Raw genomic sequence first — 70,961 nt, 5'->3', positions numbered from 1 at the left:
CCGCAACTCGAGAAAATCCAGGAGGTTTTGCCCTCCAGGCGAGATGAGGCCCATGTCCGCTGAGGCTTCTCGAGGCTAATCACATCTAACCACTGAAACTTCCAAAGGGTCCTTCACACCCTTGCTGCAACTCAAGAAGTTCCCCGACATACCCGTCTCCACTCGAGAGGAAGCACGAGGGTCCCGCACACATCCAGGGGAGCCCCGTTTCCGCCTCCTAGCTCGAGATGAGGGATCCTTTCCCTGTTTCGTAGGGAAAGAATTCCCGGCGTTCCCGTCGCATCTCAAGAGGAGGCGCTCTCCACAGGAAAGGCGAGAGGAACTCCAGTGTCGTGCCACCATTCCAAGAGTCCCCCAGATGTGTCAGTCCATTCCAGAGGAACCTGATTTCCCTGCACTGCCTTGACGTTCAAGCCGAGGATCGACTCCCACCACGTGTGCACGTGGGACAGCCCTGTGGGAAAGCCTCGTGGGAAAGCCTCGTGGGAAAGACTCGAGGGAAAACCATAGATCCTTTGATCTACGTGGCGGACTGCGTGACACTGCTGCTACCGCTCTGGAGGAAAGCGCAAGTGCATGCCCGCATTCGAGACGAGCACTGACTCCCCTGGGGAGACTCCAGAAGTACCCCAAGATCCATGTCAGCACTGGAGAGGAATCCTCAGGTTCCGGCCCCGACTCCACACAAGGTCTTAGGCCCCGGCATCGACGGGAGAGGAATCCCGAGAGGCCCCCGAGGAACTCGCATGGGGACTGGCCTTTCCTGAGGCCACCAGAGCGGGTCCCTGAGGTCCCAGTCGTAAGTCGACAGCACCTGCCGCAACTCGAGAAAATCCAGGAGGTTTTGCCCTCCAGGCGAGATGAGGCCCATTTCCGCTGAGGCTTCTCGAGGCTTATCACATCTAACCACTGGAACTTCCAAAGGGTCCTTCACACCCTTGCTGCAACTCAAGAAGTTCCCCGACATTCCCGTCTCCACTCGAGAGGAAGAACGAGGGTCCCGCACACATCCAGGGGAGCCCCGTTTCCGCCTCCAAGCTCGAGATGAGGGATCCTTTCCCTGTTTCGTAGGGAAAGAATTCCCGGCGTTCCCGTCGCATCTCAAGAGGAGGCGCTCTCCACAGGAAAGGCGAGAGGAACTCCAGGGTCGTGCCACCATTCCAAGAGTCCCCCAGATGTGTCAGTCCATTCCAGAGGAACCTGTTTTCCCTGCACTGCCTTGACGTTCAAGCCGAGGATCGACTCCCACCACGTGTGCACGTTGGACAGCCCTGTGGGAAAGCCTCGTGGGAAAGCCTCGTGGGAAAGACTCGAGGGAAAACCATAGATCCTTTGATACACGCGGCGGACTGCGTGACACTGCTGCTACCGCTCTGGAGGAAAGCGCAAGTGCATGCCCGCATTCGAGACGAGCACTGACTCCCCTGGGGAGACTCCAGAAGTACCCCAAGATCCATGTCAGCACTGGAGAGGAATCCTCAGGTTCCGGCCCCGACTCCACACAAGGTCTTAGGCCCCGGCATCGACGGGAGAGGAATCCCGAGAGGCCCCCGAGGAACTCGCATGGGGACTGGCCTTTCCTGAGGCCACCAGAGCGGGTCCCTGAGGTCCCCGTCATAATTCGACAGCACCTGCCGCAACTCGAGAAAATCCAGGAGGTTTTGCCCTCCAGGCGAGATGAGGTCCATTTCCGCTGAGGCTTCTCGAGGCTAATCACTTCTAACCACTGGAACTTCCAAAGGGTCCTTCACACCCTTGTTGCAACTCAAGAATTCCCCGACATACCCGTCTCCACTCGAGAGGAAGCACGAGGGTCCCGCACACATCTAGGGGAGCCCCGTTTCCGCCTCCTAGCTCGAGATGAGGGATCCTTTCCCTGTTTCGTAGGGAAAGAATTCCCGGCGTTCACGTCGCATCTCAAGAGGAGGAGCTCTCCACAGGAAAGGCGAGAGGAACTCCAGGGTCGTGCCACCATTCCAAGAGTCCCCCAGATGTGTCAGTCCATTCCAGAGGAACCTGTTTTCCCTGCACTGCCTTGACGTTCAAGCCGAGGATCGACTCCCACCACGTGTGCACGTGGGACAGCCCTGTGGGAAAGCCTCGTGGGAAAGCCTCGTGATAAAGACTCGAGGGAAAACCATAGATCCTTTGATCCACGGGGCGGACTGCGTGACACTGCTACTACCGCTCTGGAGGAAAGCGCAAGTGCATGCCCACACTCGAGACGAGGACTGACTCCACTGGGGAGACTCCAGAAATACCCCCAAGATCCATGTCAGCACTGGAGAGGAATCCTCAGGTTCCGGCCCCGACTCCACACAAGGTCTTAGGCCCCGGCATCGACGGTAGAGGAATCCCTTGAGGCCCCCGAGGAACTCGCATGGGGACTGGCCTTTCCTGAGGCCACCAGAGCGGGTCCCTGAGGTCCCAGTCGTAAGTCGAGAGCACCTGCCGCAACTCGAGAAAATCCAGGAGGTTTTGCCCTCCAGGCGAGATGAGGTCCATTTCCGCTGAGGCTTCTCGAGGCTAATCACATCTAACCACTGGAACTTCCAAAGGGTCCTTCACACCCTTGTTGCAACTCAAGAATTCCCCGACATACCCGTCTCCACTCGAGAGGAAGCACGAGGGTCCCGCACACATCCAGGGGAGAGCCGTTTCCGCCTCCTAGCTCGAGATGAGGGATCCTTTCCCTGTTTCGTAGGGAAAGAATTCCCGGCGTTCCCGTCGCATCTCAAGAGGAGGCGCTCTCCACAGGAAAGGCGAGAGGAACTCCAGGGTCGTGCCACCATTCCAAGAGTCCCCCAGATGTGTCAGTCCATTCCAGAGGAACCTGTTTTCCCTGCACTGCCTTGACGTTCAAGCCGAGGATCGACTCCCACCACGTGTGCACGTGGGACAGCCCTGTGGGAAAGCCTCGTGGGAAAGCCTCGTGATAAAGACTCGAGGGAAAACCATAGATCCTTTGATCCACGCGGCGGACTGCGTGACACTGCTGCTACCGCTCTGGAGGAAAGCGCAAGTGCATGCCCGCATTCGAGACGAGCACTGACTCCCCTGGGGAGACTCCAGAAGTACCCCAAGATCCATGTCAGCACTGGAGAGGAATCCTCAGGTTCCGGCCCCGACTCCACACAAGGTCTTAGGCCCCGGCATCGACGGGAGAGGAATCCCGAGAGGCCCCCAGGAACTCGCATGGGGACTGGCCTTTCCTGAAACCACCAGAGCGGGTCCCTGAGGTCCCCGTCGTAAGTCGACAGTACCTGCCGCAACTCGAGAAAATCCAGGAGGTTTTGCCCTCCAGGCGAGATGAGGTCCATTTCCGCTGAGGCTTCTCGAGGCTAATCACATCTAACCACTGGAACTTCCAAAGGGTCCTTCACACCCTTGCTGCAACTCAAGAAGTTCCCCGACATACCCGTCTCCACTCGAGAGGAAGCACGAGGGTCCCGCACACATCCAGGGGAGCCCCGTTTCCGCCTCCTAGCTCGAGATGAGGGATCCTTTCCCTGTTTCGTAGGGAAAGAATTCCCGGCGTTCCCATCGCATCTCAAGAGGAGGCGCTCTCCACAGGAAAGGCGAGAGAAACTCCAGGGTCGTGCCACCATTCCAAGAGTCCCCCAGATGTGTCAGTCCATTCCAGAGGAACCTGTTTTCCCTGCACTGCCTTGACGTTCAAGCCGAGGATCGACTCCCACCACGTGTGCACGTGGGACAGCCCTGTGGGAAAGCCTCGTGGGAAAGCCTCGTGGGAAAGACTCGAGGGAAAACCATAGATCCCCTCATCCACGCGGCGGAATGTGTGACACTGCTGCTACCGCTCTGGAGGAAAGCGCAAGTGCATGCCCGCATTCGAGACGAGCACTGACTCCCCTGGGGAGACTCCAGAAGTACCCCAAGATCCATGTCAGCACTGGAGAGGAATCCTCAGGTTCCGGCCCCGACTCCACACAAGGTCTTAGGCCCCGGCATCAACGGGAGAGGAATCCCGAGAGGCCCCCGAGGAACTCGCATGGGGACTGGCCTTTCCTGAGGCCACCAGAGCGGGTCCCTGAGGTCCCAGTCGTAAGTCGAGAGCACCTGCCGCAACTCGAGAAAATCCAGGAGGTTTTGCCCTCCAGGCGAGATGAGGCCCATTTCCGCTGAGGCTTCTCGAGGCTAATCACATCTAACCACTGGAACTTCCAAAGGGTCCTTCACACCCTTGCTGCAACTCAAGAAGTTCCCCGACATACCGTCTCCACTCGAGAGGAAGCATGAGGGTCCCGCACACATCCAGGGGAGCCCCGTTTCCGCCTCCTAGCTCGAGATGAGGGATCCTTTCCCTGTTTCGTAGGGAAAGAATTCCCGGCGTTCCCGTCGCATCTCAAGAGGAGGCGCTCTCCACAGGAAAGGCGAGAGGAACTCCAGGGTCGTGCCACCATTCCAAGAGTCCCCCAGATGTGTCAGTCCATTCCAGAGGAACCTGTTTTCCCTGCACTGCCTTGACGTTCAAGCCGAGGATCGACTCCCACCACGTGTGCACATGGGACAGCCCTGTGGGAAAGCCTCGTGGGAAAGCCTCTTGGGAAAGCCTCGTGATAAAGACTCGAGGGAAAACCATAGATCCTTTGATCCACGCGGCGGAATGCGTGACACTGCTGCTACCGCTCTGGAGGAAAGCGCAAGTGCATGCCCGCATTCGAGACGAGCACTGACTCCCCTGGGGAGACTCCAGAAGTACCCCCAAGATCCATGTCAGCACTGGAGAGGAATCCTCAGGTTCCGGCCCCGACTCCACACAAGGTCTTAGGCCCCGGCATCGACGGGAGAGGAATCCCGAGAAGCCCCCGAGGAACTCGCATGGGGACTGGCCTTTCCTCAGGCCAGCAGAGCGTGTCCCTGAGTTCCCCGTCGTAAGTCGAGAGCACCTGCCGCAACTCGAGAAAATCCAGGAGGTTTTGCCCTCCAGGCGAGATGAGGCCCATTTCCGCTGAGGCTTCTCGAGGCTAATCACATCTAACCACTGGAACTTCCAAAGGGTCCTTCACACCCTTGCTGCAACTCAAGAAGTTCCCCGACATACCCGTCTCCACTCGAGAGGAAGCACGAGGGTCCGGCACACATCCAGGGGAGCCCCGTTTCGGCCTCCTAGCTCGAGATGAGGGATCCTTTCCCTGTTTCGTAGGGAAAGAATTCCCGGCGTTCCCGTCGCATCTCAAGAGGAGGCGCTCTCCACAGGAAAGGCGAGAGGAACTCCAGTGTCGTGCCACCATTCCAAGAGTCCCCCAGATGTGTCAGTCCATTCCAGAGGAACCTGTTTTCCCTGCACTGCCTTGACGTTCAAGCCGAGGATCGACTCCCACCACGTGTGCACGTGGGACAGCCCTGTGGGAAAGCCTCGTGGGAAAGCCTCGTGGGAAAGACTCGAGGGAAAACCATAGATCATTTGATCTACGCGGCGGACTGCGTGACACTGCTGCTACCGCTCTGGAGGAAAGCGCAAGTGCATGCCCGCATTCGAGACGAGCACTGACTCCCCTGGGGAGACTCCAGAAGTACTCCAAGATCCATGTCAGCACTGGAGAGGAATCCTCAGGTTCCGGCCCCGACTCCACACAAGGTCTTAGGCCCCGGCATCGACGGGAGAGGAATCCCGAGAGGCCCCCGAGGAACTCGCATGGGGACTGGCCTTTCCTGAGGCCACCAGAGCGGGTCCCTGAGGTCCCAGTCGTAAGTCGACAGCACCTGCCGCAACTCGAGAAAATCCAGGAGGTTTTGCCCTCCAGGCGAGATGAGGCCCATTTCCTCTGAGGCTTCTCGAGGCTAATCACATCTAACCACTGGAACTTCCAAAGGGTCCTTCACACCCTTGCTGCAACTCAAGAAGTTCCCCGACATTCCCGTCTCCACTCGAGAGGAAGAACGAGGGTCCCGCACACATCCAGGGGAGCCCCGTTTCCGCCTCCAAGCTCGAGATGAGGGATCCTTTCCCTGTTTCGTAGGGAAAGAATTCCCGGCGTTCCCGTCGCATCTCAAGAGGAGGCGCTCTCCACAGGAAAGGCGAGAGGAACTCCAGGGTCGTGCCACCATTCCAAGAGTCCCCCAGATGTGTCAGTCCATTCCAGAGGAACCTGTTTTCCCTGCACTTCCTTGACGTTCAAGCCGAGGATCGACTCCCACCACGTGTGCACGTGGGACAGCCTTGTGGGAAAGCCTCGTGGGAAAGCCTCGTGGGAAAGACTCGAGGGAAAACCATAGATCCTTTGATACACGCGGCGGACTGCGTGACACTGCTGCTACCGCTCTGGAGGAAAGCGCAAGTGCATGCCCGCATTCGAGACGAGCACTGACTCCCCTGGGGAGACTCCAGAAGTACCCCAAGATCCATGTCAGCACTGGAGAGGAATCCTCAGGTTCCGGAGCCGACTCCACACAAGGTCTTAGGCCCCGGCATCGACGGGAGAGGAATCCCGAGAGGCCCCCGAGGAACTCGCATGGGGACTGGCCTTTCCTGAGGCCACCAGAGCGGGTCCCTGAGGTCCCCGTCGTAATTCGACAGCACCTGCCGCAACTCGAGAAAATCCAGGAGGTTTTGCCCTCCAGGCGAGATGAGGTCCATTTCCGCTGAGGCCGCTCGAGGCTAATCACATCTAACCACTGGAACTTCCAAAGGGTCCTTCACACCCTTGTTGCAACTCAAGAATTCCCCGACATACCCGTCTCCACTCGAGAGGAAGCACGAGGGTCCCGCACACATCCAGGGGAGCCCCGTTTCCGCCTCCTAGCTCGAGATGAGGGATCCTTTCCCTGTTTCGTAGGGAAAGAATTCCCGGCGTTCCCGTCGCATCTCAAGAGGAGGAGCTCTCCACAGGAAAGGCGAGAGGAACTCCAGGGTCGTGCCACCATTCCAAGAGTCCCCCAGATGTGTCAGTCCATTCCAGAGGAACCTGTTTTCCCTGCACTGCCTTGACGTTCAAGCCGAGGATCGACTCCCACCACGTGTGCACGTGGGACAGCCCTGTGGGAAAGCCTCGTGGGAAAGCCTCGTGAGAAAGACTCGAGGGAAAACCATAGATCCTTTGATCCACGGGGCGGACTGCGTGACACTGCTGCTACCGCTCTGGAGGAAAGCGCAAGTGCATGCCCACACTCGAGACGAGGACTGACTCCACTGGGGAGACTCCAGAAATACCCCCAAGATCCATGTCAGCACTGGAGAGGAATCCTCAGGTTCCGGCCCCGACTCCACACAAGGTCTTAGGCCCCGGCATCGACGGGAGAGGAATCCCTTGAGGCCCCCGAGGAACTCGCATGGGGACTGGCCTTTCCTGAGGCCACCAGAGCGGGTCCCTGAGGTCCCAGTCGTAAGTCGAGAGCACCTGCCGCAACTCGAGAAAATCCAGGAGGTTTTGCCCTCCAGGCGAGATGAGGTCCATTTCCGCTGAGGCTTCTCGAGGCTAATCACATCTAACCACTGGAACTTCCAAAGGGTCCTTCACACCCTTGTTGCAACTCAAGAATTCCCCGACATACCCGTCTCCACTCGAGAGGAAGCACGAGGGTCCCGCACACATCCAGGGGAGCCCCGTTTCCGCCTCCTAGCTCGAGATGAGGGATCCTTTCCCTGTTTCGTAGGGAAAGAATTCCCGGCGTTCCCGTCGCATCTCAAGAGGAGGAGCTCTCCACAGGAAAGGCGAGAGGAACTCCAGGGTCGTGCCACCATTCCAAGAGTCCCCCAGATGTGTCAGTCCATTCCAGAGGAACCTGTTTTCCCTGCACTGCCTTGACGTGCAAGCCGAGGATCGACTCCCACCACGTGTGCACATGGGACAGCCCTGTGGGAAAGCCTCGTGGGAAAGCCTCGTGAGAAAGACTCGAGGGAAAACCAAAGATCCTTTGATCCACGGGGCGGACTGCGTGACACTGCTGCTACCGCTCTGGAGGAAAGCGCAAATGCATGCCCACACTCGAGACGAGGACTGACTCCACTGGGGAGACTCCAGAAATACCCCCAAGATCCATGTCAGCACTGGAGAGGAATCCTCAGGTTCCGGCCCCGACTCCACACAAGGTCTTAGGCCCCGGCATCGACGTGAGAGGAATCCCGAGAGGCCCCCGAGGAACACGCATGGGGACTGGCCTTTCCTGAGGCCACCAGAGCGGGTCCCTGAGGTCCCAGTCGTAAGTCGAGAGCACCTGCCGCAACTCGAGAAAATCCAGGAGGTTTTGCCCTCCAGGCGAGATGAGGCCCATTTCCGCTGAGGCTTCTCGAGGCTAATCATATCTAACCACTGGAACTTCCAAAGGGTCCTTCACACCCTTGCTGCAACTCAAGAAGTTCCCCGACATACCCGTCTCCACTCGAGAGGAAGCACGAGGGTCCCGCACACATCCAGGGGAGCCCCGTTTCCGCCTCCTACCTCGAGATGAGGGCTCCTTTCCCTGTTTCGTAGGGAAAGAATTCCCGGCGTTCCCGTCGCATCTCAAGTGGAGGCACTCTCCACAGGAAAGGCGAGAGGAACTCCAGGGACGTGCCACCATTCCAACAGTCCCCCAGATGTGTCAGTCCATTCCAGAGGAACCTGTTTTCCCTGCACTGCCTTGACGTTCAAGCCGAGGATCGACTCCCACCACGTGTGCACGTGGGACAGCCCTGTGGGAAAGCCTCGTGGGAAAGCCTCGTGATAAAGACTCGAGGGAAAACCATAGATCCTTTGATCCACGCGGCGGACTGCGTGACACTGCTGCTACCGCTCTGGAGGAAAGCGCAAGTGCATGCCCGCATTCGAGACGAGCACTGACTCCCCTGGGGAGACTCCAGAAGTACCCCAAGATCCATGTCAGCACTGGAGAGGAATCCTCAGGTTCCGGCCCCGACTCCACACAAGGTCTTAGGCCCCGGCATCGACGGGAGAGGAATCCCGAGAGGCCCCCGAGGAACTCGCATGGGGACTGGCCTTTCCTGAAACCACCAGAGCGGGTCCCTGAGGTCCCCGTCGTAAGTCGACAGTACCTGCCGCAACTCGAGAAAATCCAGGAGGTTTTGCCCTCCAGGCGAGATGAGGTCCATGTCCGCTGAGGCTTCTCGAGGCTAATCACATCTAACCACTGGAACTTCCAAAGGGTCCTTCACACCCTTGTTGCAACTCAAGAATTCCCCGACATACCCATCTCCACTCGAGAGGAAGCACGAGGGTCCCGCACACATCCAGGGGAGCCCCGTTTCCGCCTCCTAGCTCGAGATGAGGGATCCTTTCCCTGTTTCGTAGGGAAAGAATTACCGGCGTTCCCATCGCATCTCAAGAGGAGGCGCTCTCCACAGGAAAGGCGAGAGGAACTCCAGGGTCGTGCCACCATTCCAAGAGTCCCCCAGATGTGTCAGTCCATTCCAGAGGAACCTGTTTTCCCTGCACTGCCTTGACGTTCAAGCCGAGGATCGACTCCCACCACGTGTGCACGTGGGACAGCCCTGTGGGAAAGCCTCGTGGGAAAGCCTCGTGAGAAAGACTCGAGGGAAAACCATAGATCGTTTGATCCACGGGGCGGACTGCGTGACACTGCTGCTACCGCTCTGGAGGAAAGCGCAAGTGCATGCCCGCACTCGAGACGAGCACTGACTCCCCTGGGGAGACTCCAGAAATACCCCCAAGATCCATGTCAGCACTGGAGAGGAATCCTCAGGTTCCGGCCCCGACTCCACACAAGGTCTTAGGCCACGGCATCGACGGGAGAGGAATCCCGAGAGGCCCCCGAGGAACTCGCATGGGGACTGGCCTTTCCTGAGGCCACCAGAGCGGGTCCCTGAGGTCCCCGTCGTAAGTCGAGAGCACCTGCCGCAACTCGAGAAAATCCAGGAGGTTTTGCCCTCCAGGCGAGATGAGGCCCATTTCCGCTGAGGCTTCTCGAGGCTAATCACATCTAACCACTGGAACTTCCAAAGGGTCCTTCACACCCTTGCTGCAACTCAAGAAGTTCCCCGACATACCCGTCTCCACTCGAGAGGAAGCACGAGGGTCCCGCACACATCCAGGGGAGCCCCGTTTCCGCCTCCTAGCTCGAGATGAGGGATCCTTTCCCTGTTTCGTAGGGAAAGAATTCCCGGCGTTCCCATCGCATCTCAAGAGGAGGCGCTCTCCACAGGAAAGGCGAGAGAAACTCCAGGGTCGTGCCACCATTCCAAGAGTCCCCCAGATGTGTCAGTCCATTCCAGAGGAACCTGTTTTCCCTGCACTGCCTTGACGTTCAAGCCGAGTATCGACTCCCACCACGTGTGCACGTGGGACAGCCCTGTGGGAAAGCCTCGTGGGAAAGCCTCGTGGGAAACACTCGAGGGAAAACCATAGATCCCATCATCCACGCGGCGGAATGTGTGACACTGCTGCTACCGCTCTGGAGGAAAGCGCAAGTGCATGCCCGCATTCGATACGAGCACTGACTCCCCTGGGGAGACTCCAGAAGTACCCCAAGATACATGTCAGCACTGGAGAGGAATCCTCAGGTTCCGGCCCCGACTCCACACAAGGTCTTAGGCCCCGGCATCGACGGGAGAGGAATCCCGAGAGGCCCCCGAGGAACTCGCATGGGGACTGGCCTTTCCTGAGGCCACCAGAGCGGGTCCCTGAGGTCCCCGTCGTAAGTCGAGAGCACCTGCCGCAACTCGAGAAAATCCAGGAGGTTTTGCCCTCCAGGCGAGATGAGGCCCATTTCCGCTGAGGCTTCTCGAGGCTAATCACATCTAACCACCGGAACTTCCAAAGGGTCCTTCACACCCTTGCTGCAACTCAAGAAGTTCCCCGACATACCCGTCTCCACTCGAGAGGAAGCACGAGGGTCCCGCATACATCCAGGGGAGCCCCGTTTCAGCCTCCTAGCTCGAGATGAGAGATCCTTTCCCTGTTTCGTAGGGAAAGAAATCCCGGCGTTCCCGTCGCATCTTAAAAGGAGGCGCTCTCCACAGGAAAGGCGAGAGGAACTCCAGGGTCATGCCACCATTCCAAGAGTCCCCCAGATGTGTCAGTCCATTCCAGAGGATCCTGTTTTCCCTGCACTGCCTTGACGTTCAAGCCGAGGATCGACTCCCACCACGTGTGCACGTGGGACAGCCCTGTGGTAAAGCCTCGTGGGAAAGCCTCGTGGGAAAGACTCGAGGGAAAACCATAGATCCTTTGATCCACACGGCGGACTGCGTGACACTGCTGCTACCGCTCTGGAGGAAAGCGCAAGTGCATGCCCGCATTCGAGACGAGCACTGACTCCCCTGGGGAGACTCCAGAAGTACCCCAAGATCCATGTCAGGACTGGAGAGGAAACCGCAGGTTCCGGCCCCGACTCCACACAAGGTCTTAGGCCCTGGCATCGACGGGAGAGGAATCCCGAGAAGCCCCCGAGGAACTCGCATGGGGACTGGCCTTTCCTGAGGCCACCAGAGCGGGTCCCTGAGGTCCCCATCGTAAGTCGAGAGCACCTGCCGCAACTCGAGAAAATCCAGGAGGTTTTGCCCTCCAGGCGAGATGAGGCCCATTTCCGCTGAGGCTTCTCGAGGCTAATCACATCTAACCACTGGAACTTCCAAAGGGTCCTTCACAACCTTGCTGCAACTCAAGAAGTTCCCCGACATACCCGTCTCCACTCGAGAGGAAGCACGAGGGTCCCGCACACATCCAGGGGAACCCCGTTTCCGCCTCCTAGCTCGAGATGAGGGATCCTTTCCCTGTTTCGTAGGGAAAGAATTCCCGGCGTTCCCGTCGCATCTCAAGAGGAAGCGCTCTCCACAGGAAAGGCGAGAGGAACTCCAGGGTCGTGCCACCATTCCAAGAGTCCCCCAGATGTGTCAGTCCACTCCAGAGGAACCTGTTTTCCCTGCACTGCCTTGACGTTCAAGCCGAGGATCGACTCCCACCACGTGTGCACGTGGGACAGCCCTGTGGGAAAGCCTCGTGGGAAAGCCTCGTGGGAAAGACTCGAGGGAAAACCATAGATCCTTTGATCCACTGGGCGGACTGCGTGACACTGCTGCTACCGCTCTGGAGGAAAGCGCAAGTGCATGCCCGCATTCGAGACGAGGACTGACTCCCCTGGGGAGACTCCAGAAGTACCCCAAGATCCATGTCAGCACTGGAGAGGAATCCTCAGGTTCCGGCCCCGACTCCACACAAGGTCTTAGGCCCCAGCATCGACGGGAGAGGAATCCCGAGAGGCCCCCGAGGAACTCGCATGGGGACTGGCCTTTCCTGAGGCCACCAGAGCGGGTCCCTGAGGTCCCCGTCGTAAGTCGAGAGCACCTGCCGCAACTCGAGAAAATCCAGGAGGTTTTGCCCTCCAGGCGAGATGAGGCCCATTTCCGCTGAGGCTTCTCGAGGCTAATCACATCTAACCACTGGAACTTCCAAAGGGTCCTTCTCACCCTTGCTGCAACTCAAGAAGTTCCCCGACATACTCGTCTCCACTCGAGAGGAAGCACGAGGGTCCCGCACACATCCAGGGGAGCCCCGTTTCCGCCTCCTAGCTCGAGATGAGGGATCCTTTCCCTGTTTCGTAGGGAAAGAATTCCCGGCGTTCCCGTCGCATCTCAAGAGGAGGCGCTCTCCACAGGAAAGGCGAGAGGAACTCCAGGGTCGTGCCACCATTCCAAGAGTCCCCCAGATGTGTCAGTTCATTCCAGAGGAACCTGTTTTCCCTGCACTGCCTTGACGTTCAAGCCGAGGATCGACTCACACCACGTGTGCACGTGGGACAGCCCTGTGGGAAAGCCTCGTGGGAAAGCCTTCTGAGAAAGACTCGAGGGAAAACCATAGATCCTTTGATCCACGGGGCGGACTGCGTGACACTGCTGCTACCGCTCTGGAAGAAAATGCAAGTGCATGCCCGCATTCGAGACGAGCACTGACTCCCCTGGGGAGACTCCAGAAGTACCCCAAGATCCATGTCAGCACTGGAGAGGAATCCTCAGGTTCCGGCCCCGACTCCACACACGGTCTTAGGCCCCGGCATCGACGGGAGAGGAATCCCGAGAGGCCCCCGAGGAACTCGCATGGGGACTGGCCTTTCCTGAGGCCACCAGAGCGGGTCCCTGAGGTCCCCGTTGTAAGTCGAGAGCACCTGCCGCAACTCGAGAAAATCCAGGAGGTTTTGCCCTCCAGGCGAGATGAGGCCCAATTCCGCTGAGGCTTCTCGAGGCTAATCACATCTAACCACTGGAACTTCCAAAGGGTCCTTCACACCCTTGCTGCAACTCAAGAAGTTCCCCGACATACCCGTCTCCACTCGAGAGGAAGCACGAGGGTCCCGCACACATCCAGGGGAGCCCCGTTTCCACCTCCTAGCTCGAGATGAGGGATCCTTTCCCTGTTTCGTAGGGAAAGAATTCCCGGCGTTCCCGTCGCATCTCCAGAGGAGGCGCTCTCCACAGGAAAGGCGAGAGGAACTCCAGGGTCGTGCCACGATTCCAAGAGTCCCCCAGATGTGTCAGTCCATTCCAGAGGAACCTGTTTTCCCTGCACTGCCTTGACGTTCAAGCCGAGGATCGACTCCCACCACGTGTGCACGTGGGACAGCCCTGTGGGAAAGCCTCGTGGGAAAGCCTTGTGAGAAAGACTCGAGGGAAAACCATAGATCCTTTGATCCACGGGGCGGACTGCGTGACACTGCTGCTACCGCTCTGGAAGAAAATGCAAGTGCATGCACGCATATGAGACGAGCACTGACTCCCCTGGGGAGACTCCAGAAGTACCCCAAGATCCATGTCAGCACTGGAGAGGAATCCTCAGGTTCCGGCCCCGACTCCACACAAGGTCTTAGGCCCCGGCATCGACGGGAGAGGAATCCCGAGAGGCCCCCGAGGAACTCGCATGGGGACTGGCCTTTCCTGAGGCCAACAGAGCGGGTCCCTGAGGTCCCCGTCGTAAGTCGAGAGCACCTGCCGCAACTCGAGAAAATCCAGAAGGTTTTGCCCTCCAGGCGAGATGAGGCCCATTTCCGCTGAGGCTTCTCAAGGCTAATCACATCTAACCACTGGAACTTCCAAAGGGTCCTTCACACCCTTGCTGCAACTCAAGAAGTTCCCCGACATACCTGTCTCCACTCGAGAGGAAGCACGAGGGTCCCGCACACATCCAGGGGAGCCCCGTTTCCACCTCCAAGCTCGAGATGAGGGATCCTTTCCCTGTTTCGTAGGGAAAGAATTCCCGGCGTTCCCGTCGCATCTCAAGAGGAGGCGCTCTCTACAGGAAAGGCGAGAGAAACTCCAGGGTCGTGCCACCATTCGAAGAGTCCCCCAGATGTGTCAGTCCATTCCAGAGGAACCTGTTTTCCCTGCAAGGCCTTGACGTTCAAGCCGAGGATCGACTCCCACCACGTGTGCACGTGGGACAGCCCTGTGGGAAAGCCTCGTGGGAAAGCCTCGTGGGAAAGACTCGAGGGAAAACCATAGATCCTTTGATCCACGCGGCGGAATGTGTGACACTGCTGCAACCGCTCTGGAGGAAAGCGCAAGTGCATGCCCGCATTCGAGACGAGCACTGACTCCCCTCTGGAGACTCCAGAAGTACCCCAAGATCCATGTCAGCACTGGAGAGGAATCCTCAGGTTCCGGCCCCGACTCCACACAAGGTCTTAGGCCCCGGCATCGACGGGAGAGGAATCCCGAGAGGCCCCCGAGGAACTCGCATGGGGACTGCCCTTTCCTGAGGCCACCAGAGCGGGTCCTGAGGTCCCCGTCGTAAGTCGAGAGCACCTGCCGCAACTCGAGAAAATCCAGGAGGTTTTGCCCTCCAGGCGAGATGAGGCCCATTTCCGCTGAGGCTTCTCGAGGCTAATCACATCTAACCACTGGAACTTCCAAAGGGTCCTTGACACCCTTGCTGCAACTCAAGAAGTTCCCCGACATACCCGTCTCCACTCGAGAGGACGCACGATGGTCCCGCACAAATCCAGGGGAGCCCCGTTTCTGCCTCCTAGCTCGAGATGAGGGATCCTTTCCCTGTTTCGTTGGGAAAGAATTCCCGGCGTTCCCGTCGCATCTCCAGAGGAGGCGCTCTCCACAGGAAAGGCGAGAGGAACTCCAGGGTCGTGCCACCATTCCAAGAGTCCCCCAGATGTGTCAGTCCATTCCAGAGGAACCTGTTTTCCCTGCACTGCCTTGACGTTCAAGCCGAGGATCGACTCCCACCACGTGTGCACGTGGGATAGCCCTGTGGGAAAGCCTCGTGGGAAAGCCTCGTGGGAAAGACTCGAGGTAAAGCCATAGATCCTTTGATCCACGCGGGGGAATGCGTGACACTGCTGCTACCGCTCTGGAGGAAAGCGCAAGTGCATGCCCGCATTCGAGACGAGCACTGACTCCCCTGGGGAGACTCCAGAAGTACCCCAAGATCCATGTCAGCACTGGAGAGGAATCCTCAGGTTCCGGCCCCGACTCCACACAAGGTCTTAGGCCCCGGCATCGACGGGAGAGGAATCCCGAGAGGCCCCCGAGGAACTCGCATGGGGACTGGCCTTTCCTGAGGCCACCAGAGCGGGTCCCTGAGGTCCCCATCGTAAGTCGAGAGCACCTGCTGCAACTCGAGAAAATCCAGGAGGTTTTGCCCTCCAGGCGAGATGAGGCCCATTTCCGCTGAGGCTTCTCAAGGCTAATCACATCTAACCACTGGAACTTCCAAAGGGTCCTTCACATCCTTGCTGCAACTCAAGAAGTTCCCCGACATACCCGTCTCCACTCGAGAGGAAGCACGTGGGGTCCCGCACACATCCAGGGGAGCCCCGTTTCTGCCTCCTAGCTCGAGATGAGGGATCCTTTCCCTGTTTCTTAGGGAAAGAATTCCCGGGGTTCCCGTCGCATCTCAAGAGGAGGCGCTCTCCACAGGAAAGGCGAGAGGAACTCCAGGGTCGTGCCACCATTCCAAGAGTCCCCCAGATGTGTCAGTCCATTCCAGAGGAACCTGTTTTCCCTGCACTGCCTTGATGTTCAAGCCGAGGTTCGACTCCCACCACGTGTGCACGTGGGACAGCCCTGTGGGAAAGCCTCGTGGGAAAGTCTCATGGGAAAGACTCGAGGGAAAACCATAGATCCTTTGATCCACGCGGAGGAATGCGTGACACTGCTGCTACCGCTCTGGAGGAAAGCGCAAGTGCATGCCCGCATTCGAGACGAGCACTGACTCCCCTGGGGAGACTCCAGAAGTACCCCAAGATCCATGTCAGCACTGGAGAGGAATCCTCAGGTTCCGGCCCCGACTCCACACAAGGTCTTAGGCCCCGGCATCGACGGGAGAGGAATCCCGAGAGGCCCCCGAGGAACTCGCATGGGGACTGGCCTTTCCTGAGGCCACCAGAGCGGGTCCCTGAGGTCCTCGTCGTAAGTCGAGAGCACCTGCCGCAACTCGAGAAAATCCAGGAGGTTTTGCCCTCCAGGCGAGATGAGGCCCATTTCCGCTGAGGCTTCTCGAGGCTAATCACATCTAACCACTGGAACTTCCAAAGGGTCCTTCACACCCTTGCTGCAACTCAAGAAGTTCCCCGACATACCCGTCTCCACTCGAGAGGAAGTACGAGGGTCCCGCACACATCCAGGGGAGCCCAGTTTCCGCCTCCTAGCTCCAGATGAGGGATCCTTTCCCTGTTTCGTAGGGAAAGAATTCCCGGCGTTCCCGTCGCATCTCAAGAGGAGGCGCTCTCCACAGGAAAGCCGAGAGAAACTCCAGGGTCGTGCCACCATTCCAAGAGTCCCCCAGATGTGTCAGTCCATTCCAGAGGAACCTGTTTTCCCTGCACTGCCTTGACGTTCAAGCCGAGGATCGACTCCCACCACGTGTGCACGTGGGACAGCCCTGTGGGAAAGCCTCGTGGGAAAGCCTCGTGGGAAAGACTCGAGGGAAAACCATAGATCCTTTGATCCACGCGGCGGAATGCGTGACACTGCTGCTACCGCTCTGGAGGAAAGCGCAAGTGCATGCCCGCATTCGAGACGAGCACTGACTCCCCTGGGGAGACTCCAGAAGTACCCCAAGATCCATGTCAACACTGGAGAGGAATCCTCAGGTTCCGGCCCCGACTCCACACAAGGTCTTAGGCCCCGGCATCGACGGGAGAGGAACCCCGAGAGGCCCCCGAGGAACTCGCATGGGGACTGGCCTTTCCTGAGGCCAGCAGAGCGGGTCCCTGAGGTCCCCGTCGTAAGTCGAGAGCACCTGCCGCAACTCGAGAAAATCCAGGAGGTTTTGCCCTCCAGGCGAGATGAGGCCCATTTCCGCTGAGGCTTCTCGAGGCTATTCACATCTAACCACTGGAACTTCCAAAGGGTCCTTCACACCCTTGCTGTAACTCAAGAACTTCCCCGACATACCCGTCTCCACTCGAGAGGAAGCACGAGGGTCCCGCACACATCCAGGGCAGCCCCGTTTCCGCCTCCTAGCTCGAGATGAGGGATTCTTTCCCTGTTTCGTAGGGAAAGATTTCCCGGCGTTCCCGTCGCATCTCAAGAGGAGGCGCTCTCCACAGGAAAGGCGAGAGGACCTCCAGGGTCGTGCCACCATTCCAAGAGTCCCCCAGATGTGTCAGTCCATTCCAGAGGAACCTGTTTTCCCTGCACTGCCTTGACGTTCAAGCCGAGGATCGACTCCCACCACGTGTGCACGTGGGACAGCCCTGTGGGAAAGCCTCGTGGGAAAGCCTCGTGGGAAAGACTCGAGGGAAAACCATAGATCCTTTGATCGACGAGGAGGAATGTGTGACACTGCTGCTACCGCTCTGGAGGAAAGCGCAAGTGCATGCCCGCATTCGAGACGAGCACTGACTCCCCTGGGGAGACTCCAGAAGTACCCCAAGATCCATGTCAGCACTGGAGAGGAATCCTCAGGTTCCGGCCCCGACTCCACACAAGGTCTTAGGCCCCGGCATCGACGGGAGAGGAATCCCGAGAGGCCCCCGAGGAACTCGCATGGGGACTGGCCTTTCCTGAGGCCACCAGAGCGGGTCCCTGAGGTTCCCATCGTAAGTCGAGAGCACCTGCCGCAACTCGAGAAAATCCAGGAGGTTTTGCCCTCCAGGCGAGATGAGGCCCATTTCCGCTGAGGCATTTCGAGGGTAATCACATCTAACCACTGGAACTTCCAAAGGGTCCTTCACACCCTTGCTGCAACTCAAGAAGTTCCCCGACATACCCGTCTCCACTCGAGAGGAAGCACGAGGGTCCCGCACACATCCAGGGGAGCCCCGTTTCCGCCTCCTAGCTCGAGATGAGGGATCCTTTCCCTGTTTCGTAGGGAAAGAATTCCCGGCGTTCCCGTCGCATCTCAAGAGGAGGCGCTCTCCACAGGAAAGGCGAGAGGAACTCCAGGGTCGTGCCACCATTCCAAGAGACCCCCAGATGTGTCAGTCCATTCCAGAGGAACCTGTTTTCCCTGCACTGCCTTGACGTTCAAGCCGAGGATCGACTCCCATCACGTGTGCACGTCGGACAGCCCTGTGGGAAAGCCTCGTGGGAAAGCCTCGTGGGAAAGACTCGAGGGAAAACCATAGATCCTTTGATCCACGCGGCGGAATGTGTGACACTGCTGCTACCGCTCTGGAGGAAAACGCAAGTGCATGCCCGCATTCGAGACGAGCACTGACTCCCCTGGGGAGACTCCAGAAGTACCCCAAGATCCATGTCAGCACTGGAGAGGAATCCTTAGGTTCCGGCCCCGACTCCACACAAGGTCTTAGGCCCCGGCATCGACGGGAGAGGAATCCCGAGAGGCCCCCGAGGAACTCGCATGGGGACTGGCCTTTCCTGAGGCCACCAGAGCGGGTCCCTGAGGTCCCCATCGTAAGTCGAGAGCACCTGCCGCAACTCGAGAAAATCCTGGGGGATTTGCCCTCCAGGCGAGATGAGGCCCATTTCCGCTGAGGCTTCTCGAGGCTAATCACATCTAACCACTGGAACTTCCAAAGGGTCCTTCACACCCTTGCTGCAACTCAAGAAGTTCCCCGACATACCCGTCTCCACTCGAGAGGAAGCACGAGGGTCCCGCACACATCCAGGGGAGCCCCGTTTCCGCCTCCTAGCTCGAAATGAGGGATCCTTTCCCTGTTTCGTACGGAAAGAATTCCCGGCGTTCCCGTCGCATCTCAAGAGGAGGCGCTCTCCACAGGAAAGGAGAGAGGAACTCCAGGGTCGTGCCACCATTCCAAGAGTCCCCCAGATGTGTCAGTCCATTCCAGAGGAACCTGTTTTCCCTGCACTGCCTTGACGTTCAAGCCGACGATCGACTCCCACCACCTGTGCACGTGGGACAGCCCTGTGGGAAAGCCTCGTGGGAAAGCCTCGTGGGAAAGACTCGAGGGAAAACCATAGATCCTTTGATCCACGCGGCAGACTGCGTGACACTGCTGCTACCGCTCTGGAGGAAAGCGCAAGTGCATGCCCGCATTCGAGACGAGGACTGACTCCCCTGGGGAGACTCCAGAAGTACCCCAAGATCCATGTCAGCACTGGAGAGGAATCCTCAGGTTCCGGCCCCGACTCCACACAAGGTCTTAGGGCCCGGCATCGACGGGAGAGGAATCCCGAGAGGCCCCCGAGGAACTCGCATGGGGACTGGCCTTTCCTGAGGCCACCAGAGCGGGTCACTGAGGTCCCCGTCGTAAGTCGAGAGCACCTGCCGAAACTCGAGAAAATCCAGGAGGTTTTGCCCTCCAGGCGAGATGAGGCCCATTTCCGCTGAGGCTTCTCGAGGCTAATCACATCTAACCACTGGAACTTCCAAAGGGTCCTTCACACCCTTGCTGCAACTCAAGAAGTTCCCCGACATACCCGTCTCCACTCGAGAGGAAGCACCAGGGTCCCGCACACATCCAGGGGAGCCCCGTTTCCGCCTCCTAGCTCGAGATGAGGGATCCTTTCCCTGTTTCGTAGGGAAAGAATTCCCGGCGTTCCCGTCGCATCTCAAGAGGAGGCGCTCCCACAGGAAAGGCGAGAGAAACTCCAGGGTCGTGCCACCATTCTAAGAGTCCCCCAGATGTGTCAGTCCATTCCAGAGGAACCTGTTTTCCCTGCACTGCCTTGACGTTCAAGCCGAGGATCGACTCACACCACGTGTGCACGTGGGACAGCCCTGTGGGAAAGCCTCGTGGGAAAGCCTCGGGGAAAAGACTCGAGGGAAAGCCATAGATCCTTTGATCCACGCGGCGAAATGCGTGACACTGCTGCTACCGCTCTGGAGGAAAGCGCAAGTGCATGCCCGCATTCGAGACGAGCACTGACTCCCCTGGGGAGACTCCAGAAGTACCCCAAGATCCATGTCAGCACTGGAGAGGAATCCTCAAGTTCCGGCCCCTACTCCACACAAGGTCTTAGGCCCCGGCATCGACGGGAGAGGAATCCCGAGAGGCCCCTGAGGAACTCGCATGGGGACTGGCCTTTCCTGAGGCCACCAGAGCGGGTCCCTGAGGTCCCCATCGTAAGTCGAGAGCACCTGCCGCAACTTGAGAAAATACAGGAGGTTTTGCCATCCAGGCGAGATGAGGCCCATTTCCGCAGAGGCTTCTCAAGGCTAATCACATCTAACCACTGGAACTTCCAAAGGGTCCTTCACACCCTTGCTGCAACTCAAGAAGTTCCCCGACATACCCGTCTCCACTCGAGAGGAAGCACGTGGGTCCCGCACACATCCAGGGGAGCCCCGTTTCCGCCTCCTAGCTCGAGATGAGGGATCCTTTCCCTGTTTCGTAGGGATAGATTTCCCGGCGTTCCCGTCTCATCTCAAGGGGAGGCGCTCTCCACAGGAAAGGCGAGAGGAACTCCAGGGTCGTGCCACCATTCCAAAAGTCCCCCAGATGTGTCAGTCCATTCCAGAGGAACCTGTTTTCCCTGCACTGCCTTGACGTTTAAGCCGAGGATCGACTCCCACCACGTGTGCACGTGGGACAGCCCTGTGGGAAAGCCTCGTGGGAAAGCCTCGTGGGAAAGACTCGAGGGATAGCCATATATCCTTTGATCCACGCGGCGGAATGCGTGACACTGCTGCTACCGCTCTGGAGGAAAGCGCAAGTGCATGCCCGCATTCGAGACGAGGACTGACTCCCCTGGGGAGACTCCAGAAGTACCCCAAGATCCATGTCAGCACTGGAGAGGAATCCTCAGGTTCCGGCCCCGACTCCACACAAGGTCTTAGGCCCCGGCATCGACGGGAGAGGAATCCCGAGAGGCCCCCGAGGAACTCGCATGGGGACTGGCCTTTCCTGAGGCCACCAGAGCGGGTCCCTGAGGTCCCCGTCGTAAGTCGAGAGCACCTGCCGCAACTCGAGAAAATCCAGGAGGTTTTGCCCTCCAGGCGAGATGAGGCCCATTTCCGCTGAGGCATCTCGAGGCTAATCACATTTAACCTATGGAACTTCCAAAGGGTCCTTCACACCCTTGCTGCAACTCAAGAAGTTCCCCGACATACCCGTCTCCACTCGAGAGGAAGAACGAGGGTCCCGCACACATCCAGGGGATCCCCGTTTCCGCCTCCTAGCTCGAGATGAGGGATCCTTTCCCTGTTTCGTAGGGAAAGAATTCCCGGCGTTCCCGTCGCATCTGAAGAGGAGGCGCTCTCCACAGGAAAGGCGAGAGGAACTGCAGGGTCGTGCCACCATTCCAAGAGTCCCCCAGATGTGTCAGTCCATTCCAGAGGAACCTGTTTTCCCTGCACTTCCTGGACGTTAAAGCCGAGGATCGACTCCCACCACGTGTGCACGTGGGACAGCCCTGTGGGAAAGCCTCGTGGGAAAGCCTAGTGGGAAAGACTCGAGGGAAAACCATAGATCCTTTGATCCACGCTTCGGAATGCGTGACACTGCTGCTACCGCTCTGGAGGAAAGCGCAAGTGCATGCCCGCATTCGAGACGAGCACTGACTCCCCTGGGGAGACTCCAGAAATACCCCAAGATCCATGTTAGGACTGGAGAGGAATCCTCAGGTTCCGGCCCCGACTCCACACAAGGTCTTAGGCCCCGGCATCGACGGGAGAGGAATCCCGAGAGGCCCCCGAGGAACTCGCATGGGGACTGGCCTTTCCTGAGGCCACCAGAGCGGGTCCCTGAGGTCCCCGTCGTAAGTCGAGAGCACCTGCCGCAACTCGAGAAAATCCAGGAGGTTTTGCCCTCCAGGCGAGATGAGGCCCATTTCCGCTGAGGCTTCTCGAGGCTAATCACATCTAACCACTGGAACTTCCAAAGGGTCCTTCACACCCTTGCTGCAACTCAAGAAGTTCCCCGACATACCCGTCTCCACTCGAGAGGAAGCTCCAGGGTCCCGCACACATCCAGGGGAGCCCCGTTTCCGCCTCCTAGCTCGAGATGAGGGATCCTTTCCTTGTTTCTTAGGGAAAGATTTCCCGGCGTTCCCGTCGCATATCAAGAGGAGGCGCTCTCCACAGGAAAGGCGAGAGGAACTCCAGGGTCGTGCCACCATTCCAAGAGTCCCCCAGATGTGTCAGTCCATTCCAGAGGAACCTGTTTTCCCTGCACTGCCTTGACGTTCAAGCCGAGGATCGACTCCCACCACGTGTGCACGTGGGACAGCCCTGTGGGAAAGCCTCGTGGGAAAGCCTCGTGATAAAGACTCGAGGGAAAACCATAGATCCTTTGATCCACGCGGCGGACTGCGTGACACTGCTGCTACCGCTCTGGAGGAAAGCGCAAGTGCATGCCCGCATTCGAGACGAGCACTGACTCCCCTGGGGAGACTCCAGAAGTACCCCAAGATCCATGTCAGCACTGGAGAGGAATCCTCAGGTTCCGGCCCCGACTTCACACAAGGTCTTAGGCCCCGGCATCGACGGGAGAGGAATCCCGAGAGGCCCCCGAGGAACTCGCATGGGGACTGGGCTTTCCTAAGGCCACCAGAGCGGGTCCCTGAGGTCCCCGTCGTAAGTCGAGAGCACCTGCCGCAACTCGAGAAAATCCAGGAGGTTTCGCCCTCCAGGCGAGATGAGGCCCATTTCCGCTGAGGCTTCTCGAGGCTAATCACGTCTAACCACTGGAACTTCCAAAGGGTCCTTCACAGCCTTGCTGCAACTCAAGAAGTTCCCCGACATACCCGTCTCCACTCGAGAGGAAGCACGTGGTGTCCCGCACATATCCAGGGGAGCCCCGTTTCCGCCTCCTAGCTCGAGATGAGGGATCCTTTCCTTGTTTCGTAGGGAAAGAATTCCCGGCGTTCCCGTCTCATCTCAAGAAGAGGCGCTCTCCACAGGAAAGTCGAGAGGAACTCCAGGGTCGTGCCACCATTCCAAGAGTCCCCCAGATGGGTCAGTCCATTCCAGAGGAACCTGTTTTCCCTGCACTGCCTTGACGTTCAAGCCGAGGATCGACTCCCACCACGTGTGCACGTGGGACAGCCCTGTGGGGAAGCCTCGTGGGAAAGCCTCGTGGGAAAGACTCGAGTGAAAACCATAGATCCTTTGATCCACGCGGCGGACTTCGTTACACTGCTGCTACCGCTCTGGAGGAAAGCGCAAGTGCATGCCCGCATTCGAGACGAGGACTGACTCCCCTGGGGAGACTCCAGAAGTACCCCAAGATCCATGTCATCACTGGAGAGGAATCCTCAGGTTCCGGCCCCGACTCCACACAAGGTCTTAGGCCCCGGCATCGACGGGAGAGGAATCCGGAGAGGCCCCCGAGGAACTCGCATGGGGACTGGCCTTTCCTGAGGCCACCAGAGCGGGTCCCTGAGGTCCCCGTCGTAAGTCGAGAGCACCTGCCGCAACTCGAGAAAATCCAGGAGGTTTTGCCCTCCAGGCGAGATGAGGCCCATTTCCGCTGAGGCTTCTCGAGGCTAATCACATCTACCCACTGGAACTTTCAAAGGGTCCTTCACATCCTTGCTGCAACTCAAGAAGTTCCCCGACATACCCGTCTCCACTCGAGAGGAAGCACGAGGGTCCCGAACACATCCAGGGGAGCCCCGTTTCCGCCTCCCAGCGCGAGATGAGGGATCCTTTCCCTGATTCGTAGGGAAAGAATTCCCGGCGTTCCCGTCGCATCTCAAGAGGAGGCGCTCTCCACAGGAAAGGCCAGAGGAACACCAGGGTCGTGCCACCATTCCACGAGTCCCCCAGATGTGTCAGTCCATTCCAGAGGAACCTGTTTTCCCTGCACTGCCTTGACGTTCAAGCCGAGGATCGACTCCCACCACGTGTGCACGTGGGACAGCCCTGTGGGAAAGCCTCGTGGGAAAGCCTCGTGGGAAAGACTCGAGGGAAAACCATAGATCCTTTGATCCACGCGGCGGACTGCGTGACACTGCTGCTACCGCTCTGGAGGAAAGCGCAAGTGCATGCCCGCATTCGAGACGAGGACTGACTCCCCTGGGGAGACTCCAGAAGTACCCCAAGATCCATGTCAGCACTGGAGAGGAATCCTCAAGTTCCAGCCCCGACTCCACACATGGTCTTAGGCCCCGGCATCCACGGGAGAGGAATCCCGAGAGGCCCCCGAGGAACTCGCATGCGGACTGGCCTTTCCTGAGGCCTCCAGAGCGTTTCCCTGAGGTCCCCGTCGTAAGTCGAGAGCACCTGCCGCAAGTCGAGAAAATCCAGGAGGTTTTGCCCTCCAGGCGACATGAGGCCCATTTCCGCTGAGGCTTCTCGAGGCTAATCATATCTAACCACTGGAACTTCCAAAGGGTCCTTCACACCCTTGCTGCAACACAAGAATTTCCGCGACATACCCGTCTCCACTCGAGAGGAAGCACGTGGGGTCCCGCACACATCCAGGGGAGCACCGTTTCCGCCTCCTAGCTCGAGATGAGGGATCCTTTCCCTGTTTCGTAGGGAAAGAATTCCCGGCGTTCCCGTCGCATCTCAAGAGGAGGCTCTCTCCACAGGAAAGGCGAGAGGAACTCCAGGGTCGTGCCACCATTCCAAGAGTCCCCCAGATGGGTCAGTCCATTCCAGAGGAACCTGTTTTCCCTGCACTGCCTTGACGTTCAAGCCGACGATCGACTCCCACCACGTGTGCACGTGGGACAGCCCTGTGGGAAAGCCTCGTGGGAAAGACTCGAAGGAAAACCATAGATCCTTTGATCCACGCGGCGGACTGCGTGACACTGCTGATACCGCTCTGGAGGAAAGCGCAAGTGCATGCCCGCATTCGAGACGAGGACTGACTCCCCTGGGGAGACTCCAGAAGTACCCCAAGATCCATGTCAGCACTGGAGAGGAATCCTCAGGTTCCGGCCACGACTCCACACAAGGTCTTAGGCCCCGGCATCGACGGGAGAGGAATCCTGAGAGGCCCCCAAGGAACTCGCATGGGGACTGGCCTTTCCTGAGGCCACCAGAGCGGGTCCCTTAGGTCCCCTTCGTAAGTCGAGGGCACCTGCCGCAACTCGAGAAAATCCAGGAGGTTTTGCCCTCCAGGCGAGATGAGGCCCATTTCCGCTGAGGCTTCTCTAGGCTAATCACATCTAACCCCTGGAACTTCCAAAGGGTCCTTCACACCCTTGGTGCAACTCAAGAAGTTCCCCGACATAACCGTCTCCACTCGAGAGGAAGCACGAAGGTCCCGCACACATCCAGGGGATCCCCGTTTCCGCCTCCTAGCTTGAGATGAGGGATCCTTTCCCCGTTTCGAAGGGAAAGAATTCCCGGCGTTCCCTTCGCATCTCAAGAGGAGGCGCTCTCCACAGGAAAGGCGAGAGGAACTCCAGGGTCGTGCCACCATTCCAAGAGACCCCCAGATGTGTCAGTCCATTCCAGAGGAACCTGTTTTCTCTGCACTGCCTTGACGTTCAAGCCGAGGATCGACTCCCACGACGTGTGCACGTGGGACAGCCCTGTGGGAAAGCCTCGTGGGAAAGACTCGAGGGAAAACCATAGATCCTTTGATCCACGCGGCGGACTGCGTGACACTGCTGCTACCGCTCTGGAGGAAAGCGCAAGTGCATGCCCGCATTCGAGACGAGGACTGACTCCCCTGGGGAGACTCCAGAAGTACCCCAAGATCCATGTCAGCACTGGAGAGGAATCCTCAGGTTCCGGCCACGACTCCACACAAGGTCTTAGGCCCCGGCATCGACGGGAGAGGAATCCCGAGAGGCCCCCAAGGAACTCGCATGGGGACTGGCCTTTCCTGAGGCCACCAGAGCGGGTCCCTTAGGTCCCCGTCGTACGTCGAGAGCACCTGCCGCAACTCGAGAAAATCCAGGAGGTTTTGCCCTCCAGGCGAGATGAGGCCCATTTCTGCTGAGGCTTCTCGAGGCTAATCACATCTAACCCCTGGAACTTCCAAAGGGTCCTTCACACCCTTGCTGCAACTCAAGAAGTTCCCCGACATAACCGTCTCCACTCAAGAGGAAGCACGAGGGTCCCGCACACATCCAGGGGATCCCCGTTTCCGCCTCCTAGCTTCAGATGAGGGATCCTTTCCCTGTTTCGTAGGGAAAGAATTCCCGGCGTTCCCGTCGCATCTCAAGAGGAGGCGCTCTCCACAGGAAAGGCGAGAGGAACTCCAGGGTCGTGCCACCATTCCAAGAGACCCACAGATGTGTCAGTCTATTACAGAGGAACCTCTTTTCCCTGCACTGCCTTGACGTTCAAGCCGAGGATCGACTCCCACCACGCGTGCATTTGGGACAGCCCTGTGGGAAAGCCTCGTGGAATGCCTCGTGGGAAAGACTCGAGGGAAAACCATAGATCCTTTGATCCACGCGGCGGACTGCGTGACACTGCTGCTACCGCTCTGGAGGAAAGCGCAAGTGCATGCCCGCATTCGAGACGAGCACTGACTCCCCTGGGGAGACTCCAGAAGTACCCCAAGATCCATGTCAGCTCTGGAGAGGAATCCTCAGGTTCCGGCCCCGACTCCACACAAGGTCTTAGGCCCCGGCATCGACGGGAGAGGAATCCCGAGAGGCCCCCGAGGAATTCGCATATGGACTGGCCTTTCCTGAGGCCACCAGAGCGGTTCCCTGAGGTCCCCGTCGTAAGTCGAGAGCACCTGCTGCAACTCGAGAAAATCCAGGAGGTTTTGCCCTCCAGGCGAGATGAGGCCCATTTCCGCTGAGGCTTCTCGAGGCTAATCACATCTAACCACTGGAACTTCCAAAGGGTCCTTCACACACTTGCTGCAACTCAAGCAGTTCCGCGACATACCCGTCTCCACTCGAGAGGAAGCACGTGGGGTCCCGCACATATCCAGGGGAGCTCCGTTTCCGCCTCCTAGCTCGAGATGAGGGATCCTTTCCCTGTTTCGTAGGGAAAGAATTCCCGGCGTTCCCGTCGCATCTCAAGAGGGGGCGCTCTCCACAGGAAAGGCGAGAGGAACTCCAGGGTCGTGCCACCATTCCAAGAGACCCCCAGATGTGTCAGTCCATTCCAGAGGAACCTGTTTTCCCTGCACTGCCTTGACGTTCAAGCCGAGGATCGACTCCCACGACGTGTGCACGTGGGACAGCCCTGTGGGAAAGCCTCGTGGGAAAGACTCGAGGGAAAACCATAGATCCTTTGATCCACGCGGCGGACTGCGTGACACTGCTGCTACCGCTCTGGAGGAAAGCGCAAGTGCATGCCCGCATTCGAGACGAGGACTGACTCCCCTGGGGAGACTCCAGAAGTACCCCAAGATCCATGTCAGCACTGGAGAGGAATCCTCAGGTTCCGGCCACGACTCCACACAAGGTCTTAGGCCCCGGCATCGACGGGAGAGGAATCCCGAGAGGCCCCCGAGGAACTCGCATGGGGACTGGCCTTTCCTGAGGCCACCAGAGCGGGTCCCTTAGGTCCCTGTCGTACGTCGAGAGCACCTGCCGCAACTCGAGAAAATCCAGGAGGTTTTGCCCTCCAGGCGAGATGAGGCCCATTTCTGCTGAGGCTTCTCTAGGCTAATCACATCTAACCCCTGGAACTTCCAAAGGGTCCTTCACACCCTTGCTGCAACTCAAGAAGTTCCCCGACATAACCGTCTCCACTCGAGAGGAAGCACGAGGGTCCCGCACACATCCAGGGGATCCCCGTATCCGCCTCTTAGCTTCAGATGAGGGATCCTTTCCCTGTTTCGTAGGGAAAGAATTCCCGGCGTTCCCGTCGCATCTCAAGAGGAGGCGCTCTCCACAGGAAAGGCGAGAGGAACTCCAGGGTCGTGCCACCATTCCAAGAGACCCACAGATGTGTCAGTCAATTACAGAGGAACCTCTTTTCCCTGCACTGCCTTGTCGTTCAAGCCGAGGATCGACTCCCACCACGCGTGCATTTGGGACAGCCCTGTGGGAAAGCCTCGTGGAAAGCCTCGTGGGAAAGACTCGAGGGAAAACCATAGATCCTTTGATCCACGCGGCGGACTGCGTGACACTGCTGCTACCGCTCTGGAGGAAAGCGCAAGTGCATGCCCGCATTCGAGACGAGCACTGACTCCCCTGGGGAGACTCCAGAAGTACCCCAAGATCCATGTCAGCTCTGGAGAGGAATCCTCAGGTTCCGGCCCCGACTCCACACAAGGTCTTAGGCCCCGGCATTGACGGGAGAGGAATCCCGAGAGGCCCCCGAGGAATTCGCATATGGACTGGCCTTTCCTGAGGCCACCAGAGCGGTTCCCTGAGGTCCCCGTCGTAACTCGAGAGCACCTGCCGCAACTCGAGAAAATCCAGGAGGTTTTGCCCTCCAGGCGAGATGAGGCCCATTTCCGCTGAGGCTTCTCGAGGCTAATCACATCTAACCACTGGAACTTCCAAAGGGTCCTTCACACCCTTGCTGCAACTCAAGCAGTTCCGCGACATACCCGTCTCCACTCGAGAGTAAGCACGTGGGGTCCCGCACATATCCAGGGGAGCCCCGTTTCCACCTCCTAGGTTGAGATGAGGGATGCTTTCCCTGTTTCGTAGGGAAAGAATTCCCGGCGTTCCCGTCGCATCTCAAGAGGGGGCGCTCTCCACAGGAAAGGCGAGAGGAACTCCAGGGTCGTGCCACCATTCCAAGAGACCCCCAGATGTGTCAGTCCATTCCAGAGGAACCTGTTTTCCCTGCACTGCCTTGACGTTCAAGCCGAGGATCGACTCCCACCACGTGTGCACGTGGGACATCCCTGTGGGAAAGCCTCGTGGAAAAGCCTCGTGGGAAAGACTCGAGGGAAAACTATAGATCCTTTGATCCACTGGGCGGACTGCGTGACACTGCTGCTACCGCTCTGGAGGAAAGCGCAAGTGCATGCCCGCATTCGAGACGAGGACTGACTCCCCTGGGGAGACTCCAGAATTACCCCAAGATCCATGTCAGCACTGGAGAGGAATCCTCAGGTTCCGGCCCCGACTCCACACAAGGTCTTAGGCCCCGGCATCGACGGGAGAGGAATCCCGAGAGGCCCCCGAGGAACTCGCATGGGGACTGGCCTTTCCTGAGGCCACCAGAGCGGGTCCCTGAGGTCCCCGTCATAAGTCGAGAGCACCTGCCGCAACTCGAGAAAATCCAGGAGGTTTTGCCCTCCAGGCGAGACGTGGCCAATTTCCGCTGAGGCTTCTCGAGGCTAATCACATCTAACCACTGGAACATCCAAAGGGTCCTTCACACCCTTGCTGCAACTCAAAAAGTTACCCGACATACCCGTCTCCACTCGAGAGGAAGCACGAGGGTACCGCACACATCCAGGGGAGCCCCGTTTCCGCCTCCTAGCTCGAGATGAGGGATCCTTTCCCTGTTTCGTACGGAAAGAATTCCCGGCGTTCCCGTCGCATCTCAAGAGGAGGCGCTCTCCACAGGAAAGGCGAGAGGAACTCCAGGGTCGTGCCACCATTCCAAGAGTCCCCCAGATGTGTCAGTCCATTCCAGAGGAACCTGTTTTCCCTGCACTGCCTTGACGTTCAAGCCGAGGATCGACTCCCACCACGTGTGCACGTGGGACAGCCCTGTGGGAAAGCCTCGTGGGAAAGCCTCGTGGGAAAGACTCGAGGGAAAACCATAGATCCTTTGATCCACGCGGCAGACTGCGTGACACTGCTGCTACCGCTCTGGAGGAAAGCGCAAGTGCATGCCCGCATTCGAGACGAGCACTGACTCCCCTGGGGAGACTCCAGAAGTACCCCAAGATCCATGTCAGCACTGGAGAGGAATCCTCAGGTTCCGGCCCCGACTCCACACAAGGGCTTAGGCCCCGGCATCGACGGGAGAGGAATCCCGAGAGGACCCCGAGGAACTCGCATGGGGACAGGCCTTTCCTGAGGCCACCAGAGCGGGTCCCCGCGTTCCCCGTCGTAAGTCGAGGGCCCCTGCCGCAACTCGAGAAAATCCAGGAGGTTTTGCCCTCCAGGCGAGACGTGGCCCATTTCCGCTGAGGCTTCTCGAGGCTAATCACATCTAACCACTGGAACATCCAAAGGGTCCTTCATACCCATGCTGCAACTCAAGAAGTTCCCCGATATACCCGTCTCCACTCGAGAGGAAGCACGAGGGTCCCGCACATATCCAGGGGAGCCCCGTTTTCGCCTCCTAGCTCGAAATGAGGGATCCTTTCCCTGTTTCATAGGGAAAGAATTCCCGGCGTTCCCATCGCATCTCAAGAGGAGGCGCTCTCCACAGGAAAGGCGAGAGGAACTCCAGGGTCGTGCCACCATTCCAAGAGTCCCCCAGATGTGTCAGTCCATTCCAGAGGAACCTGTTTTCCCTGCACTGCCTTGACGTTCAAGCCGAGGATCGACTCCCACCACGTGTGCACGTGGAACAGCCCTGTGGGAAAGCCTCGAGGGAAAGACTCGAGGGAAAACCATAGATCCTTTGATCCACGCGGCGGACTGCGTGACACTGATGCTACCGCTCTGGAGGAAAGCGCAAGTGCATGCCCGCATTCGAGACGAGCACTGACTCCCCTGGGGAGACTCCAGAAGTACCCCAAGATCCATGTCATCACTGGAGAGGAATCCTCACGTTCCGGCCCCGACTCCACACAAGGTCGTAGGCCCCGGCATCGACGGGAGAGGAATCCCGAGAGGCCCCAGACGAACTCGCATAGGGACTGGCCTTTCCTGAGGCCACCAGAGCGGGTCCCCGAGGTCCCCGTCGAAAGTCGAGAGCTCCTGCCGCAACTCGAGAAAATCCAGGAGGTTTTGCTCTCCAGGCGAGATGAGGCCCATTTAAGCTGAGGCTTCTCGAGGCTAATCACATCTAACCACTGGAACTTTCAAAGGGTGCTTCACACCCTTGTTGCAACTCAAGAAGTTCCCCGACATAGCCGTCTCCACTCGAGAGGAAGCACGAGGGTCCCGCACACATCCAGGGGAGACCCGTTTCTGTCTCCTAGCTCGAGATGAGGGATCCTTTCCCTGTTTCGTAGGGAAAGAATTCCCGGCGTTCCCGTCGCATCTCAAGAGGAGGCGCTCTCTCCAGGAAAGGCGAGAGGAACTCCAGGGTCGTGCCACCATTCCAAGAGTCCCCCAGATGTGTCAGTCCATCCAGAGGAACCTGTTTTCCCTGCACTGCCTTGACGTTCAAGCCGAGGATCGACTCCCACGACGTGTGCACGTGGGACAGCCCTGTGGGAAAGCCTCGTGGGAAAGCCTCGTGGGAAAGACTCGAGGGAAAACCATAGATCCTTTGATCCACGCGGCGGACTGCGTGACACTGCTGCTACCGCTCTGGAGGAAAGCGCAATTGCATGCCCGCATTCGAGAAGAGGACTGACTCCCCTGTGGAGACTCCAGAAGTAGCCCAAGATCCATGTCAGCACTGGAGAGGAATCCTCAGGTTCCCGCCCCGACTCCACACAAGGTCTTAGGCCCCGGCATCGACGGGAGAGGAATCCCGAGAGGCCCCCGAGGAACTCGCATGGGGACAGGCCTTTCCTGAGGCCACCAGAGCGGGTCCCCGAGGTCCCCGTCGTAAGTCGAGAGCACATGCCGCAACTCGAGAAAAGCCAGGAGGTTTTGCCCTCCAGGCGAGATGAGGTCCATTTCCGCTGAGTCTTCTCGAGGCTAATCACATCTAACCACTGGAACTTCCAAAGGGTCCTTCACACCCTTGCTGCAACTCAAGAAGTTCCCCGACATACCCGTCTCCACACGAGAGGAAGCACGAGGGTCCCGCACACATCCAGGGGAGCCCCGTTTCCGCCTCCTAGCTCGAGATGAGGGATCCTTTCCCTGTTTCGTAGGGAAAGAATTCCCGGCGTTCCCATCCCATCTCAAGAGGAGGCGCTCTCCACAGGAAAGGCGAGAGGAACTCCAGGGTCGTGCCACCATTCCAAGAGTCCCCCAGATGCGTCAGTCCATTCCAGAGGAACCTGTTTTCCCTGCACTGCCTTGACGTTCAAGGCGAGGATCGACTCCCACCACGTGTGCACGTGAAACAGCCCTGTGGGAAAGCCTCGTGGGAAAGCCTCTTGGGAAAGACTCGAGGCAAAATCATAGATCCTTTGATCCACGCGGCGGACTGCGTGACACTGCTGCTACCGCTCTGGAGGAAAGCGCAAGTGCATGCCCGCATTCGAGACGAGGACTGACTCCCTGGGGAGACTCCAGAAGTAGCCCAAGATCCATGTCAGCACTGGAGAGGAATCCTCAGGTTCCGGCCCCGACTCCACACAAGGTCTTAGGCCCCGGCATCGACGGGAGAGGAATCCCGAGAGGCCCCCGAGGAACTCGCATGGGGACTGGCCTTTCCTGAGGCCACCAGAGCGGTCCCCGAGGTCCCCGTCGTAAGTCGAGAGCACCTGCCGCAACTCGAGAAAATCCAGGAGGTTTTGCCCTCCAGGCGAGATGTGGCCCATTTCCGCTGAGGCTTCTCGAGGCTAATCACATCTAAACACTGGAACTTCCAAAGGGTCCTTCACACCCTTGCTGAAACTCAAGAAGTTCTCCGACATACCCGTCTCCACTCGAAAGGAAGCACGAGGGTCCCGCAGACATCCAGGGGAGCCCCGTTTCCGCCTCCTAGCTCGAGATGAGGGATCCTTTACCTGTTTCGTAGGGAAAGAATTCCCGGCGTTCCCGTCGCATCTCAAGAGGAGGCGCTCTCCACAGGAAAGGCGAGTGGAACTGCAGGGTCGTGCCACCATTCCAAGAGTCCCCCAGATGTGTCAGTCCATTCCAGAGGAACCTGTTTTCCCTGCACTGCCTTGACGTTCAAGCCGAGGATCGACTCCCACCACGTGTGCACGTGGAACAGCCCTGTGGGAAAGCCTCGAGGGAAAGACTCGAGGGAAAACCATAGATCCTTTGATCCACGCGGCGGACTGCGTGACACTGCTGCTACCCCTCTGGAGGAAAGCGCAAGTGCATGCCCGCATTCGAGACGAGCACTGACTCCCCTGGGGAGACTCCAGAAGTACCCCAAGATCCATGTCATCACTGGAGAGGAATCCACAGGTTCCGACCCCGACTCCACACAAGGTCGTAGGCCCCGGCATCGACGGGAGAGGAATCCCGAGAGGCCCCCGACGAACTCGCATAGAGACTGGCCTTTCCTGAGGCCACCAGAGCGGGTCCCCGAGGTCCCCGTCGAAAGTCGAGAGCTCCTGCCGCAACTCGAGAAAATCCAGGAGGTTTTGCTCTCCAGGCGAGATGAGGCCCATTTAAGCTGAGGCTTCTCGAGGCTAATCACATCTAACCACTGGAACTTTCAAAGGGTGCTTCACACCCTTGCTGCAACTCAAGAAGTTCCCCGACATACCCGTCTCCACTCGATAGGAAGCCCGAGGGTCCCGCACACATCCAGGGGGGCCCCGTTTCCGCCTCCTAGCTCGAGATGAGGGATCCTTTCCCTGTTTCGTAGGGAAAGAATTCCCGGCCTTCCCGTCGCATCTCAATAGGAGGCTCTCTCCACAGGAAAGGCGAGAGGAACTCCAGGGTCGTGCCACCATTCCAAGAGTCCCCCAGATGTGTCAGTCCATTCCAGAGGAACCTGTTTTCCCTGCACTGCCTTGACGTTCAAGCCGAGGATCGACTCCCACCACGTGTGCAGGTGGAACAGCCCTGAGGGAAAGCCTCGTGGGAAAGACTCGAGGGAAAACCATAGATCCTTTGATCCACGCGGCGGACTGCGTGACACTGCTGCTACCGCTCTGGAGGAAAGCGCAATTGCATGCCCGCATTCGAGAAGAGGACTGACTCCCCTGGGGAGACTCCATAAGTAGCCCAAGATCCATGTCAGCACTGGAGAGGAATCCTCAGGTTCCGGCCCCGACTCCACACAAGGTCTTAGGCCCCGGCATCGACGGGAGAGGAATCCCGAGAGGCCCCCGAGGAACTCGCATGGGGACTGGCCTTTCCTGAGGCCACCAGAGCGGGTCCCTGAGGTCCCCGTCGTAAGTCGAGAGCACATGCCGCAACTCGAGAAAATCCAGGAGGTTTTGCCCTCCAGGCGAGATGAGGCCCATTTCCGCTGAGGGTTCTCGAGTCTAATCACATCTAACCACTGGAACTTCCAAACGGACCTTCACACCCTTGCTGCAACTCAAGAAGTTCCCCGACATAGCCGTCTCCACTCGAGAGGAAGCACGAGGGTCCCGCACACATCCAGGGGAGCCCCGTTTCCGCCTCCTAGCTCGAGATGAAGGATCCTTTCCCTGTTTCGTAGGCAAAGAATTCCCGGCGTTCCCGTCGCATCTCAAGAGGAGGCGCTCTCCACAGGAAAGGCGAGAGGAACTCCAGGGTCGTGCCACCATTCCAAGAGTCCCCCAGATGTGTCAGTCCATCCAGAGGAACCTGTTTTCCCTGCACTGCCTTGACGTTCAAGCCGAGGATCGACTCCCACCACGTGTGCACGTGGGACAGCCCTGTGGGAAAGCCTCGTTGGAAAGCCTCGTGGGAAAGACTCGAGGGAAAACCATAGATCCTTTGATCCACGCGGCGGACTGCGTGACACTGCTGCTACCGCTCTGGAGGAAAGCGCAAGTGCATGCCCGCATTCGAGACGAGGACTGACTCCCTGGGGAGACTCCAGAAGTAGCCCAAGATCCATGTCAGCACTGGAGAGGAATCCTCAGGTTCCGGCCCCGACTCCACACAAGGTCTTAGGCCCCGGCATCGACGGGAGAGGAATCCCGAGAGGCCCCCGAGGAACTCGCATGGGGACTGGCCTTTCCTGAGGCCACCAGAGCGGTCCCCGAGGTCCCCGTCGTAAGTCGAGAGCACCTGCCGCAACTCGAGAAAAGCCAGGAGGTTTTGCCCTCCAGGCGAGATGTGGCCCATTTCCGCTGAGGCTTCTCGAGGCTAATCACATCTAAACACTGGAACTTCCAAAGGGTCCTTCACACCCTTGCTGAAACTCAAGAAGTTCCCCGACATACCCGTGTCCACTCGAGAGGAAGCACGAGGGTCCCGCACACATCCAGGGGAGCCCCGTTTCCGCCTCTTAGCTCGAGATGAGGGATCCTTTACCTGTTTCGTAGGGAAAGAATTCCCGGCGTTCCCGTCGCATCTCAAGAGGAGGCGCTCTCCACAGGAAAGGCGAGTGGAACTGCAGGGTCGTGCCACCATTCCAAGAGTCCCCCAGATGTGTCAGTCCATTCCAGAGGAACCTGTTTTCCCTGCACTGCCTTGACGTTCAAGCCGAGGATCGACTCCCACCACGTGTGCACGTGGGACAGCCCTGTGGGAAAGCCTCTTGGGAAAGCCTCGTGGGAAAGACTCGAGGGAAAACCATAGATCCTTTGATCCACGCGGCGGACTGCGTGACACTTCTGCTACCGCTCTGGAGGAAGGCGCAAGTGCATGCCCGCATTCGAGACGAGGACTGACTCCCCTGGGGAGACTCCAGAAGTAGCCCAAGATCCATGTCAGCACTGGAGAGGAATCCTCAGGTTCCGGCCCCGACTCCACACAAGGTCTTAGGCCCCGGCATCGACGGGAGAGGAATCCCGAGAGGCCCCCGAGGAACTCGCATGGGGACTGCTCTTTCCTGAGGCCACCAGAGCGGGTCCCCGAGTTCCCCGTCGAAAGTCGAGGGCACCTGCCGCAATTCGAGAAAATCCAGGAGGTTTTGCCCTCCAGGCGAGATGTGGCCCATTTCCGCTGAGGCTTCTCGAGGCTAATCACATCTAACCTCTGGAACTTCCAAAGGGTCCTTCACACCCTTGCTGCAACTCAAGAAGTTCCCCGACATACCCGTCTCCACTCGAGAGGAAGCACGAGGGTCCCGCACACACCCAGGGGAGCCCCGTTTCCTCCTCCTAGCTCGAGATGAGGGATCCTTTCCCTGTTTCGTAGGGAAAGAATTCCCGGCGTTCCCGTCGCATCTCAAGAGGAGGCGCTCTCCACAGGAAAGGGGAGAGGAACTCCAGGTTCGTGCCACCATTCCAAGAGACCCCCAGATGTGTCAGTCCATTCCAGAGGAACCTGTTTTCCCTGCACTGCCTTGACGTTCAAGCCGAGGATCGAGTCCCACCACGTGTGCACGTGGGACAGCCCTGAGGGAAAGCCTCGTGGGAAAGCCTCGTGGGAAAGACTCGAGGGAAAACCATAGATCCTTTGATCCACGCGGCGGACTGCGTGACACTGCTGCTACCGCTCTGGAGGAAAGCGCAAGTGCATGCCCGCATTCGAGACGAGGACTGACTCCCCTGGGGAGACTCCAGAAGTACCCCAAGAACCATGTGAGCACTGGAGAGGAATCCTCAGGTTCCGGCCCCGACTTCACACAAGGTCTTAGGCCCCGGCATCGACGGGAGAGGAATCCCCAGAGGAACTCGCATGGGGACTGGCCTTTCCTGAGGCCACCAGAGCGGGACCCTGAGGTCCCCGTCGTAAGTCGAGAGCACCTTCCGCAACTCGAGAAAATCCAGGAGGTTTTGCCCTCCAGGCGAGATGAGGCCCATTTCTGCTGAGGCTTCTCGAGGCCAATCACATCTAACCACTGGAACTTCCAAAGGGTCCTTCACACCATTGCTGCAACTCAAGAAGTTCCCCGACATACCCGTCTCCACTCAAGAGGAAGCACGTGGGGTCCCTCACACATCCAGGGGAGCCCCGTTTCCGCCTCCTAGCTCGAGATGAGGGATCCTTCCCTTTTTCGTAGGGAAAGAATTCCCGGCGTTCCAGTCGCATCTCAAGAGGAGGCGCTCTCCACAGGAAAGGCGAGAGGAACTCCAGGGTCGTGACACCATTCCAAGAGTCCCCCAGATGTGTCAGTCCATTCCAGAGGAACCTGTTTTCCCTGCACTGCCTTGACGTGCAAGCCGAGGATCGACTCCCACCACGTGTGCACGTGGGACAGCCCTGTGGGAAAGCCTCGTGTGAAAGCCTCGTGGGAAAGACTCGAGGGAAAACCATAGATCCTTTGATCCACGCGGCGGACTGCGTGACACTGCTGCTAATGCTCTGGCGGAAAGCGCAAGTGCATGCCCGCATTCGAGACGAGGACTGACTCCCCTGGGGAGACTCCAGACGTACCCCAAGATCCATGTCAGCACTGGAGAGGAATCCTCAGGTTCCGGCCCGACTCCACACAAGGTCTTAGGCCCCGGCATCGACGGGAGAGGAATCCCGAGACGCCCCCGAGGAACTCGCATGGGGACTGGCCTTTCCTGAGGCCACCAGAGCGGGTCCCTGAGGTCCCCGTGGTAAGTCGAGAGCACCTGCCGCAACTCGAGAAAATCCAGGAGGTTTTGCCCTCCAGGCGAGATGAGGCCCATTTCCGCTGAGGCTTCTCGAGGCTAATCACGTCTAACCACTGGAACTTCCAAAGGGTCCTTCACACCCTTGCTGCAACTCAAGAAGTTCCCCGACATACCCGTCTCCACTCGAGAGGAAGCACGTGGTGTCCCGCACACATCCAGGGGAGCCCCGTTTCCGCCTCCTAGCTCGAGATGAGGGATCCTTTCCCTGTTTCGTAGGGAAAGAATTCCAGGCGTTCCCGTCGCATCTCAAGAGGAGGCGCTCTCCACAGGAAAGGCGAGAGGAACTGAAGGGTCGTGCCACCATTCCAAGAGTCCCCTAGATGTGTCAATCCATTCCAGAGGAACCTGTTTTCCCTGAACTGCCTTGACGTTCAAGCCGAGGATCGACTCCCACCACGTGTGCACGTGGGACAGCCCTGTGGAAAGCCTCGTGGGAAAGCCTCGTGGGAAAGACTCGAGGGAAAACCATAGATCCTTTGATCCACGCGGCGGACTGCGTGACACTGCTGCTACCGCTCTGGCGGAAAGCGCAAGTGCATGCCCGCATTCGAGACGAGGACTGACTCCCCTGGGGAGACTCCAGACGTACCCCAAGATCCATGTCAGCACTGGAGAGGAATCCTGAGGTTCCGGCCCCGACTCCACACAAGGTCTTAGGCCCCGGCATCGACGGGAGAGGAATCCCGAGACGCCCCCGAGGAACTCGCATGGGGACTGGCCTTTCCTGAGGCCACCAGAGCGGGTCCCTGAGGTCCCCGTCGTAAGTCGAGAGCACCTGCCGCAACTCGAGAAAATCCAGGAGGTTTTGCCCTCCAGGCGAGATGAGGCCCATTTCCGCTGAGGCTTCTCGAGGCTAATCACGTCTAACCACTGGAACTTCCAAAGGGTCCTTCACACCCTTGCTGCAACTCAAGAAGTTCCCCGACATACCCGTCTCCACTCGAGAGGAAGCACGTGGTGTCCCGCACACATCCAGGGGAGCCCCGTTTCCGCCTCCTAGCTCGAGATGAGGGATCCTTTCCCTGTTTCGTAGGGAAAGAATTCCCGGCGTTCCCGTCGCATCTCAAGAGGAGGCGCTCTCCACAGGAAAGGCGAGAGGAACTCCAGGGTCGTGCCACCATTCCAAGAGTCCCCTAGATGTGTCAATCCATTCCAGAGGAACCTGTTTTCCCTGAACTGCCTTGACGTTCAAGCCGAGGATCGACTCCCACCACGTGTGCACGTGGGACAGCCCTGTGGGAAAGCCTCGTGGGAAAGCCTCGTGGGAAAGACTCGAGGGAAAACCATAGATCCTTTGATCCACGCGGCGGACTGCGTGACACTGCTGCTACCGCTCTGGAGGAAAGCGCAAGTGCATGCCCGCATTCGAGACGAGGACTGACTCCCCTGGGGAGACTCCAGAAGTACCCCAAGATCCATGTCAGCACTGGAGAGGAATCCTCAGGTTCCGGCCCAGATTCCACACAAGGTCTTAGGCCCGGCATCAACGGGAGAGAAATCCCGAGACGCCCCTGAGAAACTCGCATGGGGACTGGCCTTTCCTGAGGCCACCAGAGCGGGTTCCTGAGGTCCCCGTCGTAAGTCGAGAGCACCTGCCGCAACTCGAGAAAATCCAGGAGGTTTTGCCCTCCAGGCGAGATGAGGCCCATTTCCGCTGAGGCTTCTCGAGGCCAATCACATCTAACCACTGGAACTTCCAAAGGTCCTTCACACCATTGCTGCAACTCAATAAGTTCCCCGACATACCCGTCTCCACGCGAGAGGAAGCACGTGGGGTCCCGCACACATCCAGGGGAGCCCCGTTTCCGCCTCCTAGCTCGAGATGAGGGATCCTTTCCCTGTTTCGTAGGGAAAGAATTCCCGGCGTTCCCGTCGCATCTCCAGAGGAGGCGCTCTCCACAGGAAAGGCGAGAGGAACTCCAGGGTCGTGCCACCATTCCAAGAGTCCCCCAGATGTGTCAGTCCATTCCAGAGGAACCTGTTTTCCCTGCACTGCCTTGACGTTCAAGCCGAGGATCGACTCCCACCACGTGTGCACGTGGGACAGCCCTGTGGGAAAGCCTCGTGGGAAAGCCTCGTGGGAAAGACTCGAGGGAAAACCATAGATCCTTTGATCCATTGGGCGGACTGCGTGACACTGCTGCTACCGCTCTGGTGGAAAGCGCAATTGCATGCCCGCATTCGAGAGGAGGACTGATTCCCCTGGGGAGACTCCAGAAGTACCCCAAGATCCATGTCAGCACTGGAGAGGAATCCTCAGGTTCCGGCCCCGACTCCACACAAGGTCTTAGGCCCCGGCAACGACGGGAGAGGAATCCCGAGAGGCCCCCGAGGAACTCGCATGGGGACTGGCCTTTCCTGAGGCCACCAGAGCGGGTCCCTGAGGTCCCCGTCGTAAGTCGAGAGCACCTGCCGCAACTCGAGAAAATTCAGGAGATTTTGCCCTCCAGGCGAGATGAGGCCCATTTCCGCTGAGGCTTCTCGAGGCCAATCACATCTAACCACTGGAACTTCCAAAGGGTCCTTCACACCCTTGCTGCAACTCAAGAAGTTCCCCGACATACCCGTCTCCACTCGAGAGGAAGCACGTGGGGTCCCGCACACATCCAGGGGAGCCCCGTTTCCGCCTCCTAGCTCGAGATGAGGGATCCTTTCCCTGTTTCGTAGGGAAAGAATTCCCGGCGTTCCCGTCGCATCTCAAGAGGAGGCGCTCTCCACAGGAAAGGCGAGAGGAACTCCAGGGTCGTGCCACCATTCCAAGAGTCCCCCAGATGTGTCAGTCCATTCCAGAGGAACCTGTTTTCCCTGCACTGCCTTGACGTTCAAGCCGAGGATCGACTCCCACCACGTGTGCACGTGGGACAGCCCTGTGGGAAAGCCTCGTGGGAAAGCCTCGTGGGCAAGACTCGAGAGAAAACCATAGATCCTTTGATCCACGCGGCGGACTGCGTGACACTGCTGCTACCGCTCTGGAGGAAAGCGCAAGTGCATGCCCGCATTCGAGACGAGGACTGAGTCCCCTGGGGAGACTTCAGAAGTACCCCAAGATCCATGTCAGCACTGGAGAGGAATCCTCAGGTTCCGGCCCCGACTCCACACAAGGTCTTAGGCCCCGGCATCGACGGGAGAGGAATCCCGAGAGGCCCCCGAGGAACTCGCATGGGGACTGGCCTTTCCTGAGGCCACCAGAGCGGTCCCCGAGGTCCCCGTCGTAAGTCGAGAGCACCTGCCGCAACTCGAGAAAATCCAGGAGGTTTTGCCCTCCAGGCGAGATGTGGCCCATTTCCGCTGAGGCTTCTCGAGGCTAATCACATCTAAACACTGGAACTTCCAAAGGGTCCTTCACACCCTTGCTGAAACTCAAGAAGTTCTCCGACATACCCGTCTCCACTCGAAAGGAAGCACGAGGGTCCCGCAGACATCCAGGGGAGCCCCGTTTCCGCCTCCTAGCTCGAGATGAGGGATCCTTTACCTGTTTCGTAGGGAAAGAATTCCCGGCGTTCCCGTCGCATCTCAAGAGGAGGCGCTCTCCACAGGAAAGGCGAGTGGAACTGCAGGGTCGTGCCACCATTCCAAGAGTCCCCCAGATGTGTCAGTCCATTCCAGAGGAACCTGTTTTCCCTGCACTGCCTTGACGTTCAAGCCGAGGATCGACTCCCACCACGTGTGCACGTGGAACAGCCCTGTGGGAAAGCCTCGAGGGAAAGACTCGAGGGAAAACCATAGATCCTTTGATCCACGCGGCGGACTGCGTGACACTGCTGCTACCCCTCTGGAGGAAAGCGCAAGTGCATGCCCGCATTCGAGACGAGCACTGACTCCCCTGGGGAGACTCCAGAAGTACCCCAAGATCCATGTCATCACTGGAGAGGAATCCACAGGTTCCGACCCCGACTCCACACAAGGTCGTAGGCCCCGGCATCGACGGGAGAGGAATCCCGAGAGGCCCCCGACGAACTCGCATAGAGACTGGCCTTTCCTGAGGCCACCAGAGCGGGTCCCCGAGGTCCCCGTCGAAAGTCGAGAGCTCCTGCCGCAACTCGAGAAAATCCAGGAGGTTTTGCTCTCCAGGCGAGATGAGGCCCATTTAAGCTGAGGCTTCTCGAGGCTAATCACATCTAACCACTGGAACTTTCAAAGGGTGCTTCACACCCTTGCTGCAACTCAAGAAGTTCCCCGACATACCCGTCTCCACTCGATAGGAAGCCCGAGGGTCCCGCACACATCCAGGGGGGCCCCGTTTCCGCCTCCTAGCTCGAGATGAGGGATCCTTTCCCTGTTTCGTAGGGAAAGAATTCCCGGCCTTCCCGTCGCATCTCAATAGGAGGCTCTCTCCACAGGAAAGGCGAGAGGAACTCCAGGGTCGTGCCACCATTCCAAGAGTCCCCCAGATGTGTCAGTCCATTCCAGAGGAACCTGTTTTCCCTGCACTGCCTTGACGTTCAAGCCGAGGATCGACTCCCACCACGTGTGCAGGTGGAACAGCCCTGAGGGAAAGCCTCGTGGGAAAGACTCGAGGGAAAACCATAGATCCTTTGATCCACGCGGCGGACTGCGTGACACTGCTGCTACCGCTCTGGAGGAAAGCGCAATTGCATGCCCGCATTCGAGAAGAGGACTGACTCCCCTGGGGAGACTCCATAAGTAGCCCAAGATCCATGTCAGCACTGGAGAGGAATCCTCAGGTTCCGGCCCCGACTCCACACAAGGTCTTAGGCCCCGGCATCGACGGGAGAGGAATCCCGAGAGGCCCCCGAGGAACTCGCATGGGGACTGGCCTTTCCTGAGGCCACCAGAGCGGGTCCCTGAGGTCCCCGTCGTAAGTCGAGAGCACATGCCGCAACTCGAGAAAATCCAGGAGGTTTTGCCCTCCAGGCGAGATGAGGCCCATTTCCGCTGAGGGTTCTCGAGTCTAATCACATCTAACCACTGGAACTTCCAAACGGACCTTCACACCCTTGCTGCAACTCAAGAAGTTCCCCGACATAGCCGTCTCCACTCGAGAGGAAGCACGAGGGTCCCGCACACATCCAGGGGAGCCCCGTTTCCGCCTCCTAGCTCGAGATGAAGGATCCTTTCCCTGTTTCGTAGGCAAAGAATTCCCGGCGTTCCCGTCGCATCTCAAGAGGAGGCGCTCTCCACAGGAAAGGCGAGAGGAACTCCAGGGTCGTGCCACCATTCCAAGAGTCCCCCAGATGTGTCAGTCCATCCAGAGGAACCTGTTTTCCCTGCACTGCCTTGACGTTCAAGCCGAGGATCGACTCCCACCACGTGTGCACGTGGGACAGCCCTGTGGGAAAGCCTCGTTGGAAAGCCTCGTGGGAAAGACTCGAGGGAAAACCATAGATCCTTTGATCCACGCGGCGGACTGCGTGACACTGCTGCTACCGCTCTGGAGGAAAGCGCAAGTGCATGCCCGCATTCGAGACGAGGACTGACTCCCTGGGGAGACTCCAGAAGTAGCCCAAGATCCATGTCAGCACTGGAGAGGAATCCTCAGGTTCCGGCCCCGACTCCACACAAGGTCTTAGGCCCCGGCATCGACGGGAGAGGAATCCCGAGAGGCCCCCGAGGAACTCGCATGGGGACTGGCCTTTCCTGAGGCCACCAGAGCGGTCCCCGAGGTCCCCGTCGTAAGTCGAGAGCACCTGCCGCAACTCGAGAAAAGCCAGGAGGTTTTGCCCTCCAGGCGAGATGTGGCCCATTTCCGCTGAGGCTTCTCGAGGCTAATCACATCTAAACACTGGAACTTCCAAAGGGTCCTTCACACCCTTGCTGAAACTCAAGAAGTTCCCCGACATACCCGTGTCCACTCGAGAGGAAGCACGAGGGTCCCGCACACATCCAGGGGAGCCCCGTTTCCGCCTCTTAGCTCGAGATGAGGGATCCTTTACCTGTTTCGTAGGGAAAGAATTCCCGGCGTTCCCGTCGCATCTCAAGAGGAGGCGCTCTCCACAGGAAAGGCGAGTGGAACTGCAGGGTCGTGCCACCATTCCAAGAGTCCCCCAGATGTGTCAGTCCATTCCAGAGGAACCTGTTTTCCCTGCACTGCCTTGACGTTCAAGCCGAGGATCGACTCCCACCACGTGTGCACGTGGGACAGCCCTGTGGGAAAGCCTCTTGGGAAAGCCTCGTGGGAAAGACTCGAGGGAAAACCATAGATCCTTTGATCCACGCGGCGGACTGCGTGACACTTCTGCTACCGCTCTGGAGGAAGGCGCAAGTGCATGCCCCCATTCGAGACGAGGACTGACTCCCCTGGGGAGACTCCAGAAGTAGCCCAAGATCCATGTCAGCACTGGAGAGGAATCCTCAGGTTCCGGCCCCGACTCCACACAAGGTCTTAGGCCCCGGCATCGACGGGAGAGGAATCCCGAGAGGCCCCCGAGGAACTCGCATGGGGACTGCTCTTTCCTGAGGCCACCAGAGCGGGTCCCCGAGTTCCCCGTCGAAAGTCGAGGGCACCTGCCGCAATTCGAGAAAATCCAGGAGGTTTTGCCCTCCAGGCGAGATGTGGCCCATTTCCGCTGAGGCTTCTCGAGGCTAATCACATCTAACCTCTGGAACTTCCAAAGGGTCCTTCACACCCTTGCTGCAACTCAAGAAGTTCCCCGACATACCCGTCTCCACTCGAGAGGAAGCACGAGGGTCCCGCACACACCCAGGGGAGCCCCGTTTCCTCCTCCTAGCTCGAGATGAGGGATCCTTTCCCTGTTTCGTAGGGAAAGAATTCCCGGCGTTCCCGTCGCATCTCAAGAGGAGGCGCTCTCCACAGGAAAGGGGAGAGGAACTCCAGGTTCGTGCCACCATTCCAAGAGACCCCCAGATGTGTCAGTCCATTCCAGAGGAACCTGTTTTCCCTGCACTGCCTTGACGTTCAAGCCGAGGATCGAGTCCCACCACGTGTGCACGTGGGACAGCCCTGAGGGAAAGCCTCGTGGGAAAGCCTCGTGGGAAAGACTCGAGGGAAAACCATAGATCCTTTGATCCACGCGGCGGACTGCGTGACACTGCTGCTACCGCTCTGGAGGAAAGCGCAAGTGCATGCCCGCATTCGAGACGAGGACTGACTCCCCTGGGGAGACTCCAGAAGTACCCCAAGAACCATGTGAGCACTGGAGAGGAATCCTCAGGTTCCGGCCCCGACTTCACACAAGGTCTTAGGCCCCGGCATCGACGGGAGAGGAATCCCCAGAGGAACTCGCATGGGGACTGGCCTTTCCTGAGGCCACCAGAGCGGGTCCCTGAGGTCCCCGTCGTAAGTCGAGAGCACCTTCCGCAACTCGAGAAAATCCAGGAGGTTTTGCCCTCCAGGCGAGATGAGGCCCATTTCTGCTGAGGCTTCTCGAGGCCAATCACATCTAACCACTGGAACTTCCAAAGGGTCCTTCACACCATTGCTGCAACTCAAGAAGTTCCCCGACATACCCGTCTCCACTCAAGAGGAAGCACGTGGGGTCCCTCACACATCCAGGGGAGCCCCGTTTCCGCCTCCTAGCTCGAGATGAGGGATCCTTCCCTTTTTCGTAGGGAAAGAATTCCCGGCGTTCCAGTCGCATCTCAAGAGGAGGCGCTCTCCACAGGAAAGGCGAGAGGAACTCCAGGGTCGTGACACCATTCCAAGAGTCCCCCAGATGTGTCAGTCCATTCCAGAGGAACCTGTTTTCCCTGCACTGCCTTGACGTGCAAGCCGAGGATCGACTCCCACCACGTGTGCACGTGGGACAGCCCTGTGGGAAAGCCTCGTGTGAAAGCCTCGTGGGAAAGACTCGAGGGAAAACCATAGATCCTTTGATCCACGCGGCGGACTGCGTGACACTGCTGCTAATGCTCTGGCGGAAAGCGCAAGTGCATGCCCGCATTCGAGACGAGGACTGACTCCCCTGGGGAGACTCCAGACGTACCCCAAGATCCATGTCAGCACTGGAGAGGAATCCTCAGGTTCCGGCCCGACTCCACACAAGGTCTTAGGCCCCGGCATCGACGGGAGAGGAATCCCGAGACGACCCCGAGGAACTCGCATGGGGACTGGCCTTTCCTGAGGCCACCAGAGCGGGTCCCTGAGGTCCCCGTGGTAAGTCGAGAGCACCTGCCGCAACTCGAGAAAATCCAGGAGGTTTTGCCCTCCAGGCGAGATGAGGCCCATTTCCGCTGAGGCTTCTCGAGGCTAATCACGTCTAACCACTGGAACTTCCAAAGGGTCCTTCACACCCTTGCTGCAACTCAAGAAGTTCCCCGACATACCCGTCTCCACTCGAGAGGAAGCACGTGGTGTCCCGCACACATCCAGGGGAGCCCCGTTTCCGCCTCCTAGCTCGAGATGAGGGATCCTTTCCCTGTTTCGTAGGGAAAGAATTCCAGGCGTTCCCGTCGCATCTCAAGAGGAGGCGCTCTCCACAGGAAAGGCGAGAGGAACTGAAGGGTCGTGCCACCATTCCAAGAGTCCCCTAGATGTGTCAATCCATTCCAGAGGAACCTGTTTTCCCTGAACTGCCTTGACGTTCAAGCCGAGGATCGACTCCCACCACGTGTGCACGTGGGACAGCCCTGTGGAAAGCCTCGTGGGAAAGCCTCGTGGGAAAGACTCGAGGGAAAACCATAGATCCTTTGATCCACGCGGCGGACTGCGTGACACTGCTGCTACCGCTCTGGCGGAAAGCGCAAGTGCATGCCCGCATTCGAGACGAGGACTGACTCCCCTGGGGAGACTCCAGACGTACCCCAAGATCCATGTCAGCACTGGAGAGGAATCCTGAGGTTCCGGCCCCGACTCCACACAAGGTCTTAGGCCCCGGCATCGACGGGAGAGGAATCCCGAGACGCCCCCGAGGAACTCGCATGGGGACTGGCCTTTCCTGAGGCCACCAGAGCGGGTCCCTGAGGTCCCCGTCGTAAGTCGAGAGCACCTGCCGCAACTCGAGAAAATCCAGGAGGTTTTGCCCTCCAGGCGAGATGAGGCCCATTTCCGCTGAGGCTTCTCGAGGCTAATCACGTCTAACCACTGGAACTTCCAAAGGGTCCTTCACACCCTTGCTGCAACTCAAGAAGTTCCCCGACATACCCGTCTCCACTCGAGAGGAAGCACGTGGTGTCCCGCACACATCCAGGGGAGCCCCGTTTCCGCCTCCTAGCTCGAGATGAGGGATCCTTTCCCTGTTTCGTAGGGAAAGAATTCCCGGCGTTCCCGTCGCATCTCAAGAGGAGGCGCTCTCCACAGGAAAGGCGAGAGGAACTCCAGGGTCGTGCCACCATTCCAAGAGTCCCCTAGATGTGTCAATCCATTCCAGAGGAACCTGTTTTCCCTGAACTGCCTTGACGTTCAAGCCGAGGATCGACTCCCACCACGTGTGCACGTGGGACAGCCCTGTGGGAAAGCCTCGTGGGAAAGCCTCGTGGGAAAGACTCGAGGGAAAACCATAGATCCTTTGATCCACGCGGCGGACTGCGTGACACTGCTGCTACCGCTCTGGAGGAAAGCGCAAGTGCATGCCCGCATTCGAGACGAGGACTGACTCCCCTGGGGAGACTCCAGAAGTACCCCAAGATCCATGTCAGCACTGGAGAGGAATCCTCAGGTTCCGGCCCAGATTCCACACAAGGTCTTAGGCCCGGCATCAACGGGAGAGAAATCCCGAGACGCCCCTGAGAAACTCGCATGGGGACTGGCCTTTCCTGAGGCCACCAGAGCGGGTTCCTGAGGTCCCCGTCGTAAGTCGAGAGCACCTGCCGCAACTCGAGAAAATCCAGGAGGTTTTGCCCTCCAGGCGAGATGAGGCCCATTTCCGCTGAGGCTTCTCGAGGCCAATCACATCTAACCACTGGAACTTCCAAAGGTCCTTCACACCATTGCTGCAACTCAATAAGTTCCCCGACATACCCGTCTCCACGCGAGAGGAAGCACGTGGGGTCCCGCACACATCCAGGGGAGCCCCGTTTCCGCCTCCTAGCTCGAGATGAGGGATCCTTTCCCTGTTTCGTAGGGAAAGAATTCCCGGCGTTCCCGTCGCATCTCCAGAGGAGGCGCTCTCCACAGGAAAGGCGAGAGGAACTCCAGGGTCGTGCCACCATTCCAAGAGTCCCCCAGATGTGTCAGTCCATTCCAGAGGAACCTGTTTTCCCTGCACTGCCTTGACGTTCAAGCCGAGGATCGACTCCCACCACGTGTGCACGTGGGACAGCCCTGTGGGAAAGCCTCGTGGGAAAGCCTCGTGGGAAAGACTCGAGGGAAAACCATAGATCCTTTGATCCATTGGGCGGACTGCGTGACACTGCTGCTACCGCTCTGGTGGAAAGCGCAATTGCATGCCCGCATTCGAGAGGAGGACTGATTCCCCTGGGGAGACTCCAGAAGTACCCCAAGATCCATGTCAGCACTGGAGAGGAATCCTCAGGTTCCGGCCCCGACTCCACACAAGGTCTTAGGCCCCGGCAACGACGGGAGAGGAATCCCGAGAGGCCCCCGAGGAACTCGCATGGGGACTGGCCTTTCCTGAGGCCACCAGAGCGGGTCCCTGAGGTCCCCGTCGTAAGTCGAGAGCACCTGCCGCAACTCGAGAAAATTCAGGAGATTTTGCCCTCCAGGCGAGATGAGGCCCATTTCCGCTGAGGCTTCTCGAGGCCAATCACATCTAACCACTGGAACTTCCAAAGGGTCCTTCACACCCTTGCTGCAACTCAAGAAGTTCCCCGACATACCCGTCTCCACTCGAGAGGAAGCACGTGGGGTCCCGCACACATCCAGGGGAGCCCCGTTTCCGCCTCCTAGCTCGAGATGAGGGATCCTTTCCCTGTTTCGTAGGGAAAGAATTCCCGGCGTTCCCGTCGCATCTCAAGAGGAGGCGCTCTCCACAGGAAAGGCGAGAGGAACTCCAGGGTCGTGCCACCATTCCAAGAGTCCCCCAGATGTGTCAGTCCATTCCAGAGGAACCTGTTTTCCCTGCACTGCCTTGACGTTCAAGCCGAGGATCGACTCCCACCACGTGTGCACGTGGGACAGCCCTGTGGGAAAGCCTCGTGGGAAAGCCTCGTGGGCAAGACTCGAGAGAAAACCATAGATCCTTTGATCCACGCGGCGGACTGCGTGACACTGCTGCTACCGCTCTGGAGGAAAGCGCAAGTGCATGCCCGCATTCGAGACGAGGACTGAGTCCCCTGGGGAGACTTCAGAAGTACCCCAAGATCCATGTCAGCACTGGAGAGGAATCCTCAGGTTCCGGCCCCGACTCCACACAAGGTCTTAGGCCCCGGCATCGACGGGAGAGGAATCCCGAGAGGCCCCCGAGGAACTCGCATGGGGACTGGCCTTTCCTGAGGCCACCAGAGCGGGTCCCTGAGGTCCCCGTCGTAAGTCGAGAGCACCTGCCGCAACTCGAGAAAATCCAGGAGATTTTGCCCTCCAGGCGAGATGAGGCCCATTTCCGCTGAGGCTTCTCGAGGCCAATCACATCTAACCACTGGAACTTCCAAAGGGTCCTTCACACCCTTGCTGTAACTCAAGAAGTTCCCCGACATACCCGTCTCCACTCGAGAGGAAGCACGTGGGGTCCCGCACACATCCAGGGGAGCCCCGTTTCCGCCTCCTAGCTCGAGATGAGGGATCCTTTCCCTGTTTCGTAGGGAAAGAATTCCCGGCGTTCCCGTCGCATCTCAAGAGGAGGCGCTCTCCACAGGAAAGGCGAGAGGAACTCCAGGGTCGTGCCACCATTCCAAGAGTCCCCCAGATGTGTCAGTCCATTCCAGAGGAACCTGTTTTCCCTGCACTGCCTTGACGTTCAAGCCGAGGATCCACTCCCACCACGTGTGCACGTGGGACAGCCCTGTGGGAAAGCCTCGTGGGAAAGCCTCGTGGGAAAGACTCGAGGGAAAACCATAGATCCTTTGATCCACGCGGCGGACTGCGTGACACTGCTGCTACCGCTCTGGAGGAAAGCACAAGTGCATGCCCGCATTCGAGACGAGGACTGAGTCCCCTGGGGAGACTTCAGAAGTACCCCAAGATCCATGTCAGCACTGGAGAGGAATCCTCAGGTTCCGGCCCCGACTCCACACAAGGTCTTATGCCCCGGCATCGACGGGAGAGGAATCCCGAGAGGCCCCCGAGGAACTCGCATGGGGACTGGCCTTTCCTGAGGCCACCAGAGCGGGTCCCTGAGGTCCCCGTCGTAAGTCGAGAGCACCTGCCGCAACTCGAGAAAATCCAGGCGGTTTTGCCCTCCAGGCGAGATGAGGCCCATTTCCGCTGAGGCTTCTCGAGGCTAATCACGTCTAACCACTGGAACTTCCAAAGGGTCCTTCACACCCTTGCTGCAACTCAAAAAGTTCCCAGACATACCCGTCTCCACTCGAGAGGAAGCACGTGGGGTCCCGCACACATCCAGGGGAGCCCCGTTTCCGCCTCCTAGCTCGAGATGAGGGATCCTTTCCCTGTTTCGTAGGGAAAGAATTCCCGGCGTTCCCGTCGCATCTCAAGAGGAGGCGCTCTCCACAGGAAAGGCGAGAGGAACTCCAGGGTCGTGCCACCATTCCAAGAGTCCCCCAGATGTGTCAGTCCATTCCAGAGGAACCTGTTTTCCCTGCACTGCCTTGACGTTCAAGCCGAGGATCGACTCCCACCACGTGTGCACGTGGGACAGCCCTGTGGGAAAGCCTCGTGGGAAAGCCTCGTGGGCAAGACTCGAGAGAAAACCATAGATCCTTTGATCCACGCGGCGGACTGCGTGACACTGCTGCTACCGCTCTGGAGGAAAGCGCAAGTGCATGCCCGCATTCGAGACGAGGACTGAGTCCCCTGGGGAGACTTCAGAAGTACCCCAAGATCCATGTCAGCACTGGAGAGGAATCCTCAGGTTCCGGCCCCGACTCCACACAAGGTCTTAGGCCCCGGCATCGACGGGAGAGGAATCCCGAGACGCCCCCGAGGAACTCGCATGGGGACTGGCCTTTCCTGAGGCCACCAGAGCGGGTCCCTGAGGTCCCCGTCGTAAGTCGAGAGCACCTGCCGCAACTCGAGAAAATCCAGGAGATTTTGCCCTCCAGGCGAGATGAGGCCCATTTCCGCTGAGGCTTCTCGAGGCCAATCACATCTAACCACTGGAACTTCCAAAGGGTCCTTCACACCCTTGCTGTAACTCAAGAAGTTCCCCGACATACCCGTCTCCACTCGAGAGGAAGCACGTGGGGTCCCGCACACATCCAGGGGAGCCCCGTTTCCGCCTCCTAGCTCGAGATGAGGGATCCTTTCCCTGTTTCGTAGGGAAAGAATTCCCGGCGTTCCCGTCGCATCTCAAGAGGAGGCGCTCTCCACAGGAAAGGCGAGAGGAACTCCAGGGTCCTGCCACCATTCCAAGAGTCCCCCAGATGTGTCAGTCCATTCCAGAGGAACCTGTTTTCCCTGCACTGCCTTGACGTTCAAGCCGAGGATCGACTCCCACCACGTGTGCACGTGGGACAGCCCTGTGGGAAAGCCTCGTGGGAAAGCCTCGTGGGAAAGACTCGAGGGAAAACCATAGATCCTTTGATCCACGCGGCGGACTGCGTGACACTGCTGCTACCGCTCTGGAGGAAAGCGCAAGTGCATGCCCGCATTCGAGACGAGGACTGAGTCCCCTGGGGAGACTTCAGAAGTACCCCAAGATCCATGTCAGCACTGGAGAGGAATCCTCAGGTTCCGGCCCCGACTCCACACAAGGTCTTATGCCCCGGCATCGACGGGAGAGGAATCCCGAGAGGCCCCCGAGGAACTCGCATGGGGACTGGCCTTTCCTGAGGCCACCAGAGCGGGTCCCTGAGGTCCCCGTCGTAAGTCGAGAGCACCTGCCGCAACTCGAGAAAATCCAGGCGGTTTTGCCCTCCAGGCGAGATGAGGCCCATTTCCACTGAGGCTTCTCGAGGCTAATCACGTCTAACCACTGGAACTTCCAAAGGGTCCTTCACACCCTTGCTGCAACTCAAGAAGTTCCCCGACATACCCGTCTCCACTCGAGAGGAAGCACGTGGTGTCCCGCACACATCCAGGGGAGCCCCGTTTCCGCCTCCTAGCTCGAGATGAGGGATCCTTTCCCTGTTTCGTAGGGAAAGAATTCCCGGCGTTCCCGTCGCATCTCAAGAGGAGGCGCTCTCCACAGGAAAGGCGAGAGGAACTCCAGGGTCGTGCCACCATTCCAAGAGTCCCCTAGATGTGTCAATCCATTCCAGAGGAACCTGTTTTCCCTGAACTGCCTTGACGTTCAAGCCGAGGATCGACTCCCACCACGTGTGCACGTGGGACAGTCCTGTGGGAAAGCCTCGTGGGAAAGCCTCGTGGGAAAGACTCGAGGGAAAACCATAGATCCTTTGATCCACGCGGCGGACTGCGTGACACTGCTGCTACCGCTCTGGAGGAAAGCGCAAGTACATGCCCGCATTCGAGACGAGGACTGACTCCCCTGGGGAGACTCCAGAAGTACCCCAAGATCCATGTCAGCACTGGAGAGGAATCCTCAGGTTCCGGCCCCGATTCCACACAAGGTCTTAGGCCCGGCATCAACGGGAGAGAAATCCCGAGACGCCCCTGAGAAACTCGCATGGGGACTGGCCTTTCCTGAGGCCACCAGAGCGGGTCCCTGAGGTCCCCGTCGTAAGTCGAGAGCACCTGCCGCAACTCGAGAAAATCCAGGAGGTATTGCCCTCCAGGCGAGATGAGGCCCATTTCCGCTGAGGCTTCTCGAGGCCAATCACATCTAACCACTGGAACTTCCAAAGGGTCCTTCACACCATTGCTGCAACTCAATAAGTTCCCAGACATACCCGTCTCCACTCGAGAGGAAGCACGTGGGGTCCCGCACACATCCAGGGGAGCCCCGTTTCCGCCTCCTAGCTCGAGATGAGGGATCCTTTCCCTGTTTCGTAGGGAAAGAATTCCCGGCGTTCCCGTCGCATCTCAAGAGGAGGCGCTCTCCACAGGAAAGGCGAGAGGAACTCCAGGGTCGTGCCACCATTCCAAGAGTCCCCCAGATGTGTCAGTCCATTCCAGAGGAACCTGTTTTCCCTGCACTGCCTTGACGTTCAAGCCGAGGATCGACTCCCACCACGTGTGCACGTGGGACAGCCCTGTGGGAAAGCCTCGTGGGAAAGCCTCGTGGGCAAGACTCGAGAGAAAACCATAGATCCTTTGATCCACGCGGCGGACTGCGTGACACTGCTGCTACCGCTCTGGAGGAAAGCGCAAGTGCATGCCCGCATTCGAGACGAGGACTGAGTCCCCTGGGGAGACTTCAGAAGTACCCCAAGATCCATGTCAGCACTGGAGAGGAATCCTCAGGTTCCGGCCCCGACTCCACACAAGGTCTTAGGCCCCGGCATCGACGGGAGAGGAATCCCGAGAGGCCCCCGAGGAACTCGCATGGGGACTGGCCTTTCCTGAGGCCACCAGAGCGGGTCCCTGAGGTCCCCGTCGTAAGTCGAGAGCACCTGCCGCAACTCGAGAAAATCCAGGAGATTTTGCCCTCCAGGCAAGATGAGGCCCATTTCCGCTGAGGCTTCTCGAGGCCAATCACATCTAACCACTGGAACTTCCAAAGGGTCCTTCACACCCTTGCTGCAACTCAAGAAGTTCCCCGACATACCCGTCTCCACTCGAGAGGAAGCACGTGGGGTCCCGCACACATCCAGGGGAGCCCCGTTTCCGCCTCCTAGCTCGAGATGAGGGATCCTTTCCCTGTTTCGTAGGGAAAGAATTCCCGGCGTTCCCGTCGCATCTCAAGAGGAGGCGCTCTCCACAGGAAAGGCGAGAGGAACTCCAGGGTCGTGCCACCATTCCAAGAGTCCCCCAGATGTGTCAGTCCATTCCAGAGGAACCTGTTTTCCCTGCACTGCCTTGACGTTCAAGCCGAGGATCGACTCCCACCACGTGTGCACGTGGGACAGCCCTGTGGGAAAGCCTCGTGGGAAAGCCTCGTGGGAAAGACTCGAGGGAAAACCATAAATCCTTTGATCCACGCGGCGGACTGCGTGACACTGCTGCTACCGCTCTGGAGGAAAGCGCAAGTGCATGCCCGCATTCGAGACGAGGACTGAGTCCCCTGGGGAGACTTCAGAAGTACCCCAAGATCCATGTCAGCACTGGAGAGGAATCCTCAGGTTCCGGCCCCGACTCGACACAAGGTCTTAGGCCCCGGCATCGACGGGAGAGGAATCCCGAGAGGCCCCCGAGGAACTCGCATGGGGACTGGCCTTTCCTGAGGCCACCAGAGCGGGTCCCTGAGGTCCCCGTCGTAAGTCGAGAGCACCTGCCGCAACTCGAGAAAATCCAGGCGGTTTTGCCCTCCAGGCGAGATGAGGCCCATTTCCGCTGAGGCTTCTCGAGGCTAATCACGTCTAACCACTGGAACTTCCAAAGGGTCCTTCACACCCTTGCTGCAACTCAAGAAGTTCCCCGACATACCCGTCTCCACTCGAGAGGAAGCACGTGGTGTCCTGCACACATCCAGGGGAGCCCCGTTTCCGCCTTCTAGCTCGAGATGAGGGATCCTTTCCCTGTTTCGTAGGGAAAGAATTCCCGGCATTCCCGTCGCATCTCAAGAGGAGGCGCTCTCCACAGGAAAGGCGAGAGGAACTCCAGGGTCGTGCCACCATTCCAAGAGTCCCCCAGATGGGTCAGTCCATTCCAGAGGAACCTGTTTTCCCTGCACTGCCTTGACGTTCAAGCCGAGGATCGACTCCCACCACGTGTGCACGTGGGACAGCCCTGTGGGAAAGCCTCGTGGGAAAGCCTCGTGGGAAAGACTCGAGGGAAAACCATAGATCCTTTGATCCACGCGGCGGACTGCGTGACACTGCTGCTACCGCTCTGGCGGAAAGCGCAAGTGCATGCCCGCATTCGAGACGAGGACTGACTCCCCTGGGGAGACTCCAGACGTACCCCAAGATCCATGTCAGCACTGGAGAGGAATCCTCAGGTTCCGGCCCCGACTCCACACAAGGTCTTAGGCCCCGGCATCGACGGGAGAGGAATCCCGAGACGCCCCCGAGGAACTCGCATGGGGACTGGCCTTTCCTGAGGCCACCAGAGCGGGTCCCTGAGGTCCCCGTCGTAAGTCGAGAGCACCTGCCGCAACTCGAGAAAATCCAGGAGGTTTTGCCCTCCAGGCGAGATGAGGCCCATTTCCGCTGAGGCTTCTCGAGGCTAATCACGTCTAACCACTGGAACTTCCAAGGGTCCTTCACACCCTTGCTGCAACTCAAGAAGTTCCCCGACATACCCGTCTCCACTCGAGAGGAAGCACGTGGTGTCCCGCACACATCCAGGGGAGCCCCGTTTCCGCCTCCTAGCTCGAGATGAGGGATCCTTTCCCTGTTTCGTAGGGAAAGAATTCCCGGCGTTCCCGTCGCATCTCAAGAGGAGGCGCTCTCCACAGGAAAGGCGAGAGGAACTCCAGGGTCGTGCCACCATTCCAAGAGTCCCCTAGATGTGTCAATCCATTCCAGAGGAACCTGTTTTCCCTGAACTGCCTTGACGTTCAAGCCGAGGATCGACTCCCACCACGTGTGCACGTGGGACAGCCCTGTGGGAAAGCCTCGTGGGAAAGCCTCGTGGGAAAGACTCGAGGAAAAACCATAGATCCTTTGATCCACGCGGCGGACTGCGTGACACTGCTGCTACCGCTCTGGAGGAAAGCGCAAGTGCCTGCCCGCATTCGAGACGAGGACTGACTCCCCTGGGGAGACTCCAGAAGTACCCCAAGATCCATGTCAGCACTGGAGAGGAATCCTCAGGTTCCGGCCCCGATTCCACACAAGGTCTTAGGCCCGGCATCAACGGGAGAGAAATCCCGAGACGCCCCTGAGAAACTCGCATGGGGACTGGCCTTTCCTGAGGCCACCAGAGCGGGTCCCTGAGGTCCCCGTCGTAAGTCGAGAGCACCTGCCGCAACTCGAGAAAATCCAGGAGGTATTGCCCTCCAGGCGAGATGAGGCCCATTTCCGCTGAGGCTTCTCGAGGCCAATCACATCTAACCACTGGAACTTCCAAAGGGTCCTTCACACCATTGCTGCAACTCAAGAAGTTCCCCGACATACCCGTCTGCACTCGAGAGGAAGCACGTGGGGTCCCGCACACATCCAGGGGAGCCCCGTTTCCGCCTCCTAGCTCGAGATGAGGGATCCTTTCCCTGTTTCGTAGGGAAAGAATTCCCGGCGTTCCCGTCGCATCTCAAGAGGAGGCGCTCTCCACAGGAAAGGCGAGAGGAACTCCAGGGTCGTGCCACCATTCCAAGAGTCCCACAGATGTGTCAGTCCATTCCAGAGGAACCTGTTTTCCCTGCACTACCTTGACGTTCAAGCCGAGGATCGACTCCCACCACGTGTGCACGTGGGACAGCCCTGTGGGAAAGCCTCGTGGGAAAGCCTCGTGGGAAAGACTCGAGGGAAAACCATAGATCCTTTGATCCATTGGGCGGACTGCGTGACACTGCTGCTACCGCTCTGGTGGAAAGCGCAATTGCATGCCCGCATTCGAGACGAGGACTGATTCCCCTGGGGAGACTCCAGAAGTACCCCAAGATCCATGTCAGCACTGGAGAGGAATCCTCAGGTTCCGGCCCCGACTCCACACAAGGTATTAGGCCCCGGCATCGACGGGAGAGGAATCCCGAGAGGCCCCCGAGGAACTCGCATGGGGACTGGCCTTTCCTGAGGCCACCAGAGCGGGTCCCTGTGGTCCCCGTCGTACGTCGAGAGCACCTGCCGCAACTCGAGAAAATCCAGGAGATTTTGCCCTCCAGGCGAGATGAGGCCCATTTCCTCTGAGGCTTCTCGAGGCCAATCACATCTAACCACTGGAACTTCCAAAGGGTCCTTCACACCCTTGCTGCAACTCAAGAAGTTCCCCGACATACCCGTCTCCACTCGAGAGGAAGCACGTGGGGTCCCGCACACATCCAGGGGAGCCCCGTTTCCGCCTCCTAGCTCGAGATGAGGGATCCTTTCCCTGTTTCGTAGGGAAAGAATTCCCGGCGTTCCCGCCGCATCTCAAGAGGAGGCGCTCTCCACAGGAAAGGCGAGAGGAACTCCAGGGTCGTGCCACCATTCCAAGAGTCCCCCAGATGTGTCAGTCCATTCCAGAGGAACCTGTTTTCCCTGCACTGCCTTGACGTTCAAGCCGAGGATCGACTCCCACCACGTGTGCACGTGGGACAGGCCTGTGGGAAAGCCTCGTGGGAAAGCCTCGTGGGAAAGACTCGAGAGAAAACCATAGATCCTTTGATCCACGCGGCGGACTGCGTGACACTGCTGCTACCGCTCTGGAGGAAAGCGCAAGTGCATGCCCGCATTCGAGACGAGGACTGAGTCCCCTGGGGAGACTTCAGAAGTACCCCAAGATCCATGTCAGCACTGGAGAGGAATCCTCAGGTTCCGGCCCCGACTCCACACAAGGTCTTAGGCCCCGGCATCGACGGGAGAGGAATCCCGAGAGGCCCCCGAGGAACTCGCATGGGGACTGGCCTTTCCTGAGGCCACCAGAGCGGGTCCCTGAGGTCCCCGTCGTAAGTCGAGAGCACCTGCCGCAACTCGAGAAAATCCAGGCGGTTTTGCCCTCCAGGCGAGATGAGGCCCATTTCCGCTGAGGCTTCTCGAGGCTAATCACGTCTAACCACTGGAACTTCCAAAGGGCCCTTCACACCCTTGCTGCAACTCAAGAAGTTCCCCGACATACCCGTCTCCACTCGAGAGGAAGCACGTGGTGTCCCGCACACATCCAGGGGAGACCCGTTTCCGCCTTCTAGCTCGAGATGAGGGATCCTTTCCCTGTTTCGTAGGGAAAGAATTCCCGGCATTCCCGTCGCATCTCAAGAGGAGGCGCTCTCCACAGGAAAGGCGAGAGGAACTCCAGGGTCGTGCCACGATTCCAAGAGTCCCCCAGATGTGTCAGTCCATTCCAGAGGAACCTGTTTTCCCTGCACTGCCTTGACGTTCAAGCCGAGGATCGACTCCCACCACGTGTGCACGTGGGACAGCCCTGTGGGAAAGCCTCGAGGAAAGCCTCGTGGGAAAGACTCGAGGGAAAACCATAGATCCTTTGATCCACGCGGCGGACTGCGTGACACTGCTGCTACCGCTCTGGAGGAAAGCGCAAGTGCATGCCCGCATTCGAGACGAGCACTGACTCCCCTGGGGAGACTCCAGAAGTACCCCAAGATCCATGTCAGCACTGGAGAGGAATCCTCAGGTTCCGGCCCCGACTCCACACAAGGTCTTAGGCCCCGGCATTGACGGGAGAGGAATCCCGAGACGCCCCCGAGGAACTCGCATGGGGACTGGCCTTTCCTGAGGCCACCAGAGCGGGTCCCTGAGGTCCCCGTCGTAAGTCGAGAGCACCTTCCGCAACTCGAGAAAATCCAGGAGGTTTTGCCCTCCAGGCGAGATGAGGCCCATTTCTGCTGAGGCTTCTCGAGGCCAATCACATCTAACCACTGGAACTTCCAAAGGGTCCTTCACACCATTGCTGCAACTCAAGAAGTTCCCCGACATACCCGTCTCCACTCGAGAGGAAGCACGTGGGGTCCCGCACACATCCAGGGGAGCCCCGTTTCCGCCTCCTAGCTCGAGATGAAGGATCCTTCCCTTTTTCGTAGGGAAAGAATTCCCGGCGTTCCAGTCGCATCTCAAGAGGAGGCGCTCTCCACAGGAAAGGCGAGAGGAACTCCAGGGTCGTGACACCATTCCAAGAGTCCCCCAGATGTGTCAGTCCATTCCAGAGGAACCTGTTTTCCCTGCACTGCCTTGACGTGCAAGCCGAGGATCGACTCCCACCACGTGTGCACGTGGGACAGCCCTGTGGGAAAGCCTCGTGGGAAAGCCTCGTGGGAAAGACTCGAGGGAAAACCATAGATCCTTTGATCCACGCGGAGGACTGCGTGACACTGCTGCTACCGCTCTGGAGGAAAGCGCAAGTGCATGCCCGCATTCGAGACGAGGACTGACTCCCCTGGGGAGACTCCAGACTTACCCCAAGATCCATGTCAGCACTGGAGAGGAATCCTCAGGTTCCGGCCCCGACTCCACACAAGGTCTTAGGCCCCGGCATCGACGGGAGAGGAATCCCGAGACGCCCCCGAGGAACTCGCATGGGGACTGGCCTTTCCTGAGGCCACCAGAGCGGGTCCCTGAGTTCCCCGTCGTAAGTCGAGAGCACCTGCCGCAACTCGAGAAAATCCAGGAGGTTTTGCCCTCCAGGCGAGATGAGGCCCATTTCCGCTGAGGCTTCTCGAGGCTAATCACGTCTAACCACTGGAACTTCCAAAGGGTCCTTCACACCCTTGCTGCAACTCAAGAAGTTCCCCGACATACCCGTCTCCACTCGAGAGGAAGCACGTGGTGTCCCGCCCACATCCAGGGGAGCTCCGTTTCCGACTCCTAGCTCGAGATGAGGGATCCTTTCCCTGTTTCGTAGGGAAAGAATTCCCGGCGTTCCCGTCGCATCTCAAGAGGAGGCGCTCTCCACAGGAAAGGCGAGAGGAACTCCAGGGTCGTGCCACCATTCCAAGAGTCCCCCAGATGTGTCAGTCCATTCCAGAGGAACCTGTTTTCCCTGCACTGCCTTGACGTTCAAGCCAAGGATCGACTCCCACCACGTGTGCACGTGGGACAGCCCTGTGGGAAAGCCTCGTGGGAAAGCCTCGTGGAAAAGACTCGAGGGAAAACCATAGATAATTTGATCCACGCGGCGGACTGCGTGACACTGCTGCTACCGCTCTGGAGGAAAGCGCAAGTCCATGCCCGCATTCGAGACGAAGACTGACTCCCCTGGGGAGACTCCAGAAGTACCCCAAGATCCATGTCAGCACTGGAGAGGAATCCTCAGGTTCCGGCCCCGACTCCACACAAGGTCTTAGGCCCCGGCATCAACGGGAGAGAAATCCCGAGACGCCCCCGAGGAACTCGCATGGGGACTGGCCTTTCCTGAGGCCACCAGAGCGGGTCCCTGAGGTCCCCGTCGTAAGTCGAGAGCACCTGCCGCAACTCGAGAAAATCCAGGAGGTTTTGCCCTTCAGGCGAGATGAGGCCCATTTCCGCTGAGGCTTCTCGAGGCCAATCACATCTAACCACTGGAACTTCCAAAGGGTCCTTCACACCATTGCTGCAACTCAAGAAGTTCCCCGACATACCCGTCTCCACTCGAGAGGAAGCACGTGGGGTCCCGCACACATCCAGGGGAGCCCCGTTTCCACCTCCTAGCTCGAGATGAGGGATCCTTTCCCTGTTTCGTAGGGAAAGAATTCCCGGCGTTCCCGTCGCATCTCAAGAGGAGGCGCTCTCCACAGGAAAGGCGAGAGGAACTCCAGGGTCGTGCCACCATTCCAAGAGTCCCCCAGATGTGTCAGTCCATTCTAGAGGAACCTGTTTTCCCTGCACTGCCTTGACGTTCAAGCCGAGGATCGACTCCCACCACGTGTGCACGTGGGACAGCCCTGTGGGAAAGCCTCGTGGGAAAGCCTCGTGGAAAAGACTCGATGGAAAACCATAGATCCTTTGATCCACGCGGCGGACTGCGTGACACTGCTGCTACCGCTCTGGAGGAAAGCGCAAGTGCATGCCCGCATTCGAGACGAGGACTGACTCCCCTGGGGAGACTCCATAAGTACCCCAAGATCCATGTCAGCACTGGAGAGGAATCCTCAGGTTCCGGCCCCGATTCCACACAAGGACTTAGGCCCCGGCATCGACGGGAGAGGAATCCCGAGACGCCCCCGAGGAACTCGCATGGGGACTGGCCTTTCCTGAGGCCACCAGAGCGGGTCCCTGAGGTCCCCGTCGTAAGTCGAGAGCACCTGCCGCAACTCGAGAAAATCCAGGAGGTTTTGCCCTCCAGGCGAGATGAGGCCCATTTCCGCTGAGGCTTCTCGAGGCCAATCACATCTAACCACTGGAACTTCCAAAGGGTCCTTCACACCATTGCTGCAACTCAAGAAGTTCCCCGACATACCCGTCTCCACTCGAGAGGAAGCACGTGGTGTCCCGCCCACATACAGGGGAGCTCCGTTTCCGACTCCTAGCTCGAGATGAGGGATCCTTTCCCTGTTTCGTAGGGAAAGAATTCCCGGCATTCCCGTCGCATCTCAAGAGGAGGTGCTCTCCACAGGAAAGGCGAGAGGAACTCCAGGGTCGTGCCACCATTCCAAGAGTCCCCCAGATGTGTCAGTCCATTCCAGAGGAACCTGTTTTCCCTGCACTGCCTTGACGTTCAAGACAAGGATCGACTCCCACCACGTGTGCACGTGGGACAGCCCTGTGGGAAAGCCTTGTGGGAAAGCCTCGTGGAAAAGACTCGAGGGAAAACCATAGATCCTTTGATCCACGCGGCGGACTGCGTGACAATGCTGCTACCGCTCTGGAGGAAAGCGCAAGTGCATGCCCGCATTCGAGACGAGCACTGACTCCCCTGGGGAGACTCCAGAAGTACCCCAAGATCCATGTCAGCACTGGAGAGGAATCCTCAGGTTCCGGCCCCGACTCCACACAAGGTCTTAGGCCCCGGCATCGACGGGAGAGGAATCCCTTGAGGCGCCCGAGGAACTCGCATGGGGACTGGCCTTTCCTGAGGCCACCAGAGCGGGTCCCTGAGGTCCCCGTCGTAAGTCGAGAGCACCTTCCGCAACTCGAGAAAATCCAGGAGGTTTTGCCCTCCAGGCGAGATGAGGCCCATTTCTGCTGAGGCTTCTCGAGGCCAATCACATCTAACCACTGGAACTTCCAAAGGGTCCTTCACACCATTGCTGCAACTCAAGAAGTTCCCCGACATACCCGTCTCCACTCAAGAGGAAGCACGTGGGGTCCCGCACACATCCAGGGGAGCCCCGTTTCCGCCTCCTAGCTCGAGATGAAGGATCCTTCCCTTTTTCGTAGGGAAAGAATTCCCGGCGTTCCAGTCGCATCTCAAGAGGAGGCGCTCTCCACAGGAAAGGCGAGAGGAACTCCAGGGTCGTGACACCATTCCAAGAGTCCCCCAGATGTGTCAGTCCATTCCAGAGGAACCTGTTTTCCCTGCACTGCCTTGACGTGCAAGCCGAGGATCGACTCCCACCACGTGTGCACGTGGGACAGCCCTGTGGGAAAGCCTCGTGGGAAAGCCTCGTGGGAAAGACTCGAGGGAAAACCATAGATCCTTTGATCCACGCGGAGGACTGCGTGACACTGCTGCTACCGCTCTGGAGGAAAGCGCAAGTGCATGCCCGCATTCGAGACGAGGACTGACTCCCCTGGGGAGACTCCAGACGTACCCCAAGATCCATGTCAGCACTGGAGAGGAATCCTCAGGTTCCGGCCCTGACTCCACACAAGGTCTTAGGCCCCGGCATCAACGGGAGAGAAATCCCGAGACGCCCCCGAGGAACTCGCATGGGGACTGGCCTTTCCTGAGGCCACCAGAGCGGGTCCCTGAGGTCCCCGTCGTAAGTCGAGAGCACCTGCCGCAACTCGAGAAAATCCAGGAGGTTTTGCCCTCCAGGCGAGATGAGGCCCATTTCCGCTGAGGCTTCTCGAGGCCAATCACATCTAACCACTGGAACTTCCAAAGGGTCCTTCACACCATTGCTGCAACTCAAGAAGTTCCCCGACATACCCGTCTCCACTCGAGAGGAAGCACGTGGGGTCCCGCACACATCCAGGGGAGCCCCGTTTCCACCTCCTAGCTCGAGATGAGGGATCCTTTCCCTGTTTCGTAGGGAAAGAATTCCCGGCGTTCCCGTCGCATCTCAAGAGGAGGCGCTCTCCACAGGAAAGGCGAGAGGAACTCCAGGGTCGTGCCACCATTCCAAGAGTCCCCCAGATGTGTCAGTCCATTCTAGAGGAACCTGTTTTCCCTGCACTGCCTTGACGTTCAAGCCGAGGATCGACTCCCACCACGTGTGCACGTGGGACAGCCCTGTGGGAAAGCCTCGTGGGAAAGCCTCGAGGAAAAGACTCGATGGAAAACCATAGATCCTTTGATCCACGCGGCGGACTGCGTGACACTGCTGCTACCGCTCTGGAGGAAAGCGCAAGTGCATGCCCGCATTCGAGACGAGGACTGACTCCCCTGGGGAGACTCCAGAAGTACCCCAAGATCCATGTCAGCACTGGAGAGGAATCCTCAGTTTCCGGCCCCGATTCCACACAAGGACTTAGGCCCCGGCATCGACGGGAGAGGAATCCCGAGACGCCCCCGAGGAACTCGCATGGGGACTGGCCTTTCCTGAGGCCACCAGAGCGGGTCCCTGAGGTCCCCGTCGTAAGTCGAGAGCACCTGCCGCAACTCGAGAAAATCCAGGAGGTTTTGCCCTCCAGGCGAGATGAGGCCCATTTCCGCTGAGGCTTCTCGAGGCCAATCACATCTAACCACTGGAACTTCCAAAGGGTCCTTCACACCATTGCTGCAACTCAAGAAGTTCCCCGACATACCCGTCTCCACTCGAGAGGGAGCACGTGGGGTCCCGCACACATCCAGGGGAGCCCCGTTTCCGCCTCCTAGCTCGAGATGAGGGATCCTTTCCCTGTTTCGTAGGGAAAGAATTCCCGGCGTTTCCGTCGCATCTCAAGAGGAGGCGCTCTCCACAGGAAAGGCGAGAGGAACTCCAGGGTCGTGCCACCATTCCAAGAGTCCCCCAGATGTGTCAGTCCATTCCAGAGGAACCTGTTTTCCCTGCACTGCCTTGACGTTCAAGCCGAGGATCGACTCCCACCACGTGTGCACGTGGGACAGCCCTGTGGGAAAGCCTCGTGGGAAAGCATCGTGGGAAAGACTCGAGGGAAAACCATAGATCCTTTGATCCACGCGGCGGACTGCGTGACACTGCTGCTACCGCTCTGGAGGAAAGCGCAAGTGCATGCCCGCATTCGAGACGAGGACTGACTCCCCTGGGGAGACTCCAGACGTACCCCAAGATCCATGTCAGCACTGGAGAGGAATCCTCAGGTTCCGGCCCTGACTCCACACAAGGTCTTAGGCCCCGGCATCGACGGGAGAGGAATCCCGAGACGCCCCCGAGGAACTCGCATGGGGACTGGCGTTTCCTGAGGCCACCAGAGCGGGTCCCTGAGTTCCCCGTCGTAAGTCGAGAGCACCTGCCGCAACTCGAGAAAATCCAGGAGGTTTTGCCCTCCAGGCGAGATGAGGCCCATTTCCGCTGAGGCTTCTCGAGGCTAATCACGTCTAACCACTGGAACTTCCAAAGGGTCCTTCACACCCTTGCTGCAACTCAAGAAGTTCCCCGACATACCCGTCTCCACTCGAGAGGAAGCACGTGGTGTCCCGCCCACATCCAGGGGATCTCCGTTTCCGACTCCTAGCTCGAGATGAGGGATCCTTTCCCTGTTTCGTAGGGAAAGAATTCCCGGCGTTCCCGTCGCATCTCAAGAGGAGGCGCTCTCCACAGGAAAGGCGAGAGGAACTCCAGGGTCGTGCCACCATTCCAAGAGTCCCCCAGATGTGTCAGTCCATTCCAGAGGAACCTGTTTTCCCTGCACTGCCTTGACGTTCAAGCCGAGGATCGACTCCCACCACGTGTGCACGTGGGACAGCCCTGTGGGAAAGCCTCGTGGGAACGCCTCGTGGAAAAGACTCGATGGAAAACCATAGATCCTTTGATCCACGCGGCGGACTGCGTGACACTGCTGCTACCGCTCTGGAGGAAAGCGCAAGTGCATGCCCGCATTCGAGACGAAGACTGACTCCCCTGGGGAGACTCCAGAAGTACCCCAAGATCCATGTCAGCACTGGAGAGGAATCCTCAGGTTCCGACCCCGACTCCACACAAGGACTTAGGCCCCGGCATCGACGGGAGAGGAATCCCCAGAGGCCCCCGAGGAACTCGCATGGGGACTGGCTTTTCCTGAGGCCACCAGAGCGGGTCCCTGAGGTCCCCGTCGTAAGTCGAGAGCACCTGCCGCAACTCGAGAAAATCCAGGAGGTTTTGCCCTCCAGGCCAGATGAGGCCCATTTCCGCTGAGGCTTCTCGAGGCTAATCACGTCTAACCACTGGAACTTCCAAAGGGTCCTTCACACCCTTGCTGCAACTCAAGAAGTTCCCCGACATACCCGTCTGCACTCGAGAGGAAGCACGTGGGGTCCCGCACACATCCAGGGGAGCCCCGTTTCCGCCTCCTAGCTCGAGATGAGGGATCCTTTCCCTGTTTCGTAGGGAAAGAATTCCCGGCGTTCCCGTCGCATCTCAAGAGGAGGCGCTCTGCACAGGAAAGGCGAGAGGAACTCCAGGGTCGTGCCACCATTCCAAGAGTCCCCCAGATGTGTCAGTCCATTCCAGAGGATCCTGTTTTCCCTGCACTGCCTTGACGTTCAAGCCGAGGATCGACTCCCACCACGTGTGCACGTGGGACAGCCCTGTGGGAAAGCCTCGTGGGAAAGCCTCGTGGAAAAGACTCGAGGGAAAACCATAGATCCTTTGATCCACGCGGCGGACTGCGTGACACTATTGCTACCGCTCTGGAGGAAAGCGCAAGTGCATGCCCGCATTCGAGACGAGGACTGACTCCCCTGGGGAGACTCCAGAAGTACCCCAAGATCCATGTCAGCACTGGAGAGGAATCCTCAGGTTCCGGCCCCGACTCCACACAAGGTCTTAGGCCCCGGCATCGACGGGAGAGGAATCCCGAGAGGCCCCCGAGGAACTCGAATGGGGACTGGCCTTTCCTGAGGCCACCAGAGCGGTTCCCTGAGGTCCCCGTCGTAAGTCGAGAGCACCTGCCGCAACTCGAGAAAATCCAGGAGGTTTTGCCCTCCAGGCGAGATGAGGCCCATTCCCGCTGAGGCTTCTCGAGGCCAATCACATCTAACCACTGGAACTTCCAAAGGGTCCTTCACACCATTGCTGCAACTCAAGAAGTTCCCCGACATACCCGTCTCCACTCGAGAGGAAGCACGTGGTGTCCCGCACACATCCAGGGGAGCCCCGTTTCCGCCTCCTAGCTCGAGATGAGGGATCCTTTCCCTGTTTCGTAGGGAAAGAATTCCCGGCGTTCCCGTCGCATCTCAAGAGGAGGCGCTCTCCACAGGAAAGGCGAGAGGAACTCCAGGTTCGTGCCACCATTCCAAGAGTCCCCCAGATGAGTCAGTCCATTCCAGAGGAACCTGTTTTCCCTGCACTGCCTTGACGTTCAAGCCGAGGATCGACTCCCACCACGTGTGCACGTGGGACAGCCCTGTGGGAAAGCCTCGTGGGAAAGCCTCGTGGGAAAGACTCGAGGGAAAACCATAGATCCTTTAATCCACTCGGCGGACTGCGTGACACTGCTGCTACCGCTCTGGAGGAAAGCGCAATGCATGCCCGCATTCGAGACGAGGACTGACTCCCCTGGGGAGACTCCAGAAGTACCCCAAGATCCATGTCAGCACTGGAGAGGAATCCTCAGTTTCCGGCCCCGACTCCACACAAGGTCTTAGGCCCCGGCATCGACGGGAGAGGAATCCCGAGAGGCCCCCGAGGAACTCGCATGGGGACTGGCTTTTCCTGAGGCCACCAGAGCGGGTCCCTGAGGTCCCCGTCGTAAGTCGAGAGCACCTTCCGCAACTCGAGAAAATCCAGGAGGTTTTGCCCTCCAGGCGAGATGAGGCCCATTTCTGCTGAGGCTTCTCGAGGCCAATCACATCTAACCACTGGAACTTCCAAAGGGTCCTTCACACCATTGCTGCAACTCAAGAAGTTCCCCGACATACCCGTCTCCACTCAAGAGGAAGCACGTGGGGTCCCGCACACATCCAGGGGAGCCCCGTTTCCGCCTCCTAGCTCGAGATGAGGGATCCTTCCCTTTTTCGTAGGGAAAGAATTCCCGGCATTCCAGTCGCATCTCAAGAGGAGGCGCTCTCCACAGGAAAGGCGAGAGGAACTCCAGGGTCGTGACACCATTCCAAGAGTCCCCCAGATGTGTCAGTCCATTCCCGAGGAACCTGTTTTCCCTGCACTGCCTTGACGTGCAAGCCGAGGATCGACTCCCACCACGTGTGCACGTGGGACAGCCCTGTGGGAAAGCCTCGTGGGAAAGCCTCGTGGGAAAGACTCGAGGGAAAACCATAGATCCTTTGATCCACGCGGCGGACTGCGTGACACTGCTGCTACCGCTCTGGAGGAAAGCGCAAGTGCATGCCCGCATTCGAGACGAGGACTGACTCCCCTGGGGAGACTCCAGACGTACCCCAAGATCCATGTCAGCACTGGAGAGGAATCCTCAGGTTCCGGCCCCGACTCCACACAAGGTCTTAGGCCCCGGCATCGACGGGAGAGGAATCCCGAGACGCCCCCGAGGAACTCGCATGGGGACTGGCCTTTCCTGAGGCCACCAGAGAGGGTCCCTGAGTTCCCCGTCGTAAGTCGAGAGCACCTGCCGCAACTCGAGAAAATCCAGGAGGTTTTGCCCTCCAGGCGAGATGAGGCCCATTTCCGCTGAGGCTTCTCGAGGCTAATCACGTCTAACCACTGGAACTTCCAAAGGGTCCTTCACACCCTTGCTGCAACTCAAGAAGTTCCCCGACATACCCGTCTCCACTCGAGAGGAAGCACGTGGTGTCCCGCCCACATCCAGGGGAGCTTCGTTTCCGACTCCTAGCTCGAGATGAGGGATCCTTTCCCTGTTTCTTAGGGAAAGAATTCCCGGCGTTCCCGTCGCATCTCAAGAGGAGGCGCTCTCCACAGGAAAGGCGAGAGGAACTCCAGGGTCGTGCCACCATTCCAAGAGTCCCCCAGATGTGTCAGTCCATTCCAGAGGAACCTGTTTTCCCTGCACTGCCTTGACGTTCAAGCCAAGGATCGATTCCCACCACGTGTGCACGTGGGACAGCCCTGTGGGAAAGCCTCGTGGGAAAGCCTCGTGGGAAAGACTCGAGGGAAAACCATAGATCCTTTGATCCACGCGGCGGACTGCGTGACACTGCTGCTACCGCTCTGGAGGAAAGCGCAAGTGCATGCCCGCATTCGAGACGAAGACTGACTCCCCTGGGGAGACTCCAGAAGTACCCCAAGATCCATGTCAGCACTGGAGAGGAATCCTCAGGTTCCGACCCCGACTCCACACAAGGTCTTAGGCCCCGGCATCGACGGGAGAGGAATCCCCAGAGGCCCCCGAGGAACTCGCATGGGGACTGGCCTTTCCTGAGTCCACCAGAGCGGGTCCCTGAGGTCCCCGTCGTAAGTCGAGAGCACCTGCCGCAACTCGAGAAAATCCAGGAGGTTTTGCCCTCCAGGCGAGATGAGGCCCATTTCCGCTGAGGCTTCTCGAGGCTAATCACGTCTAACCACTGGAACTTCCAAAGGGTCCTTCACACCCTTGCTGCAACTCAAGAAGTTCCCCGACATACCCGTCTCCACTCGAGAGGAAGCACGTGGGGTCCCGAACACATCCAGGGGAGCCCCGTTTCCACCTCCTAGCTCGAGATGAGGGATCCTTTCCCTGTTTCGTAGGGAAAGAATTCCCGGCGTTCCCGTCGCATCTCAAGAGGAGGCGCTCTCCACAGGAAAGGCGAGAGGAACTCCAGGGTCGTGCCACCATTCCAAGAGTCCCCCAGATGTGTCAGTCCATTCTAGAGGAACCTGTTTTCCCTGCACTGCCTTGACGTTCAAGCCGAGGATCGACTCCCACCACGTGTGCACGTGGGACAGCCCTGTGGGAAAGCCTCGTGGGAAAGCCTCGTGGAAAAGACTCGATGGAAAACCATAGATCCTTTGATCCACGCGGCGGAATGCGTGACACTGCTGCTACCGCTCTGGAGGAAAGCGCAAGTGCATGCCCGCATTCGAGACGAGGACTGACTCCCCTGGGGGGACTCCAGACGTACCCCAAGATCCATGTCAGCACTGGAGAGGAATCCTCAGGTTCCGGCCCCGACTCCACACAAGGTCTTAGGCCCCGGCATCGACGGGAGAGGAATCCCGAGACGCCCCCGAGGAACTCGCATGGGGACTGGCCTTTCCTGAGGCCACCAGAGCGGGTCCCTGAGGTCCCCGTCGTAAGTCGAGAGCACCTGCCGCAACTCGAGAAAATCCAGGGGGTTTTGCCCTCCAGGCGAGATGAGGCCCATTTCCGCTGAGGCTTCTCGAGGCTAATCACGTCTCACCACTGGAACTTCCAAAGGGTCCTTCACACCCTTGCTGCAACTCAAGAAGTTCCCCGACATACCCGTCTCCACTCGAGAGGGAGCACGTGGGGTCCCGCACACATCCAGGGGAGCCCCGTTTCCGCCTCCTAGCTCGAGATGAGGGATCCTTTCCCTGTTTCGTAGGGAAAGAATTCCCGGCGTTTCCGTCGCATCTCAAGAGGAGGCGCTCTCCACAGGAAAGGCGAGAGGAACTCCAGGGTCGTGCCACCATTCCAAGAGTCCCCCAGATGTGTCAGTCCATTCCAGAGGAACCTGTTTTCCCTGCACTGCCTTGACGTTCAAGCCGAGGATCGACTCCCACCACGTGTGCACGTGGGACAGCCCTGTGGGAAAGCCTCGTGGGAAAGCATCGTGGGAAAGACTCGAGGGAAAACCATAGATCCTTTGATCCACGCGGCGGACTGCGTGACACTGCTGCTACCGCTCTGGAGTAAAGCGCAAGTGCATGCCCGCATTCGAGACGAGGACTGACTCCCCTGGGGAGACTCCAGACGTACCCCAAGATCCATGTCAGCACTGGAGAGGAATCCTCAGGTTCCGGCCCCGACTCCACACAAGGACTTAGGCCCCGGCATCGACGGGAGAGGAATCCCGAGACGCCCCCGAGGAACTCGCATGGGGACTGGCGTTTCCTGAGGCCACCAGAGCGGGTCCCTGAGTTCCCCGTCGTAAGGCGAGAGCACCTGCCGCAACTCGAGAAAATCCAGGAGGTTTTGCCCTCCAGGCGAGATGAGGCCCATTTCCCCTGAGGCTTCTCGAGGCTAATCACGTCTAACCACTGGAACTTCCAAAGGGTCCTTCACACCCTTGCTGCAACTCAAGAAGTTCCCCGAAATACCCGTCTCCACTCGAGAGGAAGCACGTGGTGTCCCGCCCACATCCAGGGGATCTCCGTTTCCGACTCCTAGCTCGAGATGAGGGATCCTTTCCCTGTTTCGTAGGGAAAGAATTCCCGGCGTTCCCGTCGCATCTCAAGAGGAGGCGCTCTCCACAGGAAAGGCGAGAGGAACTCCAGGGTCGTGCCACCATTCCAAGAGTCCCCCAGATGTGTCAGTCCATTCCAGAGGAACCTGTTTTCCCTGCACTGCCTTGACGTTCAAGCCGAGGATCGACTCCCACCACGTGTGCACGTGGGACAGCCCTGTGGGAAAGCCTCGTGGGAAAGCCTCGTGGAAAAGACTCGATGGAAAACCATAGATCCTTTGATCCACGCGGCGGACTGCGTGACACTGCTGCTACCGCTCTGGAGGAAAGCGCAAGTGCATGCCCGCATTCGAGACGAAGACTGACTCCCCTGGGGAGACTCCAGAAGTACCCCAAGATCCATGTCAGCACTGGAGAGGAATCCTCAGGTTCCGACCCCGACTCCACACAAGGACTTAGGCCCCGGCATCGACGGGAGAGGAATCCCCAGAGGCCCCCGAGGAACTCGCATGGGGACTGGCTTTTCCTGAGGCCACCAGAGCGGGTCCCTGAGGTCCCCGTCGTAAGTCGAGAGCACCTGCCGCAACTCGAGAAAATCCAGGAGGTTTTGCCCTCCAGGCCAGATGAGGCCCATTTCCGCTGAGGCTTCTCGAGGCTAATCACGTCTAACCACTGGAACTTCCAAAGGGTCCTTCACACCCTTGCTGCAACTCAAGAAGTTCCCCGACATACCCGTCTGCACTCGAGAGGAAGCACGTGGGGTCCCGCACACATCCAGGGGAGCCCCGTTTCCGCCTCCTAGCTCGAGATGAGGGATCCTTTCCCTGTTTCGTAGGGAAAGAATTCCCGGCGTTCCTGTCGCATCTCAAGAGGAGGCGCTCTGCACAGGAAAGGCGAGAGGAACTCCAGGGTCGTGCCACCATTCCAAGAGTCCCCCAGATGTGTCAGTCCATTCCAGAGGATCCTGTTTTCCCTGCACTGCCTTGACGTTCAAGCCGAGGATCGACTCCCACCACGTGTGCACGTGGGACAGCCCTGTGGGAAAGCCTCGTGGGAAAGCCTCGTGGAAAAGACTCGAGGGAAAACCATAGATCCTTTGATCCACGCGGCGGACTGCGTGACACTATTGCTACCGCTCTGGAGGAAAGCGCAAGTGCATGCCCGCATTCGAGACGAGGACTGACTCCCCTGGGGAGACTCCAGAAGTACCCCAAGATCCATGTCAGCACTGGAGAGGAATCCTCAGGTTCCGGCCCCGACTCCACACAAGGTCTTAGGCCCCGGCATCGACGGGAGAGGAATCCCGAGAGGCCCCCGAGGAACTCGAATGGGGACTGGCCTTTCCTGAGGCCACCAGAGCGGTTCCCTGAGGTCCCCGTCG

The sequence above is a fragment of the Ovis canadensis genome, chromosome 5 (genome assembly GCF_042477335.2).
Source record: "Ovis canadensis isolate MfBH-ARS-UI-01 breed Bighorn chromosome 5, ARS-UI_OviCan_v2, whole genome shotgun sequence".
Taxonomy (NCBI): domain Eukaryota; kingdom Metazoa; phylum Chordata; class Mammalia; order Artiodactyla; family Bovidae; genus Ovis; species Ovis canadensis.
Note: the sequence above shows the minus strand (reverse complement) of the source record.